This window comes from Acartia tonsa, chromosome 3 (genome assembly GCF_053477335.1).
Source record: "Acartia tonsa isolate MP-2025a chromosome 3, ASM5347733v1, whole genome shotgun sequence".
In the NCBI taxonomy this organism is placed as follows: domain Eukaryota; kingdom Metazoa; phylum Arthropoda; class Copepoda; order Calanoida; family Acartiidae; genus Acartia; species Acartia tonsa.
Genome location: NC_137262.1, coordinates 9140738 through 9200865, shown reverse-complemented (window position 1 = coordinate 9200865; position 60128 = coordinate 9140738). Strand labels below are relative to the sequence as shown.

General features: G+C 32.2%; 1 protein-coding gene across 4 annotated transcripts; it reads right to left on the bottom strand.

The window, feature by feature from the left end:
• Positions 1-5508: 5508 nt before the first annotated feature.
• On the bottom strand, positions 5509-57976 carry LOC145313244 (GTP-binding protein REM 1-like). Of its 4 annotated transcripts, none has more exons than XM_080152556.1 (14): positions 57798-57976; positions 52061-52174; positions 48130-48230; positions 43481-43543; positions 41608-41693; positions 35124-35191; positions 32186-32237; positions 31795-31846; positions 31331-31407; positions 20942-20991; positions 20690-20788; positions 13391-13484; positions 8163-8291; positions 5509-7019 (listed from the first exon to the last, which is right to left on the bottom strand). In XM_080152556.1, the coding sequence occupies exons 1-14, from the start codon at positions 57898-57900 to the stop codon at positions 6884-6886; spliced, it is 1224 nt and encodes a 407-aa protein (XP_080008682.1). In that variant the 5' UTR covers positions 57901-57976; the 3' UTR covers positions 5509-6883. The 4 variants fall into 4 exon arrangements, with proteins under 4 accessions (XP_080008682.1, XP_080008684.1, XP_080008683.1 ...); XM_080152558.1 differs by having other exon boundaries at positions 52067-52174; XM_080152557.1 differs by having other exon boundaries at positions 57838-57976.
• Positions 57977-60128: the final 2152 nt, after the last annotated feature.

The following is a 60128-nucleotide window of genomic DNA, read 5'->3' as shown; positions in this document are numbered from 1 at the left end:
TGGCAGCTAGCAGCCTTTAAAATTCATAGATTTTGGCAATATTCGTTACCAGCAATAATTTACCGTGAACTGCAGTAGATCCGAAGATTTTATATGAAACACCCTGTAGCCAAACGCATGTTTGCTGGATACAGTACTCATTTCTGTACTTTTTTTGATGCTGTTTGACAGTTGCGTACTTCTCACACCCTTTCGCACATTTTTGTCCTTGTTTTCCCCAATACCAGGAACCATCAAGTTTCAACAGCAGGTTTGAATATAGATTTATTGATGAAATTATTTCAAAGACCTGAAGCTCTTATGGTTTCAAATCCCTGATATACTAGGGTCGTTCACACACTATGAGACCAATGATAGGCCCAATTTTGTTCTCCGAAATCTTCACACACACATGTCTCATTCAAAAGTGAAAAACGTGGGCGCATATAAACAATCCATGCTGCGTCACTTTATGAAGGGAAAGTCAAAAAAGACGACATTTGCGCTTAATTCTCGGTTTAATGATAAGGAATTAATTTTGCACTTGATAAACACAAAGCTTCCTCGAAAAGAGGTTAAGACACACCCCCCGTTTGAAAGTCAAATTAACTTCCTTAACGAGATTCAAGGTTTTTTTGCGCTGAGCACTAGCAACATTTCTCACTAAACTCAACTCACCATAATCACATGAGAATGGCCACATCCCGAAAACGTGACAATTTTGCTCCTAACTAAATGAAACCCCGTGAAATGCATACACAATATTATACTCCTCACTAGGACTCATAATACCTCACATTTTAGGATAGAAGGATGGGGATTGGTTTGTACCATACAACATTCCATGCACATGACAATCACAAGATCACATACACAAATCCTAAAATGGATAATCCTATTAATCATGATGTTGTAAATATAACAACTATACTAAATAATAATCATTTCATAATCAATAGGTAATAAATCATTATTAATAAATCAATAAGTACCTACGAAATCAGGTCGAAATGTAAACAAATAATGGTAAAATAAAACGAAATAAATCTTAGACAAGAAAATTAAGATTTATAGGTACTTAAAACTAAATTTGTTAAGCATCAAAAAGAGTAGTAAGAAAAAATATTTCAAAATCCTTGGGCAGAAAGTTTTTCAAACTTAATGAATAAGAACTGTACTATCTTAATCAACAATAAAACTTTTTAATACTTAAAGAATAGCAAAATAATAATAATATTTTTGTTAGAATTTTCATCAAAATTATGAAAAAAAATACCAATTTTTCTTTGTAAAAGAAATATGAAACTTTAAATATGAATTTTCAATCATTCCTTGATCTGAATAAAAATGTTTTACTTGATTGAAATTCATATATAATTCAAAAAAATCTGCTAAAAAAAATACTTGATTTTTTTCTTAGAATAAATATCGAATCACGCAACCTCGACACATTTATTCCTTTTTGGTAAACTTTTCAGGTAAGTTTTATAATGAATTGTACTTTTGAAAAGAATTTAAACTCAATAAAATTAAATTTGAGTATATGAAATAGAATAAAATTTAATCGCATTTCATTTGATTCTTATTTTAGGCATAAAAATAGGCATATGAAAAATGTGGCTTTTTCACTAAAAAATCTCAATTTCCATAAAATAAGAATCAATTATTAATCATAATTTTTAACAACTGCTTTTATTTTAATATCTGCGATAAAAATGAAGGAAAGGTTAATTTAAAATATGCATAGTTTATCTTAAATTAATTCTGTGATATTCATATAAATAATAATCAATATTTTAATAATATCATACATCGTGTTCATTATTATAAATGCTTATCTCATAGAAAATAGAGTTTACATTTTTAAACATGAACGAAAATATATGTACCTAGGAAATAATTGCTATAAAATACTTCTCAAGGTTTAAAATTGCCCTGTCCGAAATCGCTAGGTACATATATTACTACGAATCTCTGCTCTCGGAATGAAGAAAATCTTTACGCGTGGATTATTAGGAATCCTTGCCTCCGGAGTGAAAGAAAAAACTTTATTTGCTTACAAATTAAAACAAATATCTTGATTTTTTGCGATAATCTTTTTAAAATAATAATAAGAAATATTTTAAACATTATCATAATAATTTTACATGTTGTGTTCTTTACTTTAATGCATTATCTCATACGAGAATCTGAGAAATAACATTTTTTAAGCAAACGTGAACCATGAAAAAAAATACCTCGAAAAATAATTTTAAAAAATCTATTTTTCTCAATCTAAAACTGCAAAATCATTTGGTAGTTAATACACACAAACTTTTGCTTTTCAAAATCATACTTAAGAAACGAAATCTTTTAAAATCTGCTTTAAAAGTCTAAACAATTTTGTAGAATTTTTGTGCTTAAATATGAACAATAAAATTAGTTGAATAATGAATACTTATTCTTTACAGAACCCTTTTAGGTTCCCTTCACAAGCTTAATATATAACTTGTATTATTTTTTCTTTAAAAGATCATTTTCACACATAAATAGTTTATGTTGTAAATTAGATTTGTGGGGTTGGTAGACTTTCAATAACTTTCTGGCGGAAACACCCGCCATATTGCAGGCCTTTTACCCTGTGTCGGGCGGCCAGATTGGCAGCAGCCAGGTCGATTCTTGATTCACAACAGCACCAACCTCATTATCAGAACCGGCTGCAACACAACCAACAGCGTCAACTGCAGAAATAACAGGTTTATCAACAACAGCATCACAAGCAGAACCAACAGGTTCATCATTAACAGCTACGGCAGACCCAACCGGTTCATTATCAACAGCTACGGCAGTACCAACCGGCTCATTATCAACAGCTACGGCAGTACCAACCGGCTCATTATCAACAGCTACGGCAGTACCAACCGGCTCATTATCAACAGCTACGGCAGTACCGACCAGTTCATTATCAACAGCTACGGCAGTACCAACCGGCTCATTATCAACAGCTACGGCAGTACCAACCGGTTCATTATCAACAGCTACGGCAGTACCAACCGGTTCATTATCAACAGCTACGGCAGTACCAACCGGCTCATTATCAACAGCTACGGCAGTACCAACCGGTTCATTATCAACAGCTACGGCAATACCAACCGGCTCATTATCAACAGCTACGGCAGTACCAACCGGTTCATTATCAACAGCTACGGCAGTACCAACCGGCTCATTATCAACAGCTACGGCAGTACCAACCGGTTCATTATCAACAGCTACGGCAGTACCAACCGGCTCATTATCAACAGCTACGGCAGTACCAACCGGCCATGCACTCTCATCAACAGCTACGGCAGCTTTATACGCAGATTTCTGCTGACCAGCTCCATAATCAGCACTTGTACAGATAAAACCACTACCAAAAATGGTTCGCCACAACATAGACTGGCCCACTTTCTGGTAGGTTGATGGAAACACGTCAGGATGTGTATTTCCAATGATGATATCTAAGCCTCCACTAATATATGTAAATCTTTCTGGCGGCATCTTAAATATTTCGGCGGCGGTTTCCGGATGGACCGAGCGCATCTCGTTGCCACCTCCGAGGTTAGGCATAACAGCTGCCTCAAATTCTCTCAAGTTACCATCCCTGTCCTTCAGATAGAACACCACATTGCGGCAGGATGATTCACTACCGTCAGCAACAGAAATGTTTGTATATCTGCCGGTAGATTTCAGCTTCAACTTGCTGGACAACTTCTCAGACACAAGTGATAGATTTGCACCAGAATCAAACCTGACGGCGGCATGGCAGGCGCCGCCGCCAGGTGCTACAACTGGAACTATTTGCAGCAGGAAGGTACATGTGCTAGGCGCAGAACTTGATTTGTAGACTGTATTCACACTAGCACTAGCCTCATGCAACATACGACTATGATAACTGTCGTAATAATTGGTGCCACAGACACCAAGCTTATCCGAGTTAGATGAACGACGTTCCATCTCTCTAAGCCTTCGGTACATATCACGTACTTCTTGGCGCAACTCCATGGAAATTTTAAGCACTCCCATGTCCATCCTCACCTTCTCAACGACATCGAGGTTCCTGGCGACAGTGCTCGACCTCACGTCGTCTGAATCATTGTCAAGCCAGCGCAGAATTTTCGTACACTGTTCCAACGACGCATAGACTTTATCTGCAACAGTTTTCTGTTCACTAGCTTCATCCAAATCACGCTTGAACTTGCGCATCTCACTAGTCTCCACGGCAGATTTTAGACTTTTTATTAGGTCAGATTGGTCCTTGACCTCACTAAAAATGTCACGAATTGATTTCAAATTCACATTTTCACATGAACTAAAACTTTGGCAGGCTTTTAGATTTTCATAAAACACTTTTATCTGTTCGTCAAACACCTCTAGCCTTTCATTGCCAATAGCGATAGCTCGCTCAATTTTCTGCTTTTTTGTTAGTGGCATATTGATTCACTAGGTAATTATTTCACAGAAAAATTGTCAATGTTTTTTTCATCAATACACTATATGCTATTGATCTATTGAAGAATGCTAACGCCTATTCTCCAGATTCTATGAAGAATGCTAATGCCTATTCTTCAGAACCATTTGAAGTTGCTTGTGCAGCTCCTTCAACCATCAGGTTATTTGAAATTTGCTAATGCCTAAACTTCAACCTTCACTTCTTTGAAATTGCTTGTGCAGCTCCTTCAAACATCAGGATATTGAAATTTGCTAACGCCTAAACTTCAAGTCCTTTGAAATTGTCTCAACCATGACACTTTGGTTGAGCTTGACTTCCGAATTAGCGGGAAGTTCACGAGATCAGTTGGCGAACATACAAACCCCCAATACCAGGAACCATCAAGTTTCAACAGCAGGTTTGAATATAGATTTATTGATGAAATTATTTCAAAGACCTGAAGCTCTTATGGTTTCAAATCCCTGATATACTAGGGTCGTTCACACACTATGAGACCAATGATAGGCCCAATTTTGTTCTCCGAAATCTTCACACACACATGTCTCATTCAAAAGTGAAAAACGTGGGCGCATATAAACAATCCATGCTGCGTCACTTTATGAAGGGAAAGTCAAAAAAGACGACATTTGCGCTTAATTCTCGGTTTAATGATAAGGAATTAATTTTGCACTTGATAAACACAAAGCTTCCTCGAAAAGAGGTTAAGACAAAATTAGTATTACATTTAATTTAAGAAAAATCAAACAAGTCATTCAAGATTATTTATTTACTTTAAAAATAAAATATCCAAAATATTTGGGATATTAGAAATTATCCCCCCCCCCCCCTTACCCTAAAAAATAGAAAGGACTTCCATCCTTATTAAACCCTCATTGACCATTTATGGGAAGGAGCCTTAATCCCTTCCGAAGAGAAGATTTCTTGTTGGGTTGGTAACCCTGTTTCAGGCTAAAATTACATCTAATACCAATCAAATTCGCTCAAAATCATTTATCAAATGGTTTTATTAACCCAAATACATAATATCAAAAAATTAGTCAACTATACTGTAAACCATGTAGTGAAAAATTGTTTATTTCAATTACTTTTAATTTGAACAAAATATAAATCACAATTAATAATAATATATATTTGTATACACAAACTTTCTATGTTTTTATAATAAAATAGCATCTTAGAATTTCTATAATCATGAAGAGAAAGCTTTCAATGTTTATTTATGTACTTGGCTGTAAAATAATAATATATATATAATAAAATATGAAATATTTTATAAATGATTATTTTGATAAACCCATGAAAATGAGAAAAAAATAACATGAAAATGTGATCTAAAAAAATGATAATAATTACAATAATTGAAAAAAATTCGGATCATGGAAAGAAAACGAAGTAGTGGGTTTCGTCGTTTTTTCAAAGTAGCTTTTGATAGGTTATTTTACGTTATGTAAATGTTAATGATTGCCCAGCAGGGTTAAGAAATTGGCCCCGCAGGGTTAGATCCCTCCACAGGGGCTAGAAATAGGAGAGAAGCTACTGTGAAAATACGACGAAACACACTACTTTGTTTTCTTTTCATGATCCAAAAATTCCAATGTATAAATTAAAGGACGTCCAAGCTTCTTATTTTGGAGGGTGAGAGGATAAACACCATTGTAACCCCCCTTGGATGTCCTTGTATAAATTGTATCATAACTAAAACTAATTCTTTGGCACAAACAAATAAGCATTGAAAATTAATTAATTTGAATTAATGACATGTTACTGTAGAAAAAATATTTTTCAATCACTTTAAATATCCTTTTATTGCACAACCTTTGTTTGGATAGTAAATGTTGCATTAGGCAGCATTTACTACACCTTTTTAAGAATAAAAAGTTTTTAAAAATTTCGGCGTTTTATAAATAAGATGAAATATAAAAAATGTCTATTTAATATAATGATAATCAGGGCTCGGCAAACTCGCGACAGATGGTGAGCCACCGCCAACCCCCCTGGGAAATCAACTTTTTAAACTGGTTGTCTAAACCTGTTCCTTGATTTGATCTACAAAAGATAAAATTTTAGGCACCAAAACGGGTTCAAATTGTTTGCTTAAGCGGCTGCCAAGCCCTAATAATAACATAATATATTTTTTGATAAACTAATTACATAATTTCAATTGATTGATTATGCTTTAAATAAAATCAATGATGAATGATATAAATATTATATACAAGAAATGATAAAATGTTAAAATATTATGCAAGATTTTAAATTTCTAGGCCAAAATATAACAACCTTCTTTTCTTTAAACAGAAAAATAAACATAAAAACATAAAATTTGATGAAGTAATAAATATTTCATAAAATTAAAGATTATTTGATATTCAATGTTTTATAAAAATATGTGGGCAATGAAAAGTGTAATAAAATCTAATATTTTGCCTGTTTCTACAAAATATTAAGATTTCTACAATGTCGTCGTTTCTCCTCCTCTTTACCAGTGACAAGACTCAGAATTCCCTTGACTGTCTCCTTGATGCTCTTCCCATGGCCACGACCTTTGCGCTCTCGGGATTCATTTAATCTAAAACAAATAACAGCTTGATCATACTTTAAAAAGTAATAATTTTATTTTTATGAGAAAAAAACTCTACTTGAAATCTACCCCCTTTCATTTAAAGCTTTATGCCTTAAATACTTATTAAATTTAAATTAATTTTATTTCTAGACCTAAGTGTTCCTAGCGCCTGAGTAGAGCTCTTGCCTTTTGGAGCCCTACTCTTGCGATGCTCCTCTATGCATTGCCTAAACTAGCCCAAACAAAGCATCCATTATTAATTTTCTCTCTCAAAATGTTACATTTTGGTCCTCTTTTAGTTGAACCTCTTTATAGCGTCTATAAAAAAGGACGTCATCTATAATACAAAGTAGAACGATGTCTGTCTGTCCGTCTGTCCGTCTGACCGTCTGTCCGTCCGTCTGTCTGTCTGTCCCTTAAGATCTCGGTAACCACTGAACCGATCGGATTCTACTCTTCAGGGTATCTACCTATTGGTCCTGTGGTGGTTTTAAGCTATTTTCTCGGGGGGTAGGACACCCCCAACCCCCTCAAAAACCAAAAAATCCCCCCCCCCATTTTTTTTTTTTTTTTTTTTTTTTTTTTTTTTGAAGGAGTTTCCATGGTCCTTTATGGTCTCTCGCAATAATTTTTTTTTATCACCTCTTGGGCAAAGCCCCTAGAGGCTAGGGGCGAAGCCGCTAGTACAATATAAGTGATTAAGGATAGACCAATACACAGACTTCATTACCAATGGCAGGGACTAGGGAATGTGATTCAGACAAACTTCCCCTTAACCCTCTTCCCTTATTTCTCCCCTTCTTACTCACTTCCCTACAGCTCCATCAAAAACAAGTTTTACGCCAACAAAATATTTAACTTTCGGCCATTCCAAATGTAATTAATTGGCTGTATAGCAGCCCCTGACCAATGGCAGGCCAGTATACATTTTAATTGAATAGTATGTCAGCATGACATAATTTTTTATAGGCACTATAAAAGCTTCGTTTAGTTGGCTAGGACCTGCGAAACGTGTGACGTCATAAAAATGGAAGGATGAGAGGAGAATTGGGAAGGAAACCCCCAAAAAAGAGATGGATTTTTATGACTTCACACCTGACATTTTAGGCTTTCTCTAATTTGGATGTAGAGGACCTGCCAGCTGTTTACCTGAGCTGCATCGCAATCCCGACCAGAAGTTCATCAATATGATGTCCGCATCCAGGTGAAGTTTCTGTAAACTTGACCCCGTACTTGATGGCCAGGTCACAACCTGTGTTGGTCTCAAGCACCCGGGACCTACAAAAATAAATGTTCATATAGAAATCTACGGATTTTGCAACGTTGAAGAACTGTTACCAGTCAAAAAACTTATGCATATCTGGAAAATTAGACCAAATTGCTTTTTGCATTACAAATTATCTTTTTTTTCATTACAGTTTCTTTAAGTAAATAATCAAATTAATTCTCCTAGGTAAATTTTTAAAAATAGCAACAAAAGCTATATTTCTTTGAACAATAGAAAAAGTGTCTTAGAAAATTCTTACAAATTCTATAAATTTTCCGCACCTCTTAACAACAGCTATTAATTTTATCAGTTCAGTTCATTAAAAATATCTTATGAACAAAAGAATATGGTAAATTTTCCACTAACAAAAACGAAATACATTCAAAAGTTGTAAATTATATTTCCAGTTTGGCATCGAAACCGGTTAATATCCGCTGGATTAGAACCAGTTCTCAGCCATACTCAAAAATCATGATTAGCATCGTATTACAGGCAATTTTCCATATCAAATTAAAGTCACAAGATGAATACCAGTTTTTTCTTATAATTTTTCATTTTAAAAAAAAGCTGTCTACAATAAATAACAATGGACCTACGGACAATGTAAATCGGAGAGTAGGTATACAAATAACCTTAAGAAAATTGGGGAATAGTCCCTTTCGTAGCAACGCTTCTTAAGGGGCGATTCGTCGTATTTTTAAACTGGCTTTTTATAGGTTAGGTTTTATTGGGTTAGATGATTGCCTCACAGGGTTAGGCAATTGGCCCCGCAGGGTTAGAGCCCCACGCAGGGGCTAGAAATAGGAGAAAAGCTACTATGAAAAATACAAAGAATCGCCCCTTAAGGTGCGTTGCTACGAAATGGACTATACCCGAAAATTGTAAGAAATGATTACCACATGAGATCGAACATAAGAACATTAAAAATCACGTTTTACTAGAAAGACTTTTTGCTAACAAAGCAATAAAAATTTAAATATCACAATATATATATTTTTTAAAAGAAAACATTATCTTACTTCTTTCCTTAGTTTCTTAGTTAAACAAGTGCAACACATTGAATTAAATCCGAAATAGAATTTTAAATTCAAAAATAATTAGTAAAATAATAAAATTTATAAATAACTTATCTCCTGTTCTCGGCATAACCACAATGTTCTTTCACCTAGCTAAAATAAATCCAAACTGACTATCAACATACCAACTTAATCCCACCAAAACTACAAAAACCCCAAAAACCAGATTGACAGGGATAAATATATATAACACAAAAATCTTTTAATAAAATACTTGACATTATACATTTTCTAAAATTATATTGTTGAATGTTCATAAAACAAAGTCAGATAATTTTATGCTTTTTAGACTTTTTTGCTGTTCTTTTATCAACACAAGATTGTAGATTCTCGTGGTATTTTATTGTAAACTTAAGCTACGCCCCTAAAAGCCTCTAGCGCTGACTAGCGGGAAATTGAAAATATTTGATTTTGAACTTTCTATTGGACTATTTCCCAGGATATGAGAAGCTACACTGTAAAGAAGAACCATATCGTTTCAGCGGTTAGCTAGATCCTTAAACAACAGAATTTTTCATGTATTGATATGATATAGAAAAAATAAAAAAAACTAACTGGTTAGACTTGAGGGAGAACCTAAAACATTAAAGATGAAATTTTCTTGTAAGACCAAAAACAAGTTAAACAAAAGTTAGAGTTAGCTACCCTTTTATCAATAAAATTTCACTAACTTATATTTTCCTAATCTTTGTATAGAAAGAAATTACAAGAGCGATATATATGGGGTAAAGGGCATTAGAGGATAAATTAACTTTAAAATCAAATGTTTTGTTGGTTTAAGTAAGAATAGTTAGCCCCACCCCCATCCATGTTCCTGTGGCTATGCATAAATGAGTAATTTGTACACAACCTCCACTTTAGAATATTCACCATTATCTTACCTAATTAATGTTTCTATTTTCCTTGTTAAGGACATTTGGGACATAGGGATCAGTGTTTGGGGATTTTAATTTCTTAAGGGATAGAGCGATGAACGATAAAGATCTTACAAAATCCCCAAAGTTCTTAGGCAAACAATTGAGAGATTGTATTTCTAAAACTTTGGTGACCAGAATAATTTACTGCTCAGTGTCACCTTCCTCAATGATAGCGATATCAATAACATTTATCTGTGGTACGAAAAATAAAATAAATTACCTAAACGAGTAAGCAGATCAGAAGTCCAAAAGAATAGTATTACAGACAGACAGACAACGGGTGGTATAAGAGAAGTAATGCAGGTATATTATAGAGGTAATTTTCAAGGATTAAAACTAAATAATTAAGGGTGTATCATAAAATGATTGACGCAAAATCAATATTGAAATTCAAAATACTATACTTTAAACCATTTCAAAAAGTTTTACAGGTTTCCTAATCCAAAATATTTAAAGATATCTCTCGAATTAATTCGAAACCGATTAATATCCGGTTGATTAGAAACGGTTCTCATGCATACAAAAAAAAACTATGTCTAGCATCGTATTATATCTAGTTTTCTACGAATATAAACAATTACAATTATAAGATTAAAACCAGTTTTTTAGCCTCGAGATGCCGGCGGAAAGCTGTTTATAATACGATGCGAGAAATAACTATTAACATCCATTTACTGATCCCTGTATCCCGACGTAGAGCACAGTTTTCTTTTCTTGCCACACCGAGGGGGCTATCTCATTTAGATAACAGAATTAACAATATAATTAAAGGTTTACCCAGGAATCTAAAGGGATAAGACAATGGCCGATAAATTGATCCTCAATGATGATACACAAAATTACCCCTTCTGTAGATTAAAATTAGTGGTTGAAACGTTTGTACAATCAACTTCACTCAAGTCCCCAAAGTTTTTGAGCCAACAAATAAGAAAACATTAATACAAAACTTTGGGGACTAGTGTAATAAACAGCCCATTGTCCCCTCAATCTCTGGGGTTTACCACATATATAATTATAGAAGAAGGGTCAGAAACATAGACGTCCATGGGGGGGGGGGTAAAGTGGAGATTACCCCCCCCCCCAAAAAAAAAAGCTTGGACGCCCCTGGTGTAAAAACCTAACCTTATTCCAAATATAAACCTGAATTGACTAAATTAAAATAAAAAACTATGCACACTTTGATAATGTTGATTGTCATATAAACTTTAATGGTCTTAATAGGTTTTTTTGCTTGCTAAGTAACAATATATAGAACATAAAATTTTTTTAAAACATAAAATGACTTTAACAAACCATTATTACCAATTTAAAAGTTATGTTTAATAGCTCTTTTTCAACTACTCAAGAAAACCTAATTATCTATATGAATGTGAGTTATGGCAACACAACTTAAAGAGCAGCTTGTAAAAAAAAACAGTAACAAGCCATTTTCACTCCACAGGGGTAACCTAGGCCAGTGACAATTTGTAAGTGTTTCTGTAACAATGTGGCTTTTTATGGTTATTTGCCCATCAGACAACCAACCCTTTGATTGCACGACCTTTGTCTGAGAGGTCCTTACTGTGCATGGTAGTGAGTTGCGCCTGTTTTAGGGCTAAGGTATTCCCCATACTCTAACTATTTCTGTCGCGCACCTGACATAGCAGCAGTAGGAATCATTTTTAACGTCTTTAGTTATGACGCGGTGTCGGACCGAGATTCGAACCTAACATCTTCCCAACGACGAGCTGATGCGCCACGTGTTGAGCCACGGTCGCGGGTTTTAAAGAGCAGCTTGACTTTAAAAAAATATTCGATTATAAACAGTAAATGACGTCGGTCAACTAAAATGAACTCTCTGGATGATATTGTTTTATTCACTAGAAATTAATAATTGTTAGTTTCCTTTCCACAATTTTATTATTATATTTTATTGTTCACTAAAATATCAAAATTAGATCCAGTAACATGGACAAATACTCAGCAAATTCTTGTAAGTTTTAATTTTTTTACATGTGTTTTTTCTGCATAGAAACTATCTTATTAATTATTATTCTTGTGTCTTTAAATAATTTGCAGGTTCTTTATCTAAGGGGTCTACATATGAAAATAAATTTCAAACAAATATTAAAATCTTCTATTCAATTTTACTGCTGAATAAGCTTTACTTTCTCAGTTAAACAGAAAAAAGTAATTATGGTTTTATTTGTTATTATGTGGAAATACAAAATTAAATTTATACATCTTTCAAAAATATATATTTTATGAAAATGTTTTTTTTTTGGTTTAATCTAATGCTGTTTTATGCCTGGTTATTTAGTTAACTCCATAATTGTATGGATGATATTAAAAACTCAACTTTTTCTATTGTAATATTTTATAATACAATTGCTTAAAAAACAGAAACTACAAATAATGAATGCTTAGTATACCCTACAACATCCACTTGTAATTCATATTAGACAGTGACTTTCTGAATTTATCATTGTATTCAAAATTGTTATAGCTCACCCTTTAAAATGTTTATCATAGATCACTCTGTATTATATTCATGTGATTACTCACCTTCCTAATTTAGCTTTATTTCCTACTGATATACAGAGCTATATTTTTACCTATAAATCTAAGGTTTTCTAACTGTAACTTTTTTAGGGTCACCTTTTATAATTAATTACTCAACTTACTAAGCCTGCTTGGTTTCCGATTAGTATACACGGCTTTGATGAATTAAAACTGTTTTTTTTTATAAAAAAAAATTTATATTTTCCTGTAAATGTAAGGTTTTCTAACAATAACTTTTTTTGGGATCACCCTTTATCATTAATTGCTCACCTTACTAAGTTGGCTTTGTTTCCTACTAGTATACACAGCTTTGATGAATTATAACTGTTTTTTTTATAAAAAAATTTATATTTTCCTGTAAATGTAAGGTTTTCTAACTGTAACTTTTTTGCGGATCACCCTTTATCATTAATTCCTCACCTTACTAAGTCATCTTTGTTTCCTACTAGTATACACAGCTTTTATGAATAGTAACAGTTTTTTTTATAACAAATACTTTATATTCTCCTATAAATGTAAGGTTTTCTAACAATAACTTTTTTATGGATCACCATATATACTTAATTAATTGCTCACCTTACTAAGTCAGCTTTGTTTCCTACTAGTATACACGGCTTTGTTGAAATATAATTGTTCTTGGTTAACCAATCTAGATATTCCTCTGCTTGTCCTAAAACAGAAATAACAATTAATTTTGTAAAGTTTGTCAACTATATTTAATTAATGGATACAATAGCAAGATAGATTATAGTTAACAATGAGCGCAGCTACACTATAATTGTAGTCCATTTGATAATATTCAGCAATCTAATAATTTTATCCAATTATTTCTCTAAAAATTTTGAAATAGTCCTTTGACCACTTTAAAATAATTAAAATTGAGGTACTTAAATATATTCAATATTTATTCAATGTTTTTTCAATGTTATTTTAATGTTTTTTTTAAAAAATTGAGAAAAAGATCTTTGAACTAAAAAACATTAATTAAAATCCTCCAATGAAACCATCCAATAATTTTTATGATATTATTTCTAGTGCTAGAATGTTTTTTTTTAATACAAATGATGTTTTAAATTTTTGATTGCTGTGCTGTTAATGGACATAAAATATACTTGTTTGACTCTTTTACATTACAAAAAGTTGACAATAAACAAGGAAAATTGTACAAGCCAAATATAAACCAATCAATCTGAATATTATTTTCTATCCATATTTTTCTTTACAAAATATTTGGCCCAATGTATATGTTCTTTTTTTTTTGATTTTATATTATGCTTTAAAATCGAAGCTCTAAAAAGTTTCCTAAAAAATGAGCCGCGTGACGTCAATAGATCCATCTATTTTTAAGGGGTTTCCTTTCCCACTTATAATCTTATCCCTCATTTTTCTGACGTCACACGGGACATATTTAAGACACTTTGTAAAGCTCTACAAAGTGTTCTTACAAAATTGTCCGTCTACCAAATTAAGGTTCCAGGTACAATTTGTTGAAGAAAGGAGGCCGCCTGATGCAAGGCATAAGGTAGGAAATATCAACTAGTTCCAGTTAAATCTGGAATAGCTCAGGTTAGGCTTCCATCAGGGCTCTTTAGGGATAAGACAATAGACGATAATTTGATATACATCCCAAAGGATGATAACAAGATTACACCTTCTGTAGATTAAAATTTTTGGTTGAAAAGTTTGGACACTACCAGTTTGGATCTAACAACTCAAAATTCAACAAAGTACGAATTAGATAACGAGGGTTTAATCTTTGGGTACGAGTATAATAAACAGTCCATTGTCCCCTCCCTCCCTGGTTTCCATGTACTTCCATTTGCATCCAATTGATAGGATATATGTTTATGATGTATCTAATCTAAGCCATAGAATATGCATATTTGTGTAAATAATGAATATTTTTGTTCAAACTAGATTTGACAAAAAAGTCATTCGTGGGGTTTTATTTACCCTCCATAATTTTAAAATATAATCAGAAAAGTAAAAGTGCTTCTATTGAAAGTGAATAAGTCATCTTATAATTAAAATATTAATGTTCGAATTTTTTTAAACACATATTTTATACTATTCTGCTGTTTTTGTAAGAATAATCTATGTGATCATTAAAAATCCTCCAAATTTTTGGTCAAATTAAATTTTGATACCCACATCCCAATTTTTCTGTGGATGCCTAACGGCGACCGGATAATAATGACCAATAAATCATTTTCTACCCAACACCCACCTCTATAGATACAGGGAGAGGTAATAAGAAGATAATTTTATTTTAGTCCTATGTTTCCTAGATTTGTAGTTAAGATATCCGGTACAAGTACGGACCACAACGATTCTTAATTGAGGCATTCACAATGATCTTCACTGCTGCTATGTCAAGCAAATGACTATAGTAGTAATTTTACTGAATTTTTATGAAAAATTAATAATTCAAGACAAAAGTTGCCTAATCAAAGAGTTGTCTGACGGATGTTATTTCAATTAAACCCAAGGCTCTTGGCTTAAAATATTCATTCATTTCATATAAATGTCAGGTTTGTAAAGGCAACAACGGCATGTCCCTTTACAGAAAAAATGATTTTTAGATTTTTCTAAGGGGGAATTATTTTTCTATAATCTATGCCTGTAACCCTGCTAAGATCTGACAATGATCATAATCTTTCCAATAATACATTTCTATAAAAGAGTACTTTGTCTTAACACAATAAAGATATTATCACATTGTACTTTTGCTTTGCAGTAATAAAATAAATCTTTTTGAGCAATCAGCTTAGCCAATATGATTTAGGTGCTTAGTATCTTAGATGTTTTTTAAAGATAGCCCAAAACTATCAGCGTCATATCATTAAGTTTCTGAAAAACACAAGTTTTTCACTAAGCTTTCATTTAATAAAAATTTACCAATGATGACAACGTCCATAAAATTGTATATAAACCTGTTGCATAATTGCATAAATACAGGATACTTTTAAAGGACGTGTTTAAATTTTTAAGACTTGATAGTAAAGACGCTTCTCTGAAAATATTACCTTATTATCGAAAGAAATTTTTTCATAAAATCAGATGAATATAATAACTATATATATCATACAAAAGTGTTTATAAAAATACAATATGTTTTAAATGGACGTAGAGACTTTATGGTAACAATTATAGAGTTACTACGCTATCTAAATCGTACTTTACTTTTACAGGATTCATCATGCGAAGTTTGAAAAAGATAAAAAATTCTAACATGCCAAAATTAATCAGAGCAATCCATTTATTTAAAAAAAGAAAAAGTAAGTATTTCAAGAGAAAAATAATCTTAAATTTTTTTTGTTTCTTTTGTTAAACTATTTGTACATATAGAATTGGCAAAAAAAATGCCCAATTTATGTGTCTGGCACAGATATCATACATTAACACACTTATTATTATGATAATGGTAATAACAAGGAAGATTCACCAAGGACGTCCAAGCTTTTATTTGAGGGGGGTAAATGAGAGGTTTGAAAGTTTTGAGGGAGGACATATAATGTAAATTAAAAAAATTGTGGGGTAAAGTGAGCTGTATGAGGGAGGTAAACATCTCTTCCGAACCCGGTATTAGTGTCTTAGAAATTATCTTAGTGACGTAAAAAAAATAGGATGTGTCGATACTACTAGGATTTTTAAGAATTGTTAATATAGGCCTGAAATCAAGATTTGTTGTGCTTTTAAAAAATATTTAAAATATTTCTAAAAATTCTACATTATTTTTGCTCACTTTTAAAAAACAAAATCAACTTTTTTTATAAAATTATCTTTCAAAATTGAAATAAGATCTATCAGCTGATGATATTGTACTTCTTACATAACTCAAGAGTTGACTTACAATGTGTAAATATTTTATAGATTATTTAGCAAAATAATAAAAAACCTATATGTAATTTCGTGATTAATAATTGGCTTAATCTTACATTAAACATTGAATGATTTTAAATAATTTTCAAATATTTGCTTTTATAATTATACTTATTGTATAAACCTCCCATAAGTTAGCGCAAGCTGCTATATATTTTATCACATATGAGCTATTTTTTAAGCCAGCTTTTTAGTCAAAATTTCAAACCAATAACAATTAAATCAAAAGATATTAGGTTAAAACTATATATAAACGAGAGTAAAGAAATAAGATATTGCTATCAACAACAACAAAAAAGGGTTTTGTCTAGTTTTTGGTAAAAATAACGCATATTTATCATTTTAAATTAAAGCTATCTTTTCAAGATTACATCTATAAATTCGTCTGTATTTTATAACTTATACCTCTTACCATGAAAAATCAATTGATTTTCCATAACAATTTTATTTCTATATTAAATTTAGAGACAGCTAATTTTTCTTTAAATATAATGAGATGTTTATCAGAAATTTTTAATTAAGCATAATAATGTATATATAAAAAAGACAATTACGAATAAAAACAAAACAATCAATTATTAGATTATTTATATCAATAAATTTAACGGAATTTGAACGTAATTGTTAAAAAAGCTAGCTTAAACAGTTTTGCCATTAAAAAATAACCTTCTTTATGAATGGTACATTCTAACAAGGGTAATGATATCCAGTAGAGCAACATATTTAACAAATATGTCTTTAAATAATCAGTCTATTTAACAAATATCTTTTTAAAATGCATAAGTTATATTACCTCTCACAAGATTGTTTAGTCCTTTGACACTGTACATAATTATTATTTGATTGATCTATCCTTAATTTTTATTCATATTCAATTTTATTGTTTGTATATAAATATTTAATACCTGTATTATAATACGGTTATTATTTTTTTTGCTATGTTTTTATAAAATAAATATCTAAGCAAATGTTACCAATTCTTATAATTATCTGGAATTGAAAAGAATTACTTTCATTCGGTTGCTAAAAAGAGGAGAAAAAGAAATGTATTGAGTCAGATAGTAGCCTTAACCTGTACAGCTTTACATTTATTTCATAGATAAATTGAAATTGAAATTAGATAAAATTATTAATTGATTTTAGATTATTAAACAAGACATGTTAGAATTATCCTATCAATTTCAAACTCTTCATGATGATTCCTATGACAGTTAGGTATAATTTAGAAAGCAACTCTATCATTGTTAACAGAAAGTCAGTACGTCCATTTAAAACATGCTTTGTGTGTTTTTTTGCTGTTATTGAAGAAAGACAACTGAAATTTTAAGTGAAAAGGTCTTTTAAGAGGTGTTTTAATGTATTTTTTTTACAGTAGCTTTTGATGGATTATTTTAGGTTAGGTTAGGTGATTGCCCTGCAGGGTTAGGAAAATGGCCCCGCATGGATAGAGCCCCCCCCCCCCGCAGTGGCTAGAAATAGGATAAAGTCTACTGTGAAAATACCAAGAAACGTCCCTTAAGAGGCATTGTCATGAAAGGGACTATACCCAAGATATATGTGCATCTACTTAACGACTTCCAAAATTTGAGGGTGCCCTCAAGTAATCACCCCTTCCCCCCCCCTGCATCTACTCTATACATTATTTTGTCTGTCTGACTGTCGGTCATGCTTAAAAAACCTTATTGTTGGAGAAATGTTATTTTCTTAACTGCTTTTTTAGATAGCCAGCTGTAAGTTTTAGTCAAGATACCTTATATTTATACAGATCTGCTCCATATATTTATTGTCTGTCTGTCTGACAGATATACTTAAAAGGACAATTTAGTTTTAAAAGAAAAAAATTTAAAAAATGTTGGTGGTTTTTTTTCTAAGCGCGTGAGGGTGCAGGTACCCTATCCTAAAATAGTTATAAACCTTCCCATGACCTATGACCTATGTCCCTGCAAAGGAGAAGCATATTAGTTAGGAAGATCCTTCCATATAAATAGACACACACACACAAACATTCTTTTACTTTGATATAAGGATTAGCATTTTGTTACTGTATCCTATTACTAGCGGCTACGCCTTAGAGGCCTCTTGGGGCACTTGAGGAGGAGAGAGTCCAATTTAATAAACCAATTTATTTTTCTAGATTTTAAAAGAAAAAGACAAACAAACAAACAAAGAGACAGACAAACAGACATCCTGTTACTTTATTATATCCTATTATATAAATTAGTAAGCTAAGCTTTTTTTGACTGTAGCAACGGATCTTGTTAACCGCTGAACCTAAAGGGTTCTTCTTTACAGTGAAGCTTATTATAGGTATAGAGAAGTTTATAACTATTTAGGAAGAGGGCTCTCCACTCTCCAAAAAAAATAACACCTAGAAAAAAAGTACCATCTCCGCAATTTTACTTCTTTGTTTTAAAACTTAAATTGAAAATTGGAAGAATGAACTTTCCCCCTTACCACCCTAAAATCTTCTAGTGATGTTACTGCTAGTGATAATATATTATAGTTTATATCAACATAATATGCGGATTTTAAGAAAAATTTAATCAAATATGCGGACTTTTTTCAACTTTTTTTTGACAACATTTATTAGACATATTAGAATTATACTATTGATTTCAAATTTTGCACGGAAGTATGTCCTTTTACTGTATGCTATATTTACGCAATTTTGCAACAAATTTATGTGCAATTTCATTTAGACTTCAAAATTAATATTCTGCTTATTAAGTTCTGACACTCTAGCTATTGTGCGTTTGTTCTACCTTCTGATTTTTGTGCTTCGTTTTTATGGATGTTGTCATCCTTGTCTAGAAAATACAAATTAATTAATCTATGGTAGAAAGTACAGAGAGTATAAATTATTTCCTACATTTTCTTTATCAATTATCAATTATCAATCACCTCTATTATCCATCTCTTTTTTAGGGGTTACCTTTCCCACCTCCCCTCTAATCCCTCGTTTTTAGTTACGTCACTAAGATAATTTCTAAGACACTAATACCGGGTTCATCTCTTCCCCCCCCTTCCCCTTGGACGTATAAGCTTGATTTTGTCCCATATTACTCGGAAATTACTTTAAAAGTATTAATATAATGAAGTCAATCCTTATAATAAAGTAACAGGATGTCGGTTTGTTTGTCTGTGTATTTGTGTGTATGTTTGTACCAAAGGAATTCGGTAATCGCTGAACTGATCGGGTTCTCATTTGCAGGGTAGCTTCTCATAGGTACCGGGAAGGTTTATAACTATCACCCTCCCAAGAGAAATCGCCCCTAGACAAATCCAAACCACCCCCAAAAAAATATTTTTAAAATCACTAAAATAGAAAATTGTCGGAGGCCACCACCCGCTCCCAATCCCAATTTTTTTAACTTTAAAAAAATCTAAATTAAAAACTTTAAATTCAACTTTCACCTCATCTCAGGCCCCTAGAGGCCTCTAGGAGGCGTAGCCGCTAGTTTCTCATAAAGAGCAAAATAATTTCTTATGTCAGATTTAGATAAGTTATTTTTATGTTTTACTGGATTAAACATTGGGTAAATTATGTTTAAATAAAATGTTACAGACAGACGAACTAAAATGGGGGGACTTGTGTATCGAGTGGCTGCGCTTAATAATAATATAAGATTAATTGACCACATAAAGCTAATGAGTATCACAAGAAATAGCCAACACAAATCACTATTATATTTACTGGGCCAAATATTTATTTTAATATTTTTCCCTCTCATTTTTCTTTGTAATGTAGAATGTATTTTTAAATTCTATTTCTGTAAGGGAGGAAAAAATAGCAGTTTAATAATAATGTTATCCCCCTTCCCCTTCAAAAAATGTACCACATATCAAGGGATTGTACTATTTTTTACTAATATAACTAATGTGTTTTGTGTATTTTAGACCTAAGCAAGGCATTTGACTTTATATCACACTGATCATTTTTGGAAACTGCTTGAATAGTTATATTTTACTTTACATTATCTATAATATTCTTACCAAAGCTTTGAAGATCATCTACCGAGTATACAACAACAAGACAGTCAGGATTTTGATCTTCCACAACATCACTTACTCGAATATTATCACACGTTGGCTCTGAAACAAATTTATTTTCAATAGCACTTTTTACTATTACAGAAACATCCCGCAGGGTTAAAGAGTTGCCTAAAGGGCTAAAAAAAACAATAACAATTTTAAATTGAAACTTGGATACATCTTGTAATATAAAAATAACTTTTAAAACTTTACCTATTAGATCAAGTTTACTTTCTTCACCATTTACATCAACACTTACAGTTCTAAAAAATAAAAGTTTCATAATATTTATTTTTAAAGGTTTATCTAACTTTTTATGATTTGGCACAGATCTTAAGGGATAAGACGATGGGCAAAAAATTTATTTGCACCCCAAATTATGATAACAAATTTATCCCTCTAGTGAAACTAAATTATTAGTAAAAAGTTTTTTCCAACCAATCTAAATTTAATAAAAATTACCTAGATTTTTAAATAAACGAAAGTGTAAAATTTCTTTTATTTCATTAGGTACCAGAATAATTTATTGTCTAATGTTCCCCTCATCTCAGATAAGTATGATGTTTTATCTTTTGCAATAAGGTATGTTTACAAATCATAACGACTATACCTATCTAATTCAGGGAGAGAAATATGACAGGAGATTTTATTATTTTTAACTTACTTTACTTGTCTATCTTAATTATGTACACTTTCTGGTATAAGGATAGTTATTTACCTATTATTTTGTTTGTATTTTCTTTTTAGTTTTTAATCTCATTACAATTTTTAAGAGTAATTCAAGGATAAGGCAATTAGACTGTTTTTACACTAGTCCCCAAAGCTTTATAGTAACATTTTCTTATTAGTTGGCTTAAAAACTTTGGAGACTTTTTTTGGTCCACTTAGTTGAGTGTCCCATATGAACATCAATTTATCCGCTATCATCTTATCCCTTTAGATCCCTGGGACAATTCCTATTTTCGGGGAATACAAAGAATTGCATGATTGTGAAAGATTAAAATATGAGAATATCTGACCCTCTCTTTCTGTCCATGCTTTTGTCTAGAATTCACATCTTTTGTTGGAAACATTTAAAAACTCCCGCATTTTTATAATTGACCACAATTAAACCCCTCCTCATCCCCAACCCCTGCCATAATAAAAGTGAATCTTTTCTATATTTTGGATTATATTTTATCGTTAATTTATGCATCTTAGAATTGGCCTATCGATTTTTAAGAAACATAAATAAAATGACTAATGAGAGGCAAGTATGAATTTTACCACTTGTCAGTTACAAAGTATACTGGCCTATCATTGGTATGACGTCATTTTTTTGGAGGCACTTTACTCTGTTTCGATTTTAAACTTTGCAGAAAGCTTCCTATAACAGTTAGGTACAATTTAGAAAGCAACTATCCTGTATTTAAAAGCAAACACATTTATATACAATTTTGTTTAGTTCTGCATATTAAGTTCTGAGACAATACACGTGTACACTTTTGTTTGTAATACCGTTTAGTTTAAAAGCTTCTCTTTTATGGACGTTGTCATCCTTGTTTGTATAAAAAAAAGTAGGTTTTGTTATGGTTCTGTTAGCAATTGTTAATTTTTTTGAAAGACTAAAAACTAAAATTTTAAAAGAAAGGAGGGGCAATTATTGGTGCACTTTTAGTTGAAGGGATATCATGGAAAGATTAATTGGTCACAACTTCTCTATTCTTTCTCCTCCTCGTACAGAGTGCAGTTCTAATTAGAGCATGAACATTTACTTCAAGCAAAACAATTCTTTCAAGTAGCGCAGCTACTTTATATTAAGTATATGCCTGGATGTCTTTATTCGCAGCAGCCAAATTTGAATAATGAATTATTTCATATCAGCCTAATGAACCCACAACCGCAGTGACTATAAGACACACTGAGCCGCTGCCGCAAAGGTTGAAGTTAATTGCAGCTGCAGCCCCCGTGGATATAAAGGAGACTTGGCCATTCAAGTGTGTCTATAAACCAGGGCTCGGTAGCCGCGCGTCAACCGTAAAGAACCCTCAAATTGGAACCCGTTTGGAAGCTTTGATTCTTATTAAATATAATATTTGGATATGGTTTGACTTTCAAATTTAAAAGGGTTGATTGCACTGAGGCTTACAAGCGGCTGTCGAGACCTAGTTATAACATATTTTTATTTTAATTACTATAATTCTTATAATTAGCTTGTAGTTTCTGGACTACTCCCGGCTATTATTGTTCTTGTTATCTCTACATTCATGTCATATGTTCATAAAGCATTATATAAATATGTAACATTGTTTTTTTTATGAAAAATCAAATATGTTGAAAAATCTCCTAATTTTTTTTGAAAAATCATCTAATTTTGTTTTTTTTTAAATCACTTGTATCTGAAGATTGAGAAAGCATGAAACTTTAAGTTAAAGTAAAAAACGTTGTATTACTATAAAATAAAATAACATTGTTTTCATGTATTTCATTTTATCCATTCTTTACATTTTTGTATTTCACATTTATCCGTTCAATTTTATTAAAAATGTTTCTTTAAAATCTGCTAAAAATGACAAAAAATAATTCATAAATTGATAAGAATATTAAAAAGGTTAATTTTATTAGTAAAAAATAAAAATCACGCAATCTATTGAGTTTTATTTACTAAAGATAAACAAAAACTCATAAATAATTTATCAAATTACACCTGAAAGTTTATAATAACTTTTTCAATTCTTGTTGTAATTGTAATTTTTTTTTATATAAAGTAGTAAGCTTTCTTTGTTTGTAGCTAAGGATCTCACTAACCGCTGAACCGAAATAGTTCTCCTTTACAGTGAAGATTCTTATATGTCATTGTCCAGAGAATTTTTCTGCCCTCCCATATCCCTCGAATATTAAGCCCCTGGATGCTAGGGGTGCAGCCGCTAGTTTTATTATAGAAAGTAGTGAGCTTTCTTTGTTTGTAGCGAAGGATCTCACTATCCGCTGAACCGATATGGTTCTCCTTCGCATTGAAGCTTCTTATAGTTCCAGGGAAGGTTTTCAACTATTTTGGTGGAGAGTATCTCCTATCCATCCCCCATATCTTTGTCGTATGAAAATGGGGTGGGGGGTCGACTTTTCCCTCCCCCACCTTTAGTGTCACATGAGTCTTCTAGGGGCGTAGCCGCTAGTAGAAGATAAAGACATGAGACAAATTTAGCAACGTGACTCAACTTGAAGTGTTGGGTAAAGAGAAGGAATTATAAATTATTCATCCCCCAAAATCTGAAAAACATTTTCAAAGTGTAAAAAGTTTTATTCACAAATAAAACTATCTCACCTTTAAATTTAAGTTTTAAGTTGAGATTTAAATTTAATTACGTTTCAAGGACGATTGATAGCTTAAATCAATAAGGGGATCAACGCATTATTTAAAAAGAAAATTATGTTTGTTCGTTTTGTTCGCATTTTAGACTTTAAAAAAGCTTTTGATTGCCAAAATAAACTTTTGCTATCGTCTTATTGAGAGGGAACGTATCAATTTTATTTATTTTGTTGATTTTAACATAATAAATTCATATAATAGATCATATTAGTCCTGTAATATACTATAATTAAGGAATAAGGTGTTTTATTTCGTCTGTAGCTTAATATTTCGAAAACTACTTAACCGATTAAGTTCTCCGTTACAGGGGAGCTTCACATAGGTCTTTGGATGATATTAGGCATTTTTCTTCACTTTTCTACCTATATGAATACAAAGCCCCTAGATTCGTAGCCAATAGTTGTCCTATAAGGCTGTGAATCTTTAAACATCTTTGTTATCTAAGTTTACCCAGAGAGAGAAGAGACATTGGGCTGTTTATTACACTAGTCACCAAAGTTTTATAATAACGTTTTCTTATTCGTTGGGTTAACTTTCCTGGCGAATTTTGATTGGTTATTTCACATATTTGAGATATTTGAGTATGGAAACGTTTCAACCACTAATTTATTGGTGATGTACATCAATTTATTGGCCATTGTCTTATCCCTTTAGATCCCCGAAGTTTACCTAATTTCAATATCAATATCTCCCTGATCTTCTTCATCATTCCTCTCATAAACATCTGTGTACTCAGAACTCATAGTTTACCTAATTTCAATATCAATATCTCCCTGATCTTCTTCATCATTCCTCTCATAAACATCTGTGTACTCAGAACTCATAGTTTACCTAATTTCAATATCAATATCCCCCTGATCTTCTTGATCATTCCTCTCATAAACATCTGTGTGCTCAGAACTCATAGTTTACCTAATTTCAATATCAATATCTCCCTGATCTTCTTGATCATTCCTCTCATAAACATCTGTGTGCTCAGAGCTCATAGTTTACCTAATTTCAATATCAATATCTCCCTGATCTTCTTGATCATTCCTCTCATAAACATCTGTGTGCTCAGAGCTCATAGTTTACCTAATTTCAATATCAATATCTCCCTCATCTTCTTGATCATTCCTCTCATAAACATCTATGTGCTCAGAGCTCATAGTTTACCTAATTTCAATATCAATATCTCCCTGATCTTCTTCATCATTCCTCTCATAAACATCTGTGTGCTCAGAGCTCATAGTTTACCTAATTTCAATATCAATATCTCCCTGATCTTCTTCATCATTCCTCTCATAAACATCTGTGTGCTCAGAGCTCATAGTTTACCTAATTTCAATATCAATATCTCCCTGATCTTCTTCATCATTCCTCTCATAAACATCTGTGTGCTCAGAGCTCATAGTTTACCTAATTTCAATATCAATATCTCCCTGATCTTCTTCATCATTCCTCTCATAAACATCTGTGTGCTCAGAGCTCATAGTTTACCTAATTTCAATATCAATATCTCCCTGATCTTCTTCATCATTCCTCTCATAAACATCTGTGTGCTCAGAGCTCATAGTTTACCTAATTTCAATATCAATATCTCCCTGATCTTCTTCATCATTCCTCTCATAAACATCTATGTGCTCAGAGCTCATAGTTTACCTAATTTCAATATCAATATCTCCCTGATCTTCTTGATCATTTCTCTCATAAACATCTGTGTGCTCAGAACTCATAGTTTACCTAATTTCAATATCAATATCTCCCTGATCTTCTTGATCATTCCTCTCATAAACATCTGTGTGCTCAGAACTCATAGTTTACCTAATTTCTCTCTCTCTCTCAAGGGCGTTCACCTCCGCTAGAGGTTTGCCCCCCTCCTGGTCTGGCAAGTTTTCTGGTGTCGGGGCATGTTGGTCTTGGCGAATTCTCCATTACAGTAGCTGCATCTTCCTCTTTCAGCTCTGTATGTTCTTGGGGCTCTGACTTCCCTCTCCTCCTGTCCCCCTCCACATGATCTCCTATGTCTTGCAAAATTTGGTTTGGTTATTCTTTTATTACAGTTGTCACATGTCCTAAAGTCCCTGTTTTCCTCCATAATCCCGTTACATGATTTTTGGTGATTGATTAGATTTGTTTCATATTGAAAGATCTGGTTGCAAATATTACACTTAAAAGTTACTTTCTGACTAGATTTCTCGTGTATCCTTTTGGTATGGTTGACTAGTCCAGCTTTTGACATGCACACCTTCCTGCAGTCCTCCAAGGAGCAGGTGTATGTCTCTGGTTCCTCTCGGAGCTGGTTTCTCTCTCCTCTCTCCTCTGTGTTCCTCTTTCCTCCTCTCGTCTCCCATTTCTCTAGGTGTTTCATTCTGGTCATGACTCTCCTCTTCCACTCCTTTCTGTTCATAGTCTCCTTTCCGATGGTTGTATAGTCTATTCCTCCTTCTCTCAATAGTTTCTTCCAGTACAGTACTGTCTTTCTTTTCTTTCCTTTCATCTTGGGCGCATTTTCAAGGTCTTCCATCCATCCAAGTGTCACTGCTTTCACTTTTCTCTCGTCTTCCATCCTCATGACATGACCAATTCTCTCAAGGCATCTCTTCTCTATCTTGTACCTGACTGACTTTACTCCTAGTTCGTTCCTTACATCCTGCATGTTCTTGTTTTCTTCTTGCATTTGTCTGAGTGGTTGTTTGTGTTTCCTACTCCAGACATGTCTGTACATTCTGTCCATAGTACTCTGTAGTTTTTTAACTTCTCTTACCTGCCATGTCCTTGCTTGGCAATCAAAGAGCATGGTACTCTCTGCACAGGCCTCCACAACACGTGCCTGTGTTCTTTTGGACAGCTTGGAACCTTTCAGTCAGGCCTTCACTTTGCTCCATGCTGCTCCTGCTCTCTTTATCCTCTGTCTAACATCCTCTGCTGGGCCTAGGTAGCTTCCTAGAACCCTTATCTTGTCTCCGTCATCTGTTCCGAATATCAACTCCTCCTCCTTGTCTTCATTATTCCTCTCCTCAAATCTGTCCATCTCATTCTTTACTTCAACTAATCCAACTGTCAGTTCTCTTCTTTTCCCAATCACTGTGGTATCGTCCGCAAACAGTCCTTGGTCTACTCTTATCCTTTTAGCCTCTGAATTATGTTTCTCCCAGGTGCTGGTTCCAGGAAAGGAAGATCCTGGCACCCATTTGAAAGCTATACCTGGTTCCATGTCTAACTCCTCTGCTTTTCTCTTTCTCGCCTTTCCTGCTGATCTCATAACTGCCTGATGATATATGTTAAAGAGACCAGGTGAAGATGGGCAGCCTTCCCGGAGACCTCTTTCAGGTACCCAAGCTTCACTCTCTCCTTCTCTCCCTCTGACTCTGTACATCGTTGCCTCATGAAGATCTTTGAGGACTCTCAATGCTCTAGGTCCGATTCCATACTTCTGGAGTATTCCCCAGAGTGCTGGCCTGTTGACTCTGGGATATGCCTTTCTTAAATCCAGAAGTTTAGCTACAGGTTCTTCTTCTCTGTCTATCGGTGTATCATTCTCCTCCATTCTGCGTCTCAAGTCAACAGTGTCCTCTCTCATTCTCACCATCATTTGTGTCACGTCGCAGGTTGACCGACCTTTTCTAAAACCACACTGATCATCGTCCAACAGTTCCATCTTTTCTGACCAAATTATAATCCGTTCAGCCATGATACGGGCCACAATCCTGCTAGCCATTGCTAATAGGACCACACCTCTATATTTGTTTGGATCATCTCTGTCTCCTTTCTTATGTAACGGTATCACAAGTCCAGTCTTTAAGTCTGTTTCCCAGTTTTCTTGACCATTCATGAACATGTACTGTACTGTTTCCACAATCTTGTCTATCATTCGTTCTTCTCCTTTCATTAGATAAATTAGTCTTACTCCGTCTCCTCCTGGTGCTGACTCTCGCATCTTTTTCATCTGTGTGACTATCTCTTCTCTGTCGGGTACTGCATCAAGTATCTCCCTCCATTCTCTGGCTCTTTCAGTCTGGCTAATTTCTATGACTTCCTCAACAACTTGTTCTATCTCTTCAGGTGTATTCTCGAATCTGTCTTTTGATACTTTCTCAAAGTGTGTTTTGAATTCAGCTGTTGTTATTTTTGTTGATTGTTCCGGACCTTTCCAGTCTCTTTTACCAAGCTCTCTCAATGTCTTGTATACTGTGCCATATTCTCCTTTCTCTCCAGCTTCTTTGCACTTACTAATGATGTCTTCCCACCACTGTCTCTCCCATGTTTTAAGTTCTCTTTTCATCTCCTTTCTGGCTGACTTTAGTTCGTCTCTGGCTCTGTCAAGTTCTGCTCCTTCATTTACTCTTTCTCTGACCTCGTTTCTCCTGCTCACTGCTCCATTGACTCTGCTGCTCAGTTCTTGTAATCTGTCCTCTTTTCCAACCATCCATGGGTTCTCCACTCTCTTTTCCTCTTCTCCACATACTTCCTTTGCTGCAGCTATTGAAGTGTTTACAATCTGTGTCCAACCTGTGTCATTTTCTCCTCTCTCTCTGTCTACATTCTCTTCAAACAGCTCATTAACCTTGATTTTGAACTGTTCTGCTGTCTCTTGGTTCCTTAATCTCTCCCATCTGAATTTTGGGATTCTCTTTTTCTGTTCTGTGTCCCAGTGCCATTTCTTTATTTCTATGATCAATTTCTTAGGTTTGTGGTCTGAAATTGTCATCTCTCCAACAGTGTTTATTTTCCTTACATGTCTGTGTCTTCTCTCCTTCTGCATCATAAAACCATCTAACTTGTACCATTGCCCATTCATTCTATTAAACCAGGTGCCACGTTTTTTGTGGTTGTAAAAACTGTTCAAAAAAGCCAAGTTATTTTCTTCGCACCATTGGGCTAGTTGTGTTCCTTTTTCATTTGATTCTCTAAGGCCATATTTTCCAATTATTCCAGGTATTTCATTATTGCTGCCAATGTGTGCATTAAAATCTTTGCCCAAAATTACTATTTCTTCTTTCTTCGCCCATCCTAAGTGTTCTGTAAGTTTATCTTTGGTATTTTCAATCTCCTCCTCATTGTTTCCTTTCCAAACTGGTAGATATGTTGCAGTTAGAGCTAATCCTCTAGTTTTTACTGATACTGATCTCTCTGACACTTTACTTTTCTGTCCTTCTTTGTTCCATCCTTTGAGTAGGTCTCCTCTCAGTAATATTCCAGCTCTCTCTGAGTGAACAATAGCTGTTAAATCCTCTCCTTCCCCCAGCCACGTTACACCAGGTCTGTCTGCTTTGATCTCGCTAAGTAGAACTGCGTCCCACTTCTGTCTTGTTGTGTATTCTGCTACTCTTCTTGCCTTTCTTTTCTGTCTGTCTCGAAGTGACATTCTCTGTACGTTCCAGGTAACTATTGTGTATTTTCTTTTCTGTCCATTATTGTCTGTGCCTTCTCTCTGTTCTCTTTTCCTTCTCCTTTTCTCGTATCTTCTTTCACGTCTTGCTTTTTTCCCCTCCTCTGTTTTATTTCTTATCCCCGGTCCTGGGTTTGGGTGTATTGACCAGAGTCTGGACAATATGTACGCCCGCCTACTTCTACACGACACCAACTCCTTCTCCTTGCCAGCCCGGTTGGGCCTTCGCCAATAGATTTTTATAGAGAGGACAGGGGTGGCTGGTCCCTCCCCCCTCTGCTGCCTAAAAAAGAGGCGCCTGAGTTTTCTTCCTCGCGGAGTACCATCCCAAACTTGCCTCTCCGGCCTCCTGGTTCTCTTTGCCACACAGGTGGTGTTCCCCACTTGCGCCCCTGGGAGGCGAAACCATTCCACAAGTGTTTACCTAATTTCAATATCAATATCTCCCTGATCTTCTTCATCATTCCTCTCATAAACATCTGTGTGCTCAGAGCTCATAGTTTACCTAATTTCAATATCAATATCTCCCTGATCTTCTTGATCATTCCTCTCATAAACATCTGTGTGCTCAGAACTCATAGTTTACCTAATTTCAATATCAATATCTCCCTGATCTTCTTGATCATTCCTTTCATAAACATCTGTGTGCTCAGAACTCATAGTTTACCTAATTTCAATATCAATATCTCCCTGATCTTCTTAATCATTCCTCTCATAAACATCTGTGTGCTCAGAGCTCATAGTTTACCTAATTTCAATATCAATATCTCCCTGATCTTCTTCATCATTCCTCTCATAAACATCTGTGTGCTCAGAGCTCATAGTTTACCTAATTTCAATATCAATATCTCCCTGATCTTCTTCATCATTCCTCTCATAAACATCTGTGTGCTCAGAGCTCATAGTTTACCTAATTTCAATATCAATATCTCCCTGATCTTCTTCATCATTCCTCTCATAAACATCTGTGTGCTCAGAACTCATAGTTTACCTAATTTCAATATCAATATCTCCCTGATCTTCTTCATCATTCCTCTCATAAACATCTGTGTGCTCAGAACTCATAGTTTACCTAATTTCAATATCAATATCTCCCTGATCTTCCTTATTATTCCTCTCATAAACATCTGTGTGCTCAGAGCTCATAGTTTTCCTAATTTCAATATCAATATCTCCCTGATCTTCCTTATTATTCCTCTCATAAACATCTGTGTGCTCAGAACTCATAGTTTACCTAATTTCAATATCAATATCTCCCTGATCTTCTTGATCATTTCTCTCATAAAAATCTGTGTGCTCAGGGCTCATAGTTTACCTAATTTCAATATCAATATCCCCCTGATCCTCTTGATCATTCCTCTCATAAACATCTGTGTGCTCAGAACTCATAGTTTACCTAATTTCAATATCAATATCTCCCTGATCTTCTTGATCATTCCTCTCATAAACATCTGTGTGCTCAGAACTCATAGTTTACCTAATTTCAATATCAATATCTCCCTCATCTTCTTGATCATTCCTCTCATAAACATCTATGTGCTCAGAGCTCATAGTTTACCTAATTTCAATATCAATATCTCCCTGATCTTCTTAATCATTCCTCTCATAAACATCTGTGTGCTCAGAGCTCATAGTTTACCTAATTTCAATATCAATATCTCCCTGATCTTCTTCATCATTCCTCTCATAAACATCTGTGTGCTCAGAGCTCATAGTTTACCTAATTTCAATATCAATATCTCCCTCATCTTCTTGATCATTCCTCTCATAAACATCTATGTGCTCAGAGCTCATAGTTTACCTAATTTCAATATCAATATCTCCCTGATCTTCTTCATCATTCCTCTCATAAACATCTGTGTGCTCAGAGCTCATAGTTTACCTAATTTCAATATCAATATCTCCCTGATCTTCTTGATCATTCCTCTCATAAACATCTGTGTGCTCAGAACTCATAAACTAAAAATTAAAAATAATTAATTATGTGAAAAAAAGTTAGTCATAACAAAATTTCCAAAAATAAAATATTAGTATATTTGTATTATCCAGACAACCTGCCCCAAGTGATAGAGACCCTTTTCGTCCTGCTAGCAATTGCTTTAAGTTCTTATGTAGGGACTCAGCTGTGTTTATATTTCCGAAGCTATTAGCTGATTTCAAAGACCCGATACAAAATCGTGACAGGGTCCCAGCCCTGTGGGCAGAGTTACATATAGCCCATGTTCATTCTATTCTTTTAATTTAATTTAAAGAAGAAAAAATAACCATAGTATATTTAAAGTAACTAAAACACCACCCCCCCACAATGCTTTGCATGGATATCATTATTTTTGAAAGAATTTTTACCTGGTCAATTATGGATGTTTTACCAACGGACGAAGCCCCAAGGAAAGCCACTCTGAAAATAATATAAGAATAAAACTGGGACTATATAAAAATAATTAGAAAATTTGGCTTTGAATAAAAAGCAAGCTAACCAATATCAAAACAATAAAAGTTTGGGGGAATGTATCATATATAGTCTAATGTCACCTCTCTCTCTCTCTCTCTCTCTCTCTCTCTCTCTCTCTCTCTCTCTCTCTCTCTCTCTCTCTCTCTCTCTCTCTCTCTCTCTCTCTCTCTCTCTCTCTCTCTCTCTCTCTCTCTCTCTCTCTCTCTCTCTCTCTCTCTCTCTCTCTCTCTCTCTCTCTCTCTCTCTCTCTCTCTCTCCCACACACACTCTCTCTCTCTCTCATACCTGTACGTTTTTAAAGATGGGTCATCCGTGTTTTCTGGAGGCCTTCGCATATCTATAACAAAAATAAGATAAGACAAAATAAGTTAAGGAGTATCTGCACTTTGAAAAGATATAAGCTTATGAAGTGAGAAAGAAAATTAAAGCTTGCAATATATTGCTTTCTTTATATATAATAAATTATATCATCTAATTGGCAAAAAGATAAAAATCTACGAAGAAATCTCTAAACAAATTCTAAAGTTTGAAGGTATATGATATTTCGACCTATTTTTAATGTGTACAGTCAAATGAGAAAAAAAAACGAAATTTAATCTCTTTTTCAAAGACTAAAAAAACTGCCATGCAATTTTATCTGATTTAATATTTTTTTTAGGGTATGATCAAAGAATGTTTTTAATTTAATTATCTTGTCTGTCCGCTGGAATTTCGCGGTAAAAATAAACAGTTGCATAAAAAGAAGTTATTATTTTTATATCAAAGCTACTCTATAAGTCGGTTTATAGCCAGTCCGTCACCCTTAAAAACAATAAACATAATTATAAAGCTAAAATGTGTGTCATACGAACAGACCGAAATGCAAACTTTTTTTTCGGGTGGGGGGGCTAAGGGCAATACAAATGACTATAAAGCATTAAAATAAAGCATTTAACGGATGAAAGAAGTAATAACTATATGACATTCTACAAAAGTTACTAAAAAAAGGTTGTCAAAATTCAGGTTTAAGGTATAACCAACAAGTGAAAAAATCTTAAATAATATTTGTGGGGCAAATGGAGACGTCGTCAATTTTACTATATGTTGCCTCCCAACGACAGCTGAAAATCATCTATAGGTTTCGTGATTTTTTTTCTAGAATTAATTTCGTTATTGGTATAAGCTGATCAAAATTGCCTATTTTATTCTTTTTGATTCTATTTAGATTTCTATTCAAATTTAGATATAATTAGAAATCAATCATTGACCATTATTATAAGAAAAGATTAATGTTCCAATGTAAAATAGAAAAATATATAAAAAGTGAGATGTATTCGATAGTAAAAAGACAAATTGGCAGGCAAGGAGGAGAAAATCCACGGATGTAAGGAATTATTAATTTTAAGAAAATAATTTGCTCAAATTAGAATTATTTTATATTTTCTGTGAAAATAATGTAGTTTAATAGTCATTAAAAATTCTTTTTTGGTCATTAAGCCAGAATTAAAGAAATAGGGTATAGTCCCTTTCGTGATAACGCATCTTAAGGGGCGTTCCGTCGTAATTTTACAATAGCTTTTGATAGGTTATTTCAGGTTGGGTTAATTTAGGTTAGATGATTACCCAGCAGGGTTAGTTCTCCCCGCAGGAGCAGGTTAAAAGCTACTGTGAAAATACGACGAAACGCCCCTTGCAACGTTGTAAGTCGATATTGGGTCAGCCAAGAGAACTTTATTTAATGATAAATTGTCGTAATTAACAATAACATTAACAGAATTATGCAATCATTGAACAATAAAGAGAAAAAAATTAAAGTTTCCCGAAAAATGTTATTTTTTCTTCAAATACATTATCCCTGTCTTTTGAAGAGCAAAAGTGACAGATAAAATCAATTTCACATCATTCACGTTTATTTCCATTCCAAAAGATCAAATACTATCAACAGAAATAAAAAAAATAAAAAGCAACTAAAATAACTTTTAAACTAGGATAACATTATTATCAATTAAGCAGTTTTTTTATCAAAATATTAAGAACAGCAAAAATGGACTGACAGCATGATTTTAAGAATAGGTGCTTGATCTTATCAGAGAATTCTTTGAAAAGAAAATAAAACATGCCTTCAACTACAATGCAATAGTAGAGAAAATCTCATTTATACCTTAGCAATACGGACAATCAGACGAACAGAGTAAGTTATATACATAATTGTGATCTTGGACTGACTAAAAAGTGTTCCCATTAAAAGATCACACATGGCTACCTGAACACATGCTCCAACCTTTTGTAAGTAAACTCTACAAGTACTGTCATGTTCATAAATAATATTGTATCATTTTTGTTGATATTTGACACCTTTTTTGTCTTTTACATAAAAGATAAAAGGACGGAAACTAAGAAACAAGTTACATTGAAACAAAGATGATAAATTCATGTTAGGCAGAGCTCACAAACTAACAGACCAATAATTTTAGAATCTAATGATTGAAAAGGTCAACAAAATAAAACTCCCTAAAATTATTGTAAGCAAATATTTTCTCTACAATAAAAATGTTTCATTAAAATTAAAATTGAACTCTATAGATCCTTCACATTGGTCCTGGGATTGTTTTATGCTATTTTATTTTTAAATTTGAGTCTTATGTTGGTTTTAGGCATATAATTCTTAAATTCCTTCTCTAGATGCTAAGGTCGCTGTCGCTAAATGTATAAAAAAGCGTAGATTCAAATAAACCTTTTTTAGCTAGACTTATAGAGTAGCTTTGCTATAAAACATGTCAGAAATCAAACAATAAACTATTATGTTTCATTACCATCAGACAATTCTTTCGTGTTTAAAATGTAAAAAAAGTTATGACTGAACTTAACGCCAAATTATCTACTTATGTACTACCAGCGGATAAGCCTCTAGAGGCCTGTATGGGAGCTTGAGGTAATGGGGGGATGGGAGGAGGAATTAACCCCCCTCCCCACTTTCAATTTTTGTTTTAAAAAGAAAGGAACATTTTGTCGTGGTATTTTTTTTCTAAGGGCGAGTGTGGGGTACATCCCCAAAATAGTTATAAACTTTCCCAGGACCTACATAATAAGGGAGAACCATATCGGTTCAGCGATTAGCGAGATCCTTTTGTACACACACACAGACATCCTGTTACTTTTATAAAAGGTTTGGAAATCAAGCTAAGCTTTGCTAACATTGAATAAAATTGTCCTTGTTTTTGGCTCTCCATAAATAGTTTGTCACCTTGTTTTCCAACCGCATTTTTCTTTTTCTGTCCAAAGGAATGGTTTTTCCTCTTAAATGAATCTCCCCTAAAATACAACAGAAAATTATTTTTAACACAAGAATTGCAAGATTGTGGTTTTTGCTGTAAAAAATTCTAAACCAATCTCAATGGAGTATTTAATTTAAAACTCAATATCAATTAAAGATATGATGAATATTTCTCAAGTTGTTTTTACTTTATTGAATACAATTGCAGCATACCATTGTACATTGAAGCTGGTAAAAGTGCCTCGCAAAAAGGGGACAAATGATAAAACGTTTGAAATATACAACTCAAACATACTTTGTTTTAAAGATATTTAAAGTGATCGCGAATTTAATTTTTCAAAATGCATTTTCGTTTACCTTTTTTTATATTTTAAGTAATTTTCAAAGAATTATGCCTTAAAAGTTCAGTTAAGTTAGAAAAAAGTCAGTTTAAAATGCGGAGAGTGTTTCCACATGAAAATAATGTTAAAATCTGAGCATCAATTAAACTAAGAGAAAATAAGTTATTTCTTCGCTTGCAGATAAAAACAAAAAAATTGATACTTAGAAAATATTTTTGTAATATATCTCTTTTAATATTTATCTTTGAACTTTCTCTAAAATGTAATGAAAAAGTTTGGTTTATTTTAAAAAATCATTAACCAAATACCGCTTTGTTTATGCAGGTATAGTGACAAAAGAAAAATAGATTAAATCTGTAGAAAGCATGATATTTAAGAATTAAAATGTTTAAAAACCAAAGATCTATTATATTTGCTATACATTTACAGCATAAAATATAGCAGTCTTTCTATAGTATTTACATAAAAAAAAGCATTTTATCATCGTAAAATAATCTCGTAATGTGTTGAATTTAATTAAATACACACACACACACACACATACCTTACCTATCTTGCCACACACACACTATCGTAGTGTAGCACTAACACACACACGCACACACACACTATCGTAGTGTAGCACTAACACACACACGCACACACACACTATCGTAGTAAAAACACACACACACACACTTAACGCCCCACCCACGAACCCACTTACTACCTAAATAACCAGGGAGCTAGAGGCATCAGACAATGGCCGATAAATTAATGGATATTCACAATGAAAATATACACAAATTTACCCATTTTGTAAACAATATTTGGTGGTTTAAACATTTGGACACTCAAAGTAATAAACCAACCAATTAAAATTCTATGAAAGTCCCTAAAGTTAATTAGCCAACTAACAAAATGTCATTAACTTTGGGAACTAATGTAATAAAAAGCCAAATATCCATTTCCTCCCTGCATACAATTACGTACAGAAGGGTTAGTTTTAAATGAAAAGATTTAACAATATCCTAATTTATAAAGTTGTAAGCTTTTTTTATCTGTAGAGAAGGGACTGCTGAAACGATATGGTTCACTTTTACAGTGAAGCTTTTTATAGTTTTTGGGAAAGGTTTTAGGCTATTTTATTTTTATCAAAAAAGTCGTTGTTGGTTTTAAGCTATTTTTCTGCCCTTTTATATCCCTTTGAATATTAGAAAAATATAAATTTAGATTTGGTTTCTTTTTATACATTAAATAATATTTATTTAACAACTGACCCCCCAGGTAAAAATCTGAATGTGTGAGAAAGAAAAACAGAGAGAGAGGGAGAGAGAGAGAGAGAGAGAGAGAGAGAGAGAGAGAGAGAGAGAGAGAGAGAGAGAGAGAGAGAGAGAGAGAGAGAGAGAGAGAGAGAGAGAGAGGGGTTATACTCAACAAATGCCTATCTTAGAAAACGCTTATAATAAAAACTTTGGTTCATGGAAAGAATACAAATACAACAAAACCTGCAAACTTGTTTCCTTTCCATGACCTAAAACTTATAAATTATTTTGTGTTTTAAAGCTTATTTTGAATATCTACTATAAGTAGCCCTCTTTCTGTTTAAGTTAATAAATTATATTTAAGTAATACACACATCCTAAATATAAATTGTTATAATAATGTAACAGGATGTCTGTATGTTTGTCTGTTCTAAAGGATCTTGCTAACAGCTGAACCAGTATGGTTCTCCTTTACAGGGTAGCTCGTCATAAGTTCTTGAAATGTTTATAACTATTTTGGAGGAGAATACCACCACCCTCCAAAACAATTTATACATTATACATTAAAAATTTTAATTTTTAAAATTTTAATTTTTTATGGAAGTTTGAAGCTTTTTTAGCAAGTAGTAAATATTGAGATAGGATGAGGATGCTATGTTACAATCGACAACTATAAATCAGCTGACCTTATATCCATATTTGGTAATATCTTTTCGATTATCGATAAAAATCGTTTAATCTCCCCGTAAAAAGAAATTATAAACCTTTTTGGTTAGTTTGATATGTATGTAACAAAAGAATTTATTCTACTCTAAATTTGCAAGTAAACCTTAACAAAAAGATTGTTATTTGTCGATTTTGATAGGTTTTAAGATATGTATAATAAAACACAAAATACATCAATGTTTTCAAGGGAATAAATTCGTTTTTTTAAAGTTTGATTTATTTTTAAATGGGAAGTAATTAAGACTTAATTCTCAAAATAGTACTCTTAAAAAACATTAATCAGTGACATATATCAACTTTTTCCCAGCTTCGTGAACACTTTAACTACTATTGAAATATCCTTACTATAATCTAAATATATTTTAAGATTATCTTAAAAGTTAGAGGAAATTGTTTTACTTTTAAATAAAGAAGAATGTTTGGGCATAGCCCCTTTCGTGGCAACGACTCTTTAGGGGCGATTCGTCGTATTTTCAAAATGGCTTTTGATAGATTATTTTAGGTTAGGTTATAGTAGGTTGGGTGATTGACCCGCAGGGTTAGACAATTGGCCCCGCATTGTTTGAGCCCCCCTGCAGGGGCTAGAAATAGAAGAAAAGCCACTGTGAAAATACGAAGAAACGCCCCTTAAGGGGAAGTTGCCATGAAATTGACTATACCCGAATGTTTTGTTGTTTTTAGCTTAACTTTTTAACCATTTCTCCATTTTAGGAAAGCTTCTAATCGGTCCCGGGATGTTTTTTAGCTGTTAAATTTTTTTATTTAAGTCTTGGGGCGATTTTAAGTTATCTTCTTTCCTTCCCTATCCATTTAAATGCCTTAATGCTAAGGGTGCAGCCGCTAATGTCAATTAAACTGTTATCTGTCTATTTTCTATTTTGAATAGTTTTTTGTGTTTTCTAAACCTTTAATCCAGCAATGGATTTAGTATATATGTGGATATTATGACAGGAGAAAAATGTGGTAAATTTCGCTTTCCAACGTGGAACACTTTCATCCGTTAGTTCGTCCACCCAGTCGGAGGGGAGATAATAGGGTAAAGAGGGTGAAAGGGAATCGTTATTTTAGCCCGTTGTGAGGTTTCACTTTATTAGATAACATGAAAATCAGATGTATGATCCAATTAATAATATTTCCATTAATCCGTCCAACCAGCTGCTAGTAGGATATAGATGATGGATTTATACAATTCTACAAATCCATTTAGAATAAATGATACTCAAAACTTTTAAGTGGAAATTTGGCATTCTGTATTTATTTAGCTTTTAATCTTATTTTGTTACAGATTTATTCATTTTATGGCAGTTTAACATATTCTGTTGAGATATATTTTGAAAATATCCAATTTAAAAATGCCATAGATTCTTTGGTCCTTAATTTTAGACTGAACATTGAACAAGGATGACAACATCCATAAGTAGCGAGCTGGATGAACATTCAGAAAAAATGAACTATAGAGAAGTGTCATACAAAAACATGAAACACGAAGCCTTTTAAACTTTATAACGTGAATATCTAGGAATCGATCTAGCACCTCAACCAATATTCAGATTTGTGAAACTCTGTGAATATATGTAGAATGTGAACTTATTTAAACCCTGAAAATTCCAGTCGTCTATCTTTAATAGGAGTTCTGAAAATCATGAAAACTTAAAAACCTAGGAATCGATCTAGCACCCCAACCAATCAGCAAATCACAAAAAAATGTAAACTTCTTTAATCCCCTAAAAACACAGTCCTCTATCTTGAAAAGGAGCCGAGAAAATCACGTTTCCCCCAGAACGTTTCAGACGGACATTACAAATTATAGAGTAGCTTCGCTATTAAAAATATCATAAAAATAAATGTTTGGGATAGTTTCTGCAGAGTACCGTAGGACACAAATCTAATTTTGTATTGGTTTTAAGAATTTAAAAAAAAAAAGGTAGGTTTATAAGTGCTCTACCCAACCAGCTGCTAGTAGGATATAGATGATGGATTTATACAATTCTACAAATCCATTTAGAATAAATGATACTCAAAACTTTTAAGTGGAAATTTGGCATTCTGTATTTATTTAGCTTTTAATCTTATTTTGTTACAGATTTATTCATTTTATGGCAGTTTAACATATTCTGTTGAGATATATTTTGAAAATATCCAATTTAAAAATGCCATAGATTCTTTGGTCCTTAATTTTAGACTGAACATTGAACAAGGATGACAACATCCATAAGTAGCGAGCTGGATGAACATTCAGAAAAAATGAACTATAGAGAAGTGTCATACAAAAACATGAAACACGAAGCCTTTTAAACTTTATAACGTGAATATCTAGGAATCGATCTAGCACCTCAACCAATATTCAGATTTGTGAAACTCTGTGAATATATGTAGAATGTGAACTTATTTAAACCCTGAAAATTCCAGTCGTCTATCTTTAATAGGAGTTCTGAAAATCATGAAAACTTAAAAACCTAGGAATCGATCTAGCACCCCAACCAATCAGCAAATCACAAAAAAATGTAAACTTCTTTAGTCCCCTAAAAACACAGTCCTCTATCTTGAAAAGGAGCCGAGAAAATCACGTTTCCCCCAGAACGTTTCAGACGGACATTACAAATTATAGAGTAGCTTCGCTATTAAAAATATCATAAAAATAAATGTTTGGGATAGTTTCTGCAGAGTACCGTAGGACACAAATCTAATTTTGTATTGGTTTTAAGAATTTTTTAAAAAAAAAGGTAGGTTTATAAGTGCTCTACCCAAAAGGTAACATTTTACCATTTATTCAATAACTAGCAGCAACGTAATTATAGGCCTCCCAAATTTTAGTTTAAACAGAAAAAACAATCAGTTTAGCGGTTAACGACACAAACATACAGACATCCTTTTACTTTCATATAAAAGTAATAGAGAATAATTCTGCAAAATATAAAAAGAAAAAAATATTTGTATTACCATTTTGACCTTTACTTTCACCCGCTGGGTAACAAGAAAATAGATTCATACCATTATAAGTAGCGAAGCTACTCTATACTTCGAAATGTCCGTCTGTTCGTCTGGTTTTTGTAGAAACTTGATTTTCTCGGTTGCTTTTCAAGATAAACAACTGAAATTTTCAGGGATTAAAAAAGTTCACATTCTACATATTAAGTTTCATTAAGATTTGCTTATGGTTGGGGTTCTTATGGATGGTGTCGTCCTTGTTATGTTTAAAATAGAAAATATATAAAGTAAAAACGGATCTACTGCAGTTCACGGTAAAATATTGCTGGTAACGAACATTGCTATGAATTTATGAATTTTAAAGGCTGCTAGCTGCCAAACAGCTGAACGTACAGATCATGCCCGCACACCATTTTTAGCGGCATAAGAAGGCCCTCAAATAATCTGGAATAGCCAAGATTCAATGATGCACAGGGAAAGCTTCACTGAAGAAAAACCGCGCAAAATAGGTCTTTTTCGCGCATTTTCCTGCACTGCGAGATAATTATGCATTATTGATTTATGGTTATTCCAGATTATTTGTAGGCCTTCTTATGCTGCTTAAAACAGAGTGCGGGTATGATCACTACGTTCAGCCGTTTGGCAGCTAGCAGCCTTTAAAATTAATAAATTTATAGCAATGTTCGTTACCAGCAATATTTTACCATGAACTGCAGTAGATCCGTAAAAACATATTCCATTAACTTTATTACCTTCTATCTTTAGATTATAATGGAATTCATTTTAATACAATTATATGATAAGTCTTATCTTAATAAAATAAGTCTTTTCAATTTCCCCATCAGTTTAAGTTAATGTTTGTTCTTTAGACATTGTAATACCTTTGAAAGTTTATCTTTTAATGATTATTTACACATACATGAAGTTATTTTCTAATGGTTAAAACGAATAAAAAAGTAATGTCTTTTTTATTAAAAGAAATTAAAATATTTTTCATATTTTGTTCTTGAATACATTTTCAATTTGAAAAACAAATACTTTTGTTTGAAAGTCCTAAAAATTGTCAAAATATAGAAGTAGATTTTTTTTGTAAAATTTTCTTTCATTTTCAGAATGTTTTACCTACATTTGTTTTTCATTTAAATCGCTTAAGCTTTCCATCGAATATGTCATGTTCATTTATTTATTGGCAATACATGCATAAAATAGCCTTACCTGTTAATAACTTTCGAATGTGTGGCCAGGAACTGCCTGGTAACTTCAATATCCTCTCCCTGCAGGCTGTTATTTCTGCTCTCACACTTAACAGACAACCAGTTCATTTATTTTTATAAAAGTTGAATAATATCTTGTATTTTGGTATTACTATAATGTCTGTCATACTTTAAAGATAAAAACCTATTATCTCTTTTCATAATTAAAGGAAGCGAGCAGGAAATACACCGCTCATACTGCCAAAAACTGCCACAAGTAGACCCAACAACCCAAATTTGAAGCACAAAATGAGTTTATAAATTTGCTTCTAGATGGTGTAATTTTATATTGAAAATTCTGAGATGAGGTCTTTTGCCTCCCTAAAATGTCATTTTAAGATGCCTAAAACTTTTTTGATATCAAAGCTGGAGGCTTTATTTTTGAGTTATTGGGCCTATTTGTGGCAGTCTTTCAGTAGTTAAAGCGGCTTCCTTTAATGATTAGGCAAGACCCCTAATATAAATAACAGGGTTCATGATAGAAAGATTATTGACAATTATAATAATCCAAAAATTATTGTTTATAATATGCTATGTACTTATATTCTCTCTTAATACAAATGTTGGAAATTCTGATACATTTTCCTTTTAAAGTACATCTTCTTAAACAAATTAACGTTTAGGCCATAATTTATTGATATAGTACACTTGAAAATATTCATTTTTTTATTCATATTATTAGTAGTGAAACTACTCTATAATTCGAAATGTCCGTCTGTCGGGATGTCTGAAACGTTTTTGGGGAAACGTGATTTTCTTGGCTCCTATAAAACATAAAGATTTTTCCATAAGTTTGGTGTCCGATTTTCAAAGCTTTTGTGTATAATAGTATCAAAATTAAGCATCCAGTATGTTATTTACTTTGACCATCATTCTGTCCGTCATAAAATTTTAAAAAAATTAATCATTTTTCTGTTTTCTTATTTGGTTTTTTATGCTTCGCTACTTATGGATGTTTTTATCCTTGTTTTATAATTATATTTGCTTGGTATATATATTATACAATTTACATAAAGATTGTAATAGAGTTTAATTCACAAAGCAAATATATCTATAATACTAAGTAGAACGATGTCTGTCTGTCCGTCTGTCTGTCCGTCTGAAGCTTAAGATCTCAGTAACCGCTGAACCGATTGGGCTCTACTTTTCAGGGATTATACCTACTGGTCCTGTGATGGTTTTAAGCTATTTTCTTGGGGGCTGGGACACCCCCAACACCCCAAAAAAATAAAAAATCCCCCCCCCCCAAAAAAATAATTTTTTTTTCTTTTTAAAACTAAAATCAAAATAGTGGGGTCGACTACCCCACCCCGCCAAAAAATTATTTTTTTAAAAATTTTTCTTTTAAATCTAAAATACGAAAAATTGGTTTGATTAAACTTCTTGGGGCAAAGCCCCTAGAGGCTAGGGGCGAAGGCGCTAGTTTTATATAACAGAATAATTGGTAAAACTAGTGAGTACTTTACTCTGGTATTTTAATTCATAAGTGCTTCACTTCTATGTAAAAAAATGAATTTAACATTATTACCGGTAGTTTCCCTCAAAATAACTACTTGAGCTTTTGATCACCCCCCCCTCTTTGGCCACGTATTTTGAAATACTTTTTTCTAAAAAAAAGATATTTTGGTTTGCAATGCAGGTATACCCCACGCAAAGGTAAGGCGTAGAGAAAACCCACCACCCCCACCCCACATTCTTTTTTATTTATTTCAAAAATAAAGCGGGAGGTCAATGCTCTATGGACAATTTTGAGGAAAGCACTATCATACTTTTCAAATATTTTAAAAACTTTTTCTCCAGAAAGAAATCTGTACAGCCGTTTAAAGGATCTTTACCTTATTTGGTGTTCTCATAGGTGACCGCGTTGTGGACTGTCTTCTTTGAGTCAATCTTTCACTCTAAAAAATAATTATTTATTCTATACTGAAAAAAATATTTACATTAACGAAAATTTTTGTTTCAACCCGTAATATTGATGTTTAACCATCAATACTTAATTGAAGTTATATATAATATTTTTATGAAATCTTTGGAAAAATTTTATTCACATATATTTCGTCAACAACAAACTAATAGGTAGTAATTTTAAATATTATTGAAATAGATTTCATTATTTTTTACAATGTTTAGATAAATAACTTCTATTTAAATTTCTATCTATTTATCATAAACTTTAAATAATGTGATTAAGAAGGTTTCATAAATCAATTAAAACAATTTATTTCTCTTCACTTTTAAAAATCACTATCCTTATATTAAAGTAAAAGGATATTTGTCTGTGTATCTGTGTGCCTGTCTGTGTGTGTGTACTAAAAGATCTCGCAAACTACTAAACCGATATGGTTTTTCTTTACTGGGTAGCTTTTTATACATCCTGGAAAGGTTTATAACTATTTTAGGGGAGGGTATCACCACCCTCCCAAGAAAAATCGACCCTGTAATAAAATAACCCACCCTAAAAAAAAATATTTTTACAACTACAATTGAACTTCCTCCAGCCTGAACCAGCAAGTATTTATAAATATACGAAAACATGATTCTACCCCCGAAATGAATAAAATAAATTTTATTTTAGGATTTAGGTAAAATGTGCAGCAGTTAGAACCAGAAAATTTACAAATGGTTCACATTTATCTATTTCGATTTTTATGCAAATTTAGATAAAATTCGGCAAAGTTGCATAACCATTAGATTTGCAATAAAAATGTGTGGGACAAACTTACAATGTTAAAGCAAAATTGGGTTGGTTTCTTAAATTATAAAATCTGTGAATCGGCTACAGGGTAGACGCAAAGTCATTTTTTAAAAGCGAAGCTTTTCTATAATTAGGTTCGGTCAGTTCGTACGTACGTCCTTGAAATTAACAACAAATTTTAATGTGATATTATTATCCGATTGATTTGATTTTTGAAAACGATTCCTAGGACAACAAAGTACAAAAGCATCTTTATTACCAAGTCCTAAAAATGTAAGTATATCCGTAAACCTTATCCTGTATTTAAGCAGTTTTGCAACAAAGTTTCTTACAAGTTTGTTTATAATTATACATTTATATTCTGCTTATTAAGTTTTGACAACCTACAAGTGTTAATGTTCGTTTATCCTACCGTTTCAGAGCTTCGCTTTTATGATGTTGTCCTTGCTTTTGTATATTTTCTTGTTTAAAACCTTTTTTATTCAATTTCCGAAAGAAATTCTAAATAAGATAGGGGTGCATCCTGGTCCAATTGATTCTAAGATTTTATTTTTTAAGAACTCACCAATGATACTGTCGTCATAATATTCATATTAAAGTTTTTATAAAGCTTTTCAGCCTCAAATGATCTTAAAGAAGTTCTTGTTGTTTAAAAGCACTAAAAGTTTATTAAAATCTTTGCTGAAAGTTTTGGAATTACCTAAACATGAGTTGTAATCTAAAACTACATCTAATTTATAATCTTGTAACGAAATAACAAATTTTGCTGTTATGGAAGACGAAGAAAGTCCCTCAAAAAAAGTTACGTCATAAAATCGAGGGATTATCCATCTCTTTTTTAAGGGTTTTTCTTTCCCTCTCCTTCTTTCCTCATCCCTCATTTTTATGACGTCATTAAGTCTTTCTTCGTCTTCCTATTATGCGATTTATGTAGAAAGATTTTTTTGGTTGAAGCTGAAGATATCGAAAATGTGTTGTCTGGTAAAGTTATACTTTTCAGGAGAGTATTATTTAAACTTTATGGTTGGTAAAATCAATTATTTACACCATAGCAAATCCCCTAGAGGCTAGGCGTGCGAATGCTAATTCTTTCAAATGAAGTAGTGCAGAACTGATTGTATTCTCCCCTTTAGAAAAGATTCACTCACATAGGTCCCAGGATGGTTCAGGCTTTTTTTAGTTTTAGATATAAGCCTTGGGAAGGTTTAAGGCTATTTCTCTGTCTCCTTTTAACATCTTTGAAGGCTGTATCTCTATATAATAGATGCACAGCCGCTAGTAGGCTATAAAGCAAAAGTCACAGACTTATTTTTAAAACAAATTTCTTTAAATAAAGTTTGATACTAGACTTTCTTTTTATGCTATAATACTAAAATAGCAGAGTTTTCTTTTAAACTTGAAAGTTTTATAAAATTTCACAAGAGGATTAAAGTGTTCGTATCTGAGTATCAGTCTGTTGAACAAACTTCAATTCTCTCTCTAGAAAGAAATTTCTACTGATAATGGCACTTTGAACAAGAAAGTTTTCCAAAACTTTGTTGAAAATCTGTGTAAGTGTGTCTTGTATGTTATCATGTTGGATTTGTATGTGTATGTTCTTGTATGTAGATCTTTATTCACGCAAATGTGTTTAATAAAGATTAGTTTTCCAAACTGAGAAGGTTTTAATTGTAAAACCCGCGGCATCAGAACAAAAATGAGTATCGGGTTCGAATCTGGTCTTAACCAAAGAGGTTAAAAATGGCGCATATTGATGCTATGTTACACTAATGATGAGAGTAGGGAGAATGCCTTAGCCCACAAACAGGCGCAACTAACTACCATACACAATTAGGACTTCCTTTCAATGTCATACCACTTTAACGAGTTTTAAAAAAAGATTAAATTAAGAAGGTTTCAAACAAGGTGTTATACCCCACTACTAAAAAATGGAGTATAATCAATAGGAAATATGTAAAATAAAATATTTATTTCTTGATATACTTGTTTTATAGTTATGAATTTGTGTTTCCTTGCTTTTAAAGCTTTTCTTTTCTTATATTTGAAATGAATATAATTCCCTTAAGTATTGGAATTATTGATGACAACTTTTAATTTTAATTGATAAAACTAAAAACTTATAATTTGTTTTCAAATGAAAAATTACCCAAGTTTTTGAACGGCATATTACTCCAATCATGTTATGAAAATATTTACTGCGTCGTAATACGCTTTACAATGCCTTTTATACTATTTCTCTATAACTATACTCATACCGTATATACAGGGAATTTTAGACGGGGGGAAGCATTCTACAAAATCATTGCCTAAATTTAGTAAATTTAATCATTTAAAATAAAATTACAGAAAACTCAAATGTTTTGATGAAGTCAAAACTACATTAATTCATAAAATTGTTGGAATTACAGAACATGTTTTATTTAGCTGGTTTCATTGTAAAAAGATAAAAAAAACGAGGATGACAACATCGATACGTACACTTACTTTAACATTTGTTAAGAGCAATGACGATAGACCAACGGACCAAGTGAAGTATAGAATAGAGAATTACTGTCAGACAGACTCTAATTTTAAATTATAGAGTAGATTCTTTACTAATAACATTGCAATGTCATTGTCTATTGATCTCCCCTTCCCTCTTACTACTCTTTCCCCTGTTTATCTCTCAATCTAATGTCTGTCTGTCTGACTGTCAGTCAGTATGTAATAAAATTGTTGTAAAGTAAATATCAATGTATAGCCAATAAAGTAATCCACTTTTTGCAAAGCGTAACTAATTTTTTGCGTAATTTTTACAAAATCCTTTTTTTCGCAGTCAAATAGAAAATAAGTATGAAAACATCCATAAAAAAAGCAAAATAAACGAAATATCGACATTAAAATGTTTCTGGAGATGCCAAATGTTATAGAAATCGTCATTTAAAAAATCATGGTAATATGAAAACTTAAAACTCTAATCATTCAACCTCTTTAATTTAACTAAAGATTATAAAATTTTTAAGCACTCTTTATTGTACCTAACTGATTCAGGAATTGTCAAAAAAAAGTTTAAAATTGATAGGATAATTCTAATAGTCTTTGCTATTGGTCATAATTTCTTACCTTACTATAAACTTTTGAGCACTAAATTTAAAAAAATAACATTTTCTACTTTGAACACCGACTTTGGCCGCTAAAGAATTGTGGTATCAATTTTATTGGTACATAAAAGCCCAGTTATGTTTTGTACCACATTTTATAATATTTTCATAAAAATATTTCATTGTTGGGTTTCAATATAGTCATGAACAAAGTAAAGTAAATTTGCTAAAATATAAAAAATATCTTACATTACAAAAAAAAAGATTAATCCACTAAATTGATTATATAAAGTTTTTGATAATATACCGTTTAATTTAGGACAAATGGCGGTGAAATTTCCTACATATACCCTTGAATCCATCATAGTTTGTTTTAGGTCTTGTATTTGTTAAAAAAATATCAACAATACGTGCTCAAATTAACATTAATTGCATAAATGGGTTTATTATTACTTGGATCTTTTACCAAATTATCATTTACTCTAATAAAGTAAAACTTGTAGCTGGCTAAAATAACGATCCACCCTATCAACCACCTTTACTCCATCACCTCCCCTGCTACTGAATGAACAAACTGACCAATAAGAGAAGTCCATATTAGCAAACTAAATTGAAAAAATTTTCCCCTGTCATAATATCCATGTATATTCTATATCCATTATTACATTAAATAAGAAATAGTACACATTGTTTCAATAAAAGAACTCACCAGAAATTTTTCTCTCATGTGGGCAGTTTGATCTCTCATAGAGTGTGATCTGGATGCTTGCTTCCGTAAACCAAGGACGGCAGGATTACTTGGACACATTCCTGAATATCATTTATTTAAATTTGTAAATAAATATTGGAAATATTCACAACAAATTTAAATAAAAATAGCAACTGGAGAGAATTGGCTGGATGTATAGTGAAATTACTTAAGTATGTTCAATTTTGTAACAATTTAACATAGAAATATTTTTAGATTATATAATTAAAATTCTGCTTAAAAGTTTTTGACTCTCTACAAGTGACAACGTTCGTCTGTCCTACCATCCGATTTGTAAATCTTCGCTTACATGGATGATGTAATTTCTTTTTTAGTTAAAACTAAATCTTTTGTAAATAAAATATTAACAGTGTAATGATGATGAAATGCATAATAATATTGTTTGTTTATTTTGTTGATTTATCTAATATCATTGCCAATCAAAATTCAGAAACAAAATAAATGCAAATATCCTACCGATTATAAAACAGTATTTTATTTTTTTAAAATTAGATTTTTTATTTTGTACTTTTCACGTTTGGCAAGGATTGACTAAAATGGCATTATGAATGTCTAACTAATTAAAAGATTATAAAACGACTAAGATAGCTTTATTTTAAACTAGTGGCTTGGGAATAAAGGAATTAACTTGCCCTTTTTTATGAGGGGGGGAGGGGGAGTTTTCCCTATCTAAATGTTTGTTAAAAACTAGCTTTTAAAACCATCTATTGTGTATATGGACATAATATAGCTTATTATATAAGATTTCTATTGCTTTCTGCCAGGAAGAATGACGTTTTATCGACGTAAAATTCCTTGACTAATCTTAATTATTGTACAGTTTAGGGATATAGGAATATGCCAATATAAGATTATTTGATCTTTCCCAAAATTTTAAATTACAATATTAGGAACACCACATATTCAATATTTCTTCTATTATAAAGAAATAAATGTTTTCAACCTAATTTTTGTTAAACTTAAACTTGTATGGATCTTTTTTTTTTAAATTTTATATTATTATATTATTTTATAGAATTGAGGAGGCTTGAATAAAGCAAAATATATTCTGTATACTCTAGTGGACAAGCTCGTTCTTGTTTATGTAGTATAGCTCCATGCCTTCACGTTTTTTGAGACAATTTTTTTTCTTTGTAAAACTTTAACTTTTCCTTCAGTAGAAGATTTAATTTACATACCCACTTATTCCTGACCAAGCCTGACACTTTGCAATATAATTAAACATATGTTCTGCCTTATCAGTTATCTATGACGAAAGATCAAATAGTAATTTGTAGCTACATTGAACGTAGCTACTCTACAATTTCAAAATAAGTACAAAATACATACAAAAAAAGATTTGGTTAGGGTTATAGTGTAAGAAATCTATATTAAAACAAGGATGTGCATATCAAATAAAATCCAAATGGATAAAAAAAAGAATGTCTAATTTCTTATTAGCAAAGGGAAAACAAATTAAATTGTTCCTTTAATTTTGTTTGTTATATTTTTCTTATTGACTAAATTCATAAGGTTTGAAATTAAGCATTCTTGATTTACTATGTAATTAAAACTAGCGGCTTCGCTCCTAGCCTCTAGGTTTTTTTTTGCCCCAAGAGGTGATTTTAAAAAAAATTAAGTATTTCTGGTGCTGCCGTTTATTGTGAAGTAACTGCCTAAAAACAATTTTTAAATTTTTTTGGAAGGGTTTCATTTTTTGGGGGAGTTGGGGGTGTCCCACCCCCCAAGAAAATAACTCAAAACCACCACAGGACCAATAGGTATATACCCTAAAGAGTAAATCCGATCGGTTCAGTGGTTACCGAGAACTTAAGGGACGGACGGACGGACAGACATCAAGCTACTTTGTATTATAGATTATACAGTAATTAATCTTACCATAAAAAGTAAATTCTAAACTATCTAATATTGAAAATGTACACTTATTTATTTTTCATCTTTATATTATATTAATTGGTAAAAGTTACCAAAATCGTGTAGTAGCTGCGCCGAGCGCTAGTAAAGATTTATGACAAAAATAGATTAATGTATTCTATATTATTCATCTTTTTTGATCACTTATTACAGTTAGGAGGTTGAAATCAGTTTTATAAAAGCAGAAATATAATCTATGATTACAGTTTTGACCCTATAAAAAGAGGTAATGTATGATTCTATTTTCCCCTCTCTTGGTAATGATATCACCATGGCTGATATGATTTTTGTAATGTACCATTCCACTTTCAAAAGAAACGAAACTGGAATGGTACTTTTATTTTTACATACCATCGTATTTAGAAACATTGATTTCAATATTAAAATCAACATAATTGTATTGGTATATACTAGTAATTTTTCAACTTTATTTTTTTTAATTATACAGAATATTTTATGCTTTTTAACGATGAACAACATATAATTTCTATTATGTCGATCTGAAAAGAGTAAACCACCATTCGAGTTTCGTCTCCTTTGAAAGTGGAATGATACATTACAAAAACCGTATCGGCCTCAATGATATCATTACCAAGAGCGGCCAAAATGGAATGATAGATCACAAAAATTATATCGGCCTTGATGATGTCATTAACAAGAGAGGGGAAAACGGAATCATACATTACCTGTTTTAGAGAGCTAAACCTGTAATCATAAACTATATTTCTGCTTTTATAAAAAAATGGTTTCAACCTCCTAACTGAATTACAATACAGGAAAAATATTTAATTAGATGCATTATTTATGGACATAATCCAAATAACCTGAAATCACGCAAATGTCAATGAATAGATGACTTTTTTTTATACATTTGTGTCATAATAATAATAAAAAGATAATTGTAAGGCATAAAATAATTTGATTACAATAATATAAAATGCCATTGGTGGCTCCATCCCTAGGGTGAGGTCAAGGATCCTCAGCCATTTTCATTTCATTTATAAAATGGTTAAAATTTTTAAAAATGCCATTTTTTTCGGTCTGCGCCCTTTACTTAAATAGCTAAAAACCTCACAAATATGTGAAGCTTCCTTCTTTAAAAAATCAAGCAGTTAGTGAGATCTTTTGTTACAAACAACAGACACAACACATGTATACTATTATCCTAATTCTTTTTAAAAAGGATAATTAAAGCATTTCTTTCATAACTACTAGCGGCTACGCCCCTAGAGGCTAGATGGGCGCTTGAATTCGATCCCTCCCCCCCCCCCCACCACATTTTTTATTTTAGTTTCAAAATGAAAAGGTAAAAGATTAAAGAGGAATTTTATTAGGGGGCGTGGTTGTTGTACCCTCCACCAATATAGTTATAAACCTTCCCAGGACCTATGAGAAGCTACCCTGTAAGGGAGAACCATATATGTTCAGTGACAAAAAAAAGCTTACTACTTTGAATAACAGGATATTGAAAACTGTTATTCTAAAAAATGGTTATAGAGTAGTTTTGCTCCTCTAAAGAAAATTAGTAATTTGTTAAATTGTAAAGAGCTAGTTTCTTTGATTTTAAAAACATGAAAGTGGGGCTAAGGTGGTGTAAAAACATAATAACATTGAATAAATTGACTTTATGTAAGCAAATAAGGTTTTTACAACTTGATGCAAAGTGCATTACACCACTCTCTCTCTCTCTCTCTCTCTCTCTCTGCAAAATGTTTTAGTATTTATAAATCTTTTTTCTAATTTGAAATAGGGGAAAAGGAATTCATATATTTTCCAACAAAATTTAATTTTCTAATAGCAAACAGAAAATACAATTACACAAAAAAGTATGAGGTAAAAAATGAGTTATTTGAAGAGGAACATCCACTTGATTGATAAGCCATACTAAGGGTTAAGGTGTTAAGAAATCCCCATTGACACACAAACAAACATCCAAGTACTTATTAAATAGTTTTACCTGTACCCAAGGTTGGCTTTCTTGCTGGTGAATTTCTACTGTTGGCATTACTATTGACTCTGCTGTTTGCCTGGCTGTTCACTCTGGTAACAGGACCACTGTAGCTACCTGTACCTGAAATATAATTACTATTACTCTGCTGTTTACCTGGCTGTTCACTCTGGTAACAGGACCACTGTAGCTACCTGTACCTGGAATATAATTACTATTAACTCTGATGTTTGCCTGGCTGCTCACTCTGGTGACAGGACCACTGTAGCTACCTGTACCAGGAATATAATTACTAATGACTCTCCTGTTAGCCTGACTGTTCACTCTGGTAACTATTATTTCAATTTGTACGGTAATTGAAATTAAATATATTAAATAATAATAATAAAGTTTTCAAATTTTCCATGAAATAGGCAAAAAAAAAAATTTTTGAAATCTCTTTGTGAAAAGTTTTGTATCTTAGAACATATTCTTCTTTTGAAATTGTATCTTGCATTTCATTTTAACATTTTCATGTTTTGCTTTGTAAATTGAAAAACTTTACACCACTAAAAAATATCAATATGAGAAATATTTTTTTGCATAATTTCAAGGTTTCCTATTACACAAAATCAAGCACGTAAGAATTCTTTATCCAAAAGAGGATCCATAAAAGATGAATATTTGAAAACATCAATTCAAATTTAAATCCTATGTTATATATAACATAGAATATAGGATTTCTGGTTTGCCCACCTTTTATTTTAAATTTATTCATATGCTTTGGAATGTATATAAAACTATAGTGACTTCATCTCTAGCTTTTAGGAGCTTCTTTTGAAAATGTTTTAGGTTAGGTTAGGTTAAGTAAAAGTTAGGCGAGCTCTGCAGGGCTAGTGTCACGTAAGGAGAGGACACCGCAAGGGGCAAGAAATAGGCTTCAAAAATAAGGTTTTATTAAAAGTATTTCATTTGTTCTTCCAACCCAATCGTTCCAGCGGTTACCGAGATCTTTTAATACAAACAGACTTTACAGGGATTGTTAAATGACATATTGGAAGACGAAAGACCTGATTCAGGGAAATCATATTCATATTTTATAATTGCTTTGTGAGTTTTCATTTTATTTTTTGACTTGAAATCTTTAGATTTTATCTTTATTATCTTACATAAATGTTTGTATTCCCCCTGCCTACGAAGTGACTATGACCTTTTACAAAAAACCTGGGTAAAAATGTTTTGATAAGAATCTCTTAAGTTTACAGTATCAAATGATAACTTTTCCTGACATCTCAAAATTGTTTTTCATATACAATGTATGTATATGCACTTCGCCCCTAGCATCTAGGAGCTTCGATATATTTCTTGTAACAAACATATAATAGAAATGCATAGTGGTTAAAATTAATTTAATTTATTTATGGTTTATTATTGGTTTAAGGTGGATCATCTTTTTACAATTATAGAGAGAACAAGGATGACAACATCTATAAATAGCGAAGCCAAAAAAATACCTTTCACATATCTTTGCATGACTAACAGACAAAGTAAATTACATACTGGACGCTCTTTGGTATAGGGAATCTTTACAAAACAAGGATAACAATATCCATAAAAGCGAAGCACTGAAACAGTAGGACAAACGGACATCAACACTTGTATAGTGTCAGAACTGAATAATCAGAATATAAATGTATAGTATAAAAGTATAAATGTATAATCAGAATATAAATTTACTTGCAAAATTGCAAGTAAATTTGTTGAAAAACTGCTTGATACAGAATAATGTTTATGGACATACTTACATTTTTAGGACTTGATTATAGAGTTACTTCGCTTTTAAAATTATACTTTGTTGTCCCAGAAATCAGTATACCAAAAATCGGATCAATGGGATAATTAAATCACATAAGAATTTTTGGTTAAAAAAGTAAAAAAATCAACATGTTTAAAGTGGACGTACGGGAATTCTGGTAATGATTATAGAGTTGCTACGCTTTCTAAATCGTACCTAATTACAATAGGAATCACCATGCAAAGTTTGAAATCGATTAAACAATTCTAACATGCCTAAATTAACAAAAAAGCTATCCGTTCCGGACGGACGTACGTACGGACGGACCTAATTATAGAAATGCTTCGCTTTAAAAAAAATTTAGTTATCTATTTAAATAGCTACTGAGAAAAAATCACATTTCCCCCATAGGGTTACGGACTCACTGGCGTACGGACAGTCAAAGTGAATTATAGGGCAGCTACGTTACCAAAAAGAAAAATGAAGGAATAAAAGCCTAAACAAAAGAAAAATTGTTTATAAATACGTGAAAGGATTTTGTGCACTTTTTTTTCTTTGTTTATTAGTTTAACAAGATGGTTTCCCATATTTTTTGCAAGGTTGCCAAAGTACTCTCATCAGTTTTGCAATAATCATCCCTAATTTGAGAAAGAAAATAATAATTTTTAATCAAAATAATTGGGCTTATCAACCAAAAAAGGTAGTAAAATCCGAGATCAAACATTTATTTGTAAAAATAATGATAGAATGAATGAGTTACTGCCACTGGTTAAAAAAGCAAAGAAACATAAGTTTAGTAATTTTTGATTCATTCTAAGTTTAGATCATTAAAAAAATACATCAAATTTCCGAAGAAAAATAAGCAAATCTGAAACTGCAATGCCTATCCTAATAAATAAACATTTGGTCTAATGATATTTTAGCTACAGAAATTATTTACATTCTCTCCTCAGTTGGGAGCACGAAACCAAGATTTACACTGTTCGCATAATAAAGGATATTTATAAAAAAGACCAAAGGAATCGTTTAAAAATGAATTATAAGAATGATAAACAAATAAACTTATTTTGAAACTTACAAAAGTTATTTCTTATTTTATATATATGAAATATTAAAGCTTGTTTTTACCAGGTAAGTCTGGTTGTTTATGCTCCCAACCTTACTACGCACACAGTCCACGCACACATGGATCTAAAGGGATAAGACAATGGTCGATGAATTGATGTCCATTCCAAAAATTACCCCTTCTTTAGATTAAAATTACTGGTTGTAACTTTTGGACTCTCAACTTATTGAACCAACCAATCAAAATTCAATATTCAAGGATATTGAGCAAAGGAATAAGAAAACGTTATCATAAGACTTTGTTGACTGGTGTATAAGCAGCCCAATGTCCCCACCCTGCCTGGCACACACATGACTTTTCTTTACATTTCCTTAGTTGTTGATTTAAGGAATAGAAAATATTTACAGGAAACAGTGGGATGCAATATGATAGCAATCACGGTGGCTTAATTTACAGTACACCTTGGATCAGAAATCTATTATTTATTGGACTCAATGGTAAAAGCGCACAAAATTAATTATGATTTTGAGCATAATATAGAACACTGAGGTCAATTCTTAAAAAAAATTTTAGCCCAATTTTCAAAATTGAAAAAAAAAATTTCTAAATTCACCTCTGGTTAAGATCCAATTTTAATGGTTTAAAACAACTGATTTTTTAATATAAAAATATATGAATGTAAGAGGCATTTTACAAGTATAGTTTTGAGATTTCATATTTAAAACCTGAATATTTCAGTACCTTTAATTGATATTTCAGTTTTAAAATTCAAACTTGTAAAATTATTGCTTATTTCTTTTTTTTAAATAAAAAATCTTTAAAATATCTTGAATAGATTGTCTTATCAGTAACAAACACAAGCACATTCTTGATATAGATATTTAATTTTTTAATATTGCTATGCACCTGTAGGTTAAAATTTAATATCCAAGAGTCAGTTTTATAATGTTAATCTTATTTATATACCCTTCTTGTGACAATTTAAATAAGTTTTGACACTTTACTATCCCACCGTGACAACCTTAATGCCAACATTTCTTTATTTATTTCATATACAAATTAAATTTCAAATAAATACATACACACATACTCTCAAAATTTTAACTTTTAACAGCGGAGCTACTATAAGAAATAAAATCATGATACGCTTAATATTGAATGAAAAAGTCATATTCAGTGATTTATAGTCACTACTTGCTAAAGTTCATTACAAAAATACATAAATTTTTAATCTTTTCATTATGTCTAAAAGTTTACTTCATTGTAAATACTATTGTCAAATTGAAGTTGCTGCGCTACCTATGAACTAAATTTTCCTTCCTTAAATTGTGAACATTTAAAATGTAGAATTTTGCCCCCCCTCCCCCCCCCCTTTCCGCTGCTTGTGGCTTTAGCTGACTTATGTACAGATTTACAATATAATAAATGACTCCACGAGAAACACATTTTAGAAATAGCTTTCAACAAATCAGAATTCAGAATATATAGGTGAAACATTAAGCCCTGGTGGTGGGCTCAGCACAAAATTTTCTGCGAACATAAAATGATAAATTGATATAAAAACTAGCAGGAAGGAATACTGTAGAACAAGGATGACATTTTCCATAAGTAGAGAAGCATTAAAAACTCAAGGAAGGACAAACAGACAATATAAATTACAGAGAAGATGTTCAGTTGATAAATATGCCAAAAATTTATTGAATTTCGAAACTATTCTGAAAAATAAAAAAAAATATTCTTAATGTCTTTTTATGCATGACCGACAGACTGACGGACAAAGTAAATTAGGCCCTTCATGTTCACTGATATTGGGAATCTTCACTAAAAATTCATCCGTCTATCTGCAATAGAAGCTGATAAAATCGCGTTTTCCCCATAGTGTTACGGACGGACTGGCGGGCAGACAGAGTAAAATATAGAAAATTTATAAACAGTTTTTGTTTAATTTTCTAATTTTACAAAATTATTATTATATGAAGACTTTCAATATTATTTATTGAACAATAAAGGAATTTTAAAATTCTGAAAAAAATGAAAATTAATTTTCTTTATAGTTTTGCATTCTTTAAATCTAAAACTTAAATTAACGAATATTTGTTTTCAGTATCGCTTCGAAACCGATTAATATCCGGTGAATTGGAACCGGCTCTCATCCATACTTAAAATTATGTATAGCATCGTATTATATCCAGATTTTCTACGGATATAAAAATGTACAATCATAAGATTAAAACCAGTTTTTTTTATACCAGGCCTTCGACATCTGGGGGCTAACACTTTTATATCCGCGGAGAGCTGTCTATATCACAATGCGATAAATAACTATTATAAGGTGGAAAATGCTGCGTCTCCCCTCAGGTGCCACTAAAGGGCATCTAGGGGCATAGCCGCTAGTTAAAAAATAAGTTAATTGACTTTCATTTAATACGGATATGTTTTGTTGTCTTACCTGTCAGTCTAAGATGAATGTGATGCTAAGCTGTATGAACGCTGCTTGTTATCCTACCTGTGAGGCTAAGATGTATGAAAGCTGCCTGTAGTCCTATATGAGAGGCTAAGTTTTATGAAAGCTGCCTGTAGTCCTACCTGTGAGGCTAAGCTGTATGAACGCTGCCTGTTGTCCTATCTGTGAGGCTAAGATGTATGAAAGCTGTCTGTTGTCCTACCTGTGAGGCTAAGATGTATGAAAGCTGCTTGTTGTCCTACCTGTGAGACTAAGATGTATGAAAGCTGCATGTTGTCCTACCTGTGAGGCTAAGATGTATGAAAGCTGCCTGTTGTCCTACCTGTTAGTTTAAGATGTATGAAAGCTGCATGTTGTCCTACCTGTGAGGCTAAGATGTATGAAAGCTGCCTGTTGTCCTACCTGTTAGTTTAAGATGTATGAAAGCTGCCTGTTGTCCTACCTGTGAGGCTAAGGTGTATGAAAGCTGCTTGCTGTCCTACCTGTGAGGCTAAGATGTATGAAAGCTGCTTGTGGTTCTTTCTCCGCTTTGATGAACAACTCATCAAAGTTCTGGTTTAATGAAACCTCCGTCGTCATTCTTTTTTTTTCTTATTTTATTCTGGAAATAGGAAATGGATATTTTAGATTAGATTTCAGATATAAAACAGAGGTGGATTCTGAAAAAAAACGGAATCAACTAAAAAGTATATATATCTGTTATATTAAAAGCCATCAAAAAATATTTTATTACCTACTTTAATAACCCTTCAAAAATCTAAGTGAACTTTTTTTGAGGAATGAAGCAAAAACAATTTTGAGGGTGCGGCTAACCAAAACCAGATTCTTGTTTTTAAAGAACCCACCTCAGAATTTTAGATTTAAAAGTTAAAAAATTACATACATAATTTTAATTCAAGATTAGTTGAAACCTAGACATTTTAAACAAGCTTAACTGTTTTTTTATTTTTCAAAAAAATAGTTGAATTTATAATTACAAAAATCTCCTAATTTTCACTCCACTTAATTATATGTTATTGTGTCTTTTTGCAAAAAAAAATCAATTTCCAGAAATTATATTAAATTATGATGATGTTTTTGCATTTAAACTAAACTTGGACTAATTACATTCTGTATAGTATTTTCTAAATATATTTTGACATGTAATTAACTAAAATAAACTTTTTTTCATCAACCTTTTATATAAAGTAGTGAACTGATACTGAACTGATAGAGTTCTCCTTTCAAGGGAAGCTTCACACATGACCAGGGATGATTTTAGGCCATTTCGTTTTTAGAATTAAGCCTTAGGACGGTTTTAGGCTATATTTGTCCCTTCATAAATATATACAGAGCCCCTAGAGGCTAGGGACTGTGCTGCTAGTTTTGTATAAGTATTATTTGTACTGTATATAAAGTGCAATATCTGTCTGAGACATAACTAATTGTATTACCCGCACCTAATAAAATAAACATGGATGACAACATCCATAAAAGCAAAGCACTGAAACGGTAAGACAAACGGACATCAACACTTGTATAGTGTCAGAACTGAGTAATCAGAATATAAATGTATAGAAGTCGAAGCAAAATTGTAAGTAAATTTGTTGAAAAACTGCTTGATGCAGGATAATGTTTATGGACATACTTACATTTTAGGACTTGATTATAGAGTTGCTTCGCTAATAATATTGTACTTTGTTGTCTCAGGAATCAATATATCAAAAATCAGATCAAACGGATGATTAGATCACATAGAAATTTTTTTGCTAAAAAAGTAGAAAAATCAACATGTTTAAAACGGACGTACGGACATTCTGGTAATGATTATAGAGTTGCAACGCTTTCTAAATCGTACCTAACTACTACAGGAATCACCATGCAAAGTTTGAAATCGATTGGACAATTCTAACATGCCTAAATTAACGAAAAAAGCTATCCGTTACGGACGGACGGACTTACTAATTAAAGGGTCGCTTTTAAAAAGTGAGCCACCTCAAATCTATTCTTAATGCGTCTATTATATGCAGATGAAAGAAAATAATTTGTTTTACGTTTTTTCTAAGTTTGTCAGGGATCTTAAGGGATAAGACAATGGATAATAAATTGATGAATATCTCCAATGACAATCAACAAAATAATCCTTCTGTAGCTAAAAATTATTGTTGGTAAAGATTGAATACTAATAATTAAAAAAAAAGATTTATTAAAAAAAACAAAGTACTAAGTCAATAAATGAGATAATGTGTTCCTAAAATTTTAAGTACGAGTATAATTCACAGTCCAATGTCTCCTCCCTCCCTGAAGTTTGTGTGTGTGTGTGTGTGTGTGTGTGTGGTGTGTGGCTATGGGATGGAAAATATGACTAATCAAGATCTTTTCTCTCTTTTGTCTTTTTCTAGGATCAAACAAATGATTTGGTTTAAGGGATAGTTAAAAGGTTCAATTAATTGTATTGGTGATAACTTTTTCAATAGCGGCTAATTTGTTATTTTCTTTCTTTTGTAAAAAAAATGTAAATTAATCATTACCAATAGTATATGAAAGTTTGTTGGGCAACCAACCCCCCTCCCCCCCCCCACACACAAAGGAATGTCCAAGCTTTTTATTTTGAGGGGGGTAAAATAATGGGTTTCAAAGGTTTGACGGAGGTAATCTTATGTATTTTTGAAAAAAAAATTATGGGGGTAAAATGCAGAGTTGGGGGGTTAACACCTCTTTACTCCCACTATTGACGTCTATGCCTCCCCCAAATATTTTTTAATGAAATCTGATTTGTGGTGGTATGGGGGGT

Coding starts and splice junctions, on each gene's coding strand:
- LOC145313244 (XM_080152556.1), bottom strand. CDS start 57,900: ATGAGTTGTTCATCAAAGCGGAGAAAGAACCACAAGCAGCTTTCATAC. Junction 48,231..52,060: donor AAAGCCAACCTTGGGTACAG/GTAAAACTATTT, acceptor AATGATATTCAG/GAATGTGTCCAAGTAATCCT. Junction 13,485..20,689: donor AGATGATCTTCAAAGCTTTG/GTAAGAATATTA, acceptor TTTCTGTTTTAG/GACAAGCAGAGGAATATCTA.